Here is a 72,089-nt window from a genome sequence, read left to right on the forward strand (position 1 = left end):
CCATATCTGGGCAGTGTAGATGGAAAACAACATGTGTGGGCTGATCCTGGGGGAGGCTGGAAGGCTGTGGAATTCAGTCCTGCATTCCGAAGATGGATATCCTAAATCCAAGCTTCTCATTTTCTTTCAGGGACAATCCCTAAGCCCATCCTCAGAGCACAGCCACACTCCATACTTTCCCAGCAAACTAAGGTGACCATCTTGTAGGAGAGGACATCAGGGGTCAAATACTACCACATCTACAGAAAGGAAACCATATCAATGGTGCAAAAAGTTTCCACTTCAGCTTAGGAACAAGAAGGAAACCGAAACAGTATCCTCTGAATGAGCAGCCAGTGATTTATCCACTGAGGCAACTCTCCAGCCCTTGATCTGGTTTTTGAACTGGGAGGACAACTATAAGTTCAGGTAGGAACTTCACATCACAGCCAGATAAAAGGGTGACTATGAGGAAACACGAAAAGGCGAATGCACTTGGAGATTGTCCTAGGAATCTGCCTCTGATTTCAGGATGGGAAACTCCCCAAACCAATTATTTGGCCTGAGCCACACACTGTGAGACCCTTTGTGGATTCCATGACTCTTTGGTGTCTAGGGACTCTGGAAGTCACAGTCATACACTCTTTGGAGAAGAAAATTCAAGATTTGGGGCAAGATAAGCTGAACTTCATCTTAGGACCAAAACCAACTTTACAGCCTTTTACATGAGAGCTGAATACACAGGTCTATATTGTGTTTCCATCACAGAGGTACTGTCTTGTCAGAAAGCACTGACACCTGTACCTCATGATGACAGAGGAAAGGACATACAGTGGTACCATCACCAACCCTGCCCAAAAAAAGAAAAGGTCCTGTTCTCAGGAATCATCATCCAAGTACAGTATTAGATGATGCTACCTGTGTCTAGAACTCTACGGTATACTGAGCCTATCAGCCTTGACCAGCCAGTTAGTGACATGGGAAGAGACTCTGACATTCCAGTGTTGGTCACAGTAAAGTCTTGGAAGCTTCTTTCAGTCCAAGGGAAGAGAACACATCATGAGTGTTCTTGCACCTTGAACTCACACCAAGACTATAAATACACAGCATGTCCATCCTGGGCCAACAAATGCTGACCCACAAGGGCTCATGTAGATGCTCCACTTAATGCGAGAATAAAATCCACAGTTGTTGCAATGCCCAGTAATACCCTGTAGCTCCAGGTCAAAGGTGAGGAAGTCCCAACCCTGAACCACCTACTTCAAGACTTGAAGGTCTTTCCAATAGCTCTGTACTAAGGAGAGCCACAGATGGAATTTGACTGAATGCAGCTGAGTTCTCATTTGCCAGAGTGTGAGATAAGGGGAAACCTGAACCAGAGGATGGAAGAGGGCAGATTTAGGGTAAGAATGAACCCAATGCCTGTCTTTCCAGGAGGGATACCCAGGAGATCATCACTAGTGGCCCAGGCCATTTGAGAGACTGATAGTCCAATGTCTCTCTGATATCCAAAGATGGAGAAACTGATATCACTGTGTGCCCTGGACAAAAGCTTCGGCTGTGTTCTTTCAGTATGACTTCCTCTTGGGCTTTGTGAGCACCTGAAGGGCAGTAAAAATGCTACAGTGCACAGAGTTCTCTCTCTCTCTCTCTCTCTCTCTCTCTCTCTCTCTCTCTCTCTCTCTCTCTCTCTCTCTCTGCTCCCAGTGAGCTGCTGAGCTTTCAGTCATAGAAGATGAGCCCAGCAGATGTAGTCAGAACTCTGGACACACAGATGCCACTTGGAAATTCCAGATGGTGATGACCATAATAACGCTTGGATTCCTGGAGAGAGAAAGTTTGAAGAACAGAGAGATGGAAGTAGGAAAATAATAACAGACAAGGAAGTCCTCAGAAACAGGGCATGGTGAGATAGATGAGGAAATGTAAGAAGCTATTTGAGCACCCTTCTTCTCCCTCACATAGTTCTCTATACAGCCTTCTCTGTCAGTTCAGCCAGGCCTGATGGTGTCCTTAGGAGAAAACATGACCCTGATAATTCGATCAGGAAACTGGGTGGAAATTTCTTTCCTTTTAGGGATAAACTAAAAACCTGACCTAAATATTAGCAGGAAACATACCCTGGCATGTGGATGGAATGATAGACATGATCAACATAAGCATAATCCAGAATTCAAGATTGTGTTAAAAATATATGTGTCAAACTCACATGTGTGGTGTGCATGTGTGTGTGCATTTGCATGTGTGGGAGGGTGTGGGTTTGTGTGCTTCATTCACAGGGAATGAAAAATGGGAGATGTGTTCCCTCGAATTGAAGAAGACAAAGAATTTGATCAAAAGTGAATAATCAAGATCCGAAAGTAATTCAAAAAGGATAGATAATCACTCACTGCCCAAAATAACAAAACACCAGATGCAGCACAGTTGCATTGGGAATCATAAATACAGCCTGCGTTCAAGATACAGTCACTTAGATTCTGCCCAGTACTGAGGTAGATTCAAGGCAGAGACTCCCCTATATTCCACCATGAATTGTTTGTGAAAAGCAACAGGAACCATTCTCAGCTGGGCACACTCTAATGGACACACAGGTTTAAAGGACTCACCCAACAGAGCCTATCTGGCCATGTGATCAGTAATTGTGATCCATGTGAAGAGCTGTGGATGGAGGCCATGGATCAAGGTTGGAGAAGACTCATGACCCTACATCCCAGGGAGTTCATATCCACCAGCAAACAAGATGTCTCTGCTGGAACTCCACATCTGACCATCTGTGTCAGAGAGGACGGATGAGATGCCTTGTGTGGCTGTCAGTCATCTGAGGCAAGTTCATCACCTAGCGCTCATCCCACCAAGACAAGTGTTGGTGTTTGGTTTCATGCAAGTATGTGGAGGAAACAGGGTCACTCCAGGAAGAATTTTGGCTTTTGCAGAGACAGGGGAGAAGCCTTTTTATTATTAGACAATTTACACCTTAGCAAGTCAACTTCCCTATAACAAACCTCTTATCTGAAACTTCCCAAAAAAGACAAATGCCGATGCAATTCTCAGGGACAGGACCTCACACTTTTGTGAGTCCTTCTACAACCAAGTTTTGAATAGGTTTGAACCTTTCAGGAAGAACTCAGATAAGATTGATATACTTCAAACAGAAGGTAGTAGACACAAAAGGTAAGAATCACAAAAGACAGATCAAAGCCCAGACACTAACACTCCAAAAAACAAACCAGCTTCAGTGCTCTGTGGGAACTCCTGCTACACAACCAGGAGAGGGCAGCCTGTCTTCTCACTGACAGTGATGCCTGTTGGGAGGTTGGTATGAATTAGCTCACAGCACTCAGTGAAACCCTGACTGGTTCAAATGGCATGCCTCATCACTTATTCTCAGGTCAGGAAAGACAGCTGCCCATGAAATCAACAGAAAAGATACACTACAACCATGTGACACACTGGGCATAACAACTCACAGGGGTGCAAAAAAAGCAGGGTCTGGGATAAGAATATCTCCTTAGAAATGGATATAATGAAATACTTGGGACTTATGCACAGTGTGAGAGTTTTATAGGAAATATATTTGATCCTGTTCACCACAAACTCTAGGGGAATTTTTCTTTACTTTGATGAGACAGGGCCCAGGCTGACCCCAAACTCATTGCATAATAAGAATTTCCTTAACTCCCTATACTCTTAGCTCTACTCCTGAATGAAGTTTAAAGACATGAGCCACAACATCATATTTATGCAATACTGGGGATCAAACCCAGACACAAGTACTCCACCAACTGATCATTTTTCTGATTCTGTAAAGGAAATATACAGACAGACTTAAAGGATGATAATTATTCATATTGACATTGATACAAAGAGGAAATTAAGAACGTGTTTGGGGCTCAGCAGCAAAAGGAAGAAATGCTCAGTGACACCTGTCTCTTTCTCCATGTGACAAACAAGACATGTGTGTCCTGGACCCATCCTGTGAGATGATGCTAAGTTAGACAATTTCCTCATGTGACACACTCCTAGCATGGGGTCATTACTGAAGAGGTTGAAATTTTAAGACCCAGACATGGTGGATGATGACAATAAACCGTTTTCTAGACAATGCAGAACAGTTGAACATCTGAGCTCACAGTGGTTGTGATGACATCTACAAGCCCCATGTAAGCTCAATGCAGAACAAATCTAGTATGGTGATGGGAGATGGGCACAAAGTCTCACCCAGAGATGAAGAACTACTGGTATTTCATGCCTATTGGAAGAGGAAGAGTCAGTTTTGATTAATGGTGTGTGCCCAAGACTCTGGGAATCACAAATTGAGCTGCATGAGAGAAAGAGAATAGAAATTTATGTGTATAAGGAAAAGCAGTGGACTTTCTACAACTGGCAGGTCACAAAAGGAATCAAAAAGCAAATCAGGTCAGTGAGCAGGGAACTAACAAGAGATGGTTAAGGGACAAGGGGAGGTTGGAAGAGTGGACTCCATCAAAACACAATACACACTGCTAGGACAATTTCAAACAATTAATATATTAAGTCCATGGCCAGGTTTGGTGGCCTACACCTTTAATCCAAACACATGAAGAATGGATAAATAAAATGTGATACATATACACAAAGGAATACTACTCAGCAGAGAAAAACAATGACATCATGAGGTTTGCAGGCAAATGGATGGATCTAGAAAAAAAAATCATGCTGAGTGAGGTAACCAAGACTCAGAAAGACAAACATGGTATGTACTCACTCATAAGTGGATACTAGATGTAAAACTAAGGATGACTAGAATGTTACTCACAACTCAAGGGAGGTTACCTAGCAAAGAAGACTCTAAGAAAGACACAGGGTGCTGTGGGATGTTCTGTATGGCAAATGTGTTGCTCTGATTGGTCAATAAATAAATCACTGATTGGCCAGTGGCTAGGCAGGAAGTATAGGTGGGACTAACAGAGAGGAGAAAAGAAAGAACAGGAAGGCAGTCAGAGACACTGCCAGCCGCCATGATGACAAACAACATGTGAAGATGCCAGTAAGCCATGAGCCACATGGCAAGGTATAGATTTATAGAAATGGATTAATTTAAGCTATAAGAACAGTTAGCAAGAAGTCTGCCATGGCCATACAGTTTGTAAGCAATATAAGTCTCTGTGTTTACTTGGTTGGGTCTGAGAGGCTGTGGGACGGGCAGGTGACAAAGATTTGTCCTGACTGTGGGCCAGGCAGGAAAACTCTAGCTACAAATGGTGCCCAACGTGTTGGCAAGAGTTTCCACCTAAAACCTGAGTAAAAAGATTCTAAAACAGAGCTAAAAACAGATCCTAGTTGTCTCTCTCAAATAAGCAGCAGCTGCCGGTTTGAGCTACTTGTGGGTTCCTGGCGTGTGCGCTCGACCTGCAGTATGGTGGGAATGAGGCCTCTGCAAGTGGCACATTAAGCTGCGTGGTAGATTTAGCCTTTGCTAGTACAAAACAAAAAAAGAGGTTTCTGGGCTACATGCTGCTTGGGTAAAAGCATAGACCCACGATAGCTCCCAGAGCTGGCAGTAAATGTACCACCACCATGTTGGGAAGCTGAAGTGGGTGGAGCCAGCAGCCATAGCTGCTGCAGCTTAAAGCAGTAGATTCTAATAAGACAGATTCAGATGTAATAGTTTACAATATGTGTAAAATATGCGTAGGCTTGAAAGAGACAAAAAAGGTGATATATACAGTTATATAAACAAATACATAGTTTTAAAAAATAAAGTCTTTAAAGAGACAGTAAAATTAATATAAAAATATAAGCCACATAAAGATGAATATTACACAGAGAATCTGGATTGTGTTGTCTTTGGGATTTTTTTTTTTTTTGGTTTTTCGAGACAGGGTTTCTCTGTGTAGCTTTGTACCTTTCCTGGGACTCACTTGGTAACCCAGGCTGGCCTCGAACTCACAGAGATCCGCCTGGCTCTGCCTCCCGAGTGCTGGGACTAATGGCGTGCACCACCACCGCCTGGCTGTCTTTGGGATTTTTAACTGCAGAAAAACATTTGATTGTAAAAGCTGTTGAGTTATGCCAAAATGTATATTTTAAAGGTACCTTGACTTCAAAATTTGGATGTAAGGATATGTTGCTTTGGAAAGGAGACTCTGCTTTTATTCCCACAGAAAGCCAGAGGCTATGGATTTGTTCCAGATTAAGATACATCAGGTTTGACCAGCCAAGACCCCCTGAAAGGTCTCCGATGACACCAAGGCCCAGATGATCCAACATCCAGAATGGTTTGAAGGCAACTGGCTCAGACGATACACCATCATGGACTATTCCAAAATCCTAAATTTTCTTGATGTCCCCATAAGATACAGTGCCCCCCTCCAGCAGGAAGTAGTAAGAGAAGCTACGCCCAAATTCCCAAATTATGTGTAATTTTACTTTGTTAAGGTTAAAACCTTCCTTTTTGGAAAAAAAGGGGAGGAAGTGCTGTGGGATGTTCTGTATGGCAAATGTGTTGCTCTGATTGGTCAATAAATAAATCACTGATTGGCCAGTGGCTAGGCAGGAAGTATAGGCAGGACTAACAGAGAGGAGAAAAGAAAGAACAGGAAGGCAGCCAGAGACACTGCCAGTTGCCACAATGACAAACAGCATGTGAAGATGCCGGTAAGCCATGAGCCACGAGGCAAGGTATAGATTTATGGAAATGGATTAATTTAAGCTATAAGAACAGTTAGCAAGAAGTCTGCCATGGCCATACAGTTTGTAAGCAATATAAGTCTCTGTGTTTACTTGGTTGGGTCTGACAGCTGTGGGACTGGCAGGTGACAAAGATTTGTCCTGACTGTGGGCCAGGAAGGAAAACTCTAGCTACAACAGGGATTGCCCAATGAAAGAGAAATGGATGAGATCTACATGAGCAAACTGGACATGAGGGGGAGTAATGAAGGGCAAAGGTTGGGGAAAAGAGAGCTTAGGGGAGTGGGAGATCCCAGCTGGATCAAGAACAGAGAGGGAGAACAAGGAATAAGAGACCATGATAAATGAAGACCCCATGCAAATAGGAAGAAGCAGAGTGCTAGAGAGGTCCCCAGAAACCCACAAAGATACATCCACAATAGACTACTGGCAATGGTTGAGAGAAAGCCTGAACTGACTTACTCTGGTGATTGAATGGCCAAAAGCTCTGTCGTGGTAGAACTCTCATCCAATGAAGTGGATGCAGAGATCCATGGCCAGTCCCCAGGTGGAGCTCTGGGAGTCCAATCGGTGAGAAAGAGGAGGGATTGTATGAGCAAGAGATATTGAGAACGTCATTGGAAAAAGCACAGGGACAAATAGCCAAACTAGTGGAAACACATGAACTACGAACCAATAGCTGAGGAGCCCCCAACTGGATCAGGCCCTCTGGATAAGTAAGACAGTCAATTAGCTTGAAGGTTTGGGAGGCCCCCCAGGCAGTGGGACCAGGACCTGTCCTTAGTGCATGAGCTGGCTTTTTGGAGCCTGGGGCCTATGCTGGGACACTTTGCTCAGCCTGGGTGAAGGGAGGAAGGGACTGGACCTGCCTCGACTAAATCTACCAGGCTGAGCTGAATCTCCAGGGGAGTCCTTGCTCTACAGGAAATGGGAATGGGGGGTGGGTTAGGGGGAGGGGGTGGGAAGAGGGAGGACAGGGGAATCTGTGGCTGATATGTAAAATTAAATTAAATTATAAAATTTAACAAAAAGAAAAATATAGAAGATTGAAAAAATTAAAGGTAAGAAATTTGCAATTGCAGGATAATGTGGGTGTGGCTCAGGAGTGTAGTATGTCTCAAGGGTAGTAGAATACTGGAGGCCCTGCCATCAATCCCTCACACTAAAGAGAAGAGGAAATAAAATATTTTTACTGAGCTCTCTTTCTTTTCAACTAGATGGCTGAACAGACACCAACATACAGGTCTTTGGTAAGGTCTTGACAGGCAAGACCACTACTGTTGCGGACTGGGTTTTAGTAGGAACACCAGATTGAGGGAGAACAGGTTGAAGGTACTTAGGATAAGTGGGATTTGGTGAATGACAGACAGACATAGACACCAGAGTATGTTGTGAACTGTTGTAATTTTATTTAGATTAAGCAGTTTTTTTATATAATTATTTGAAGAAATATGGCAATTGGCCAGTGGGGTGATAGACATAGAATTAACAATGTGGTTACATAATTTTTTTAGAATGATTAATAGATTTTATGAGTACAGGTGTTATTTTTTTTTGTGGTTTTTTATTTAGACAGAGAACATTACGGCCTTAGCTGAAGTTTTTTTTTACATAATTATTAGACCTTTGTTTTGTATTATAATTAAACCCTTTTTACCATTGTTTTAATCATGGTTTTATTTGTGTGAAAATATTTAACCTTTGTTTGTAGGTGAGAAGGCATTAGGGGGGTTGGGACCTAGTTATTTTTTTTATGAACTGTAACTTATGTTATTTTGTTTTTATGCTATTATGATTTACCTATTGGTTTTTATGTTTATTATAAGCTTTTGTAAAGGGCAATGGCTTTAAATAATTATTATATTTAGGATTAAAGTTAGGGGGTTGTCACCACTGATCCTTGATGAGAAACTTTATTTGTTCCTTGATAATTTTTGTAGGACTGGCTAGTTTTTGTAACTGTTTTTTTGTAGTTGTTGTTGGCTGTGCGTGTGGATTGTTTATGAGTTTTTGGACTTTTACTTTTATTTTTTTTGTTAGAATTTTTGTTTTTTTGAGTTATAAGTTTTTTTTTGTTTTAAATTATTTATAAATTTTTTTAAATTTTTAGGACCCTTTTTAACTGTTTGTTTAAAAGCTTGAATTATAGGTGGGGGTATTGAGGCCACTTTTGAGGAATTATTTTTTTTTATGGGGCACATTAGGAACATTGAGCGCTAATTTTTTGAAATTAATACATAAGGAAACAGCAATAGTTATAGCTGCAAAGAGAAAAAAGCAGAGTGCCAGCCAGCCTTTGTAAGCAGATTTTGTGTGGTTTTGTGTAGCCTGGCACCATGATTTGGGCAGATTGATAAGGGGTTGCCGGGGGCATAGACCCGAGGGCCGCGAGCCCCCCTTTTTTATGTAACCATCTTATTTAAGGCATTTGTTACGCGGGCGACACCGTTGTGGGCGTGGCAGGTTTTTTTTTGTTTTTAAGGCGGAAGGTGTATAGGTTTTTATGTACATTGTTTAGAGATTTGGTTATTGTTTTAAAAAGGCAAGGGAAAATTACAATAACATAAATTACAATTAAGGCAAGAATGTTTATGAAAATAAAATAATGAATTTAATTTAAGGGATTTATGGCTTTAAGGTTTTTTTGTAATTTTTGTGTTAAGACATTTAATGAGCCAGCTTGTATATGAGCTTGGCTCATGGCCGATATGTTTTTTTGAATAGCCTTTAAATTATAAGTAATGGAAGAATTTTTTATATTTTTAATAAATGATGTTTAACTTTATTTTAATTTTTAGAGAAATTGTAGGAAAGCACAGTTATATAAATAGCTTTGTATTTTTGATGATATTTAGTTTTTATAAGTTTTTTAATATTGGCCACATTTTGTTTTAAGGCTAACATTATTTTTTTTAATATATTAATTTTTGTTTTTAATTTTTTGTTAATAATTGCTTGTTTAGATAATGTAAAGGAAATATTTTTATTTAAATTATTTACAAATTGAGTTGTATGAATTTTTTGAACCAGGGCGGTGGTGGCAATGGCAAAAGTAGTAATAATAGATATTAATGTTGTTATTTTTAATATTAACGCTGTAACAAATTTTTTTGGCCTTATTAATTTATGAAGCTGTTTAAGTATTTGTAAAGCTGAATTATTATACCAAGTTATGTTATGTAATTGCATGGGCATTATTATAAAAGGTGGTTTTTTTACAATTATTATAATTTGTATTTTTTGGGTTTTTTTTGGTGAAATATAATTAGTGATAATGTATTTAAAGCAAGTTACATGATATGTGTTAGACCCAAGAGCAGAGATATTTATATGGGCAGCAGAGCCTAGTAGCAGAGCAAAAGGATAGGAAATATATGATTTAATTGCAATGGGAGATGGGGTAGTTTTTTTGGGTTTTTTTTGAGACATTGGGCCTGAAGCGGCAATAAGCCGAAATAAGTTTGGATGTTTTTTTATGTTTTTGGAGGGGGTTTTAGCGACCCACATTGGCTTAACATATTTAGGTGAAAACCACCTAGTGATTTTTTTTTATGACCCACAAATGTATAATTATGGAACTTATTTTTATTTTTTGAGATATAATTTTTATACTTTTTTTTTTTAGAAGAGGCGGAAAAATTTTAAATAAGCAATTTAGACAGCAAAGGATTGTAGGAGGAGGCTGCGTGAGGAAACCCACAACGCAATTAAGTAGGAAAGGCGGTAACACCATTATTTTAAAATTGATTTTTATTTTGATACTTAGTAATACAGGAATTAAGAGGCATAAAATTGATAGACTTAAAAGTTTTATTTATAGTGGGAAGTTTTAGAGTAAGCAGTTGAGTTTTTTAGATTTATTTAGGATTTCTTTTTTTAATTGGTAGAGCTGGGGGCATTAGTTAAAAAGGTTTTGTAGCTGGTGGAGAGATACCCGGGAGGAGCTCCTTTTTTTAGGGCGAAGCAAATTGGTAATGAATTTGAGTTTTTTGTAAAGTTTATAAATGAGGAAGCACTTGCCCTTTTATTTGAATTTTGGAAACCCCCGATGATTTTTGTTTGATTGTTTAATATTTTATAAGTTTTATTATTTAACCACCCCACTACATGTAAAAGGGGAGGACAAGGAACATAAGCCCAATAGGAAGAAGGACTGGTAGAGGCCGTAGAGGCCCAGCAGCAATCAAGGACAACATGGCTACAAATAGCATTTCTAAAGGAGGCTTAGAACATTGTTGCGAGGCAAGTGCTTTTGTTTTTGTTGCCAGATGTTTTAGCTGGGTTTATGTTGGAAGCTTTTGTGGCTTTAGGGTTAGCTTTTTTATTTTTTGAGTGAGCCGGGCCGTTGTTAACTTTTTTGTTTTTTTTTTGTAGTTTTTTGTGGCGCCGGCCTGATGAGTTTGTTTGGAATTTATATGGGCGATTTTGCATTTTGTGGAAAGATATAAGCATACCCTTGTTTTGATGTTATTAAAGGGTTGGGTCCTTTTTAGGATTTTGAAAGCAAGTCTTTTTATAGTACTTGTGGCAATGATGATGCCGTCTTTTTTATTGCCCAATGCTTAAGAGCAGAGGAATTATTATTTGAGTTTATGTTTAAATGGTTTAATATAAAGAGAGAATGACTTAAAACATGATGAGGGGACATATATGAGTTAGCATTTTGTAATTTTTTTACTTGTAATTTTAATGTTTGATGAGTTTTTTTTATGATGGCCTGTTTTTGTGGGTTATAGGGAATTTTTGTTGTGTGACTAATTCCCCATTGTGTTAAAAATACCTTAAAAAATTTTGAGGTGTAGGCAGGTCCATTATTAGTTTTGATATGCATGGGTTTTTTATGATTATGAAACATTGTACCAGATGCTGAATTATATTCTTTACTGTTTTTTTTTTTTGATTTGGCAGACGTGTGGATAAAATGAGAGAATGTATTTACTGTTACATGAACATACTTCATCTTTTTAAAGGAAGAAATATGGGTTACATTCATTTGCCATAATGCAAGAGGCTTTAATTCCCTAGGATTGACTTTCATTTTTAAACGTTGTTTTTGTGGAGGGCAATGAGCACATTTTTTAACTATATGTTTAGCTTGTTTTTTAGTTATTTGAAAAGCTTGTTTTAATGCATTAGCATTTTGATGATGCAGAGCATGACTTTTTTGTGCCTCCTGTACTGTAAGGAGATTAATTTTAGTTAATAAGTCAGCCATGTGATTACCATGGCTTAGGGGTCCTGGTAACCCTGTATGACCCCAAATATGTTTTATGAAAAGTTTTTTTGTTTTTTGCCATAACAGAGATTGTAATTTTTTAAGCAGAGGCTTAATAGTAGAAGAACCTGTTAAACTTGCTGTTTTTATGGCAGGAAATAAATTAACCACATACTTTGAGTTTGTATAAAGGTTAAGGGTCTGGGGAAAATGTTTAAGTGCAAGCAGAACTGCACGTATTTTTGCTTGCTGGGCTGTTATTTGTGGTACAATTTTTATTAAAGGTTCCTTTCCTTTCGAGTATACCGCAGACCTTTTATTTGCTGATCCGTCTGTAAAAACCATAATACCCTTTGTTAGGGGTTGAGAAACACATATTTTTGGAAATATAAGAGGAACTTTTTTTATGAATTTAATAAGAGGGTCTTTGGGGTAATGAAAGGTGATTTGTTCTAGGTATTTTATTAAGGAGAGACACCAATTTTTTGATTTTTGTAATAAGAGCTTTAATTGTTTTTTATTATAGGGTATAATTACAAAGGCCGGTTCCTTGCCAAACAATTCTTTAGACCTAATTCTGTCCTTATATATAAGTTGTGCATAAAGAGAGGGATAAGATATAAGTACCTTTTTATGTGTGTGTGGTAGGTGTAGCCATTTTAATACACCTCCCTGCCATAGGCAAGCTGTTGGAGTATAATTTGTGGCAAAAACAATTAAATATTATGGAATTAAATAGTTTACTCGATGTACTTTAGTTTTTTTTAAAGCCTGCTTTATATGTTTTAAAGCCTGCAAGGCTTTAGGAGTTAAGTGTTTTATTGACCTTGGGTGAGCTTTTTTATGTAATATTTAATACAGGGGGCTTAATTGACCTGTTGTGACATTTAAATATTTTTTTATTTAATTTATATTTTTTAACAATTTTTGAAAATTATTGAGGGTCTTTAATTTATTTACTTTGATAGATGTCTTTTGGGTTGTTATATAATTATTTTTTATTTATTGTTTTAGATAACTAAGTGGCCTATTTTTTTGAATTTTTTTTGGAGTTACGACAAGGCCATAAGCTGTTAGACTACTAATTGTTTTTTTGAGAATTTTTTTGTTGTATTTTTATTTTTATGAGCCAATAATATATTATTCATATAATGAATAATATATGCAGAGGGAAAAGTTTTTTTATTGGTAAAAGGGCCATATTCACAAATTTTTGACATAATGAAGGACTGTTTTTTATTTTTTGGGGTAATACATTTTAATGAAATTGTTTATAGGGTCTTTTAAAATTAACTGAGGGTATGCTAAAGGCAAATTGAGGGCGATTTTGAGGCTGTAATTTTATTGTAAAAAAGCAATTTTGTAGATCAATGACTATAATGTGCCAGTTCTTTGGTATGGCCACAGGGGATGGGAGTCCTGGTTGTAGGGCCCCCATATTTTTCATTGTAGCATTTACTGCTTTTAAATCTTGTAGTTGTTTTTATTTTTTTGATTTTTTTTATGACAAATACAGGAGTATTTTATGGGCTATTAGATTTTTTTATATGCCCTTTTTTAAATTGTTTTGATACTAGCTGTTTTAATGCCTGTATTTTTTTTTTTGTGTTAGGGGCCACTGACTAACCCATACAGGCTGATTAGACTTTTACTGTATAGAGTTTGTATAGAGATTCTTTGCAGTGGCCCCTATGTAAAATGCTGTTTTAACTTAGAACTTCCTGTTACTAAATGTACATCAAGTGACTTCATTAAGTCTTTTTTTAATAGGGTAAATGGTAGAGAGGGTAGCACATAAGGCTGTATAAACCCTTCTTTACTGTTTGTTTGCCATTTAAAAAGCTTTGAACTCTGCATTACTTTGGAAGCCATCCCTAATCCCATAAGGGAGGATCCTGTTTTGTGTGTTGGCCAAGAAGAAGGCCAATCCTTTCCTGCTATGCAGGTTCTGTTAGCACCTGTGTTCAAGAGTTCTTGGAAGCTCCTGCCATCCAGGATGATTGTCTTAAAGGGTTGTTGCCCTAATTCTTGTACCCAATTGACTCCTTTTACGGAGTCTGAAGAGCCAAACTGTTCTGACCCCCTATGGCTTTTTATAATAGGGTTAGGCATTTTTATGTAGGGGAGTAGAACAACCTGTACGATTCTTTGTCCCTTGTGTAATTGAATGTTTTTTTTTAAAGGCCTGATTATTACCTTTATTGTACCTAAGGTATCTGTATCTCGCACTCCAGGGAGTACTTCAAAGCTGGTAGCAGTATTAGAGCTTCTCCCCAAAATTAATCCTACCATTTGTGGTGGCAGGGTTTTTGTAATTTTTGTATTTATGACAGTTACCCCATCCCACAGGGACAGGAGCAAGTCCTGAGGACATGATATATTTAATCCAGCACTCTTTGGAGTAGCTTTAGGCAGGTTATGGACAGTGAATTTTGGCGCAGCAGGGTTTAGCCCTGGTGTTAACTGTACTTCCTTTTGGACATTCCCCTTTTTTTTCGGGGCTAAGGGGGAGCCCCGAAGCTAGTTTTTTGTTTGACTGTTGGGCTTGAGGGGAACTCTCTCCTTAGTGAACCTTGACTTGCATTTATTTCTTCAATTTTTTTTTTTTTTTTTTGCATCGTGGGCAAATGCCAGGAGGCGCTCTTCCTCCTCTATTCTCAGCATTCGGGCATTCCTTTTGCATGTGCCCTGATTTTCCACACTTATAACAGGTCGGGGAGCTATCAGCCCCTCCGCTACTTATTTTCTTAACATAGGCGCTAAATCGTGTCCTTTCATTGCTTCAGCGTAGGCCATTCCTTGCACTACGGCTGGTGAGGCATCCATGCATGCTTTTATATAATCCTGTAATGAGCCTGTCTTCCTGACGGGCCTAATTAAGTCTTTACACAGGGTATTGGCATTTTCCCAGGCTAACTGTTTCAGAAGCATGTCCGTCCCCTCTGAAGGGGGAAGCATTCTATGTATTGCTTCCTCAAGTCTAGAGATAAAGGCTTGATATGTTTCTTCATTCCCTTGTATAATCCCTGATAACACCGTGCTCTTTGTCCCGGGAGGCGGAATGCGACGCCAAGCAGCGACTGCATTGCTAGTAATAGCCTCCAAGACATCACGAGGCAAAGCAGACTGAGACTGAGGCGTTCTTTTCCCTTTTCTTTTGTATATCTGTGCATAGCCTTCCCTACCTTCCTCCATTCCGTCAGTGTCAGGCTGCCATCCTCTGTGATCCAGGGACACAATTCCTTCACGAGTTTAAGGAATTCTGCCAAGGCCTCTGGTGTTACCTTCAAGCCCTTTTCTGCCAACATATGTCTTATCACAGATGCAAATAATTTGTCCTCCTTTGAGAGGTGGTGCCCCATGCTTACCTTCTGGATTACCTGTGCTTAACCGGTGAGCCTTTACCGGCGGGTCTGCAGAACCCTGACAGGAGCCGATCCCTACTTATGAAAAGAGAGAAAGAAGAGAGAAAATTACCTGTCCTTCATGTCCCTGTTCGGAGCGCCACCTGCCGCGGACTGGGTTTTAGTAGGAACACCAGATTGAGGGAGAACAGGTTGAAGGTACTTAGGATAAGTGGGATTTGGCGAATGACAGACAGACACAGACACCAGAGTATGTTGTGAACTGCTGCAATTTTACTTAGATTAAGCAGTGTTTTTTATACAATTATTTGAAGAAACATGGCAATTGGCCAGTGGGGCAATAGACATAGAATTAACAATGTGGTTACATAATTTTTTTAGAATGATTAATAGATTTTATGAGTACAGGTGTTATTTTTTTTGTGGTTTTTTATTTAGACAGAGAACATTACGGCCCTAGCTGAAGTTTTTTTTTTTTTACATAATTATTAGACCTTTGTTTTGTATTATAATTAAACCCTTTTTACCATCATTTTAACCATGGTTTTATTTGTGTGAAAATATTTAACCTTTGCTTGCAGGTGAGAAGGCACCAGGGGGGTTGGGACCTAGCTTTTTTTATATGAACTGTAACTTATGCCATTCTGTTTTTATGCTATTATGATTTACCCATTGGTTTTTATGTTTATTATAAGCTCCCGTAAAGGGCAATGGCTTTAAATAATTATTATATTTAGGATTAAAGTTAGGGGGTTGCCACCACTGACCCTTGATGAGAAACTTTATTTGTTCCTTGATAATTTTTGTAGGACTGGCTAGTTCCTGTAACTGCTTCCTTGCAGCTGCTGTTGGCTGCGCGTGTGGATTGCTTATGAGTTTTTGGACTTTTACTTTTATCTTTCCTCGCTAGAATTTTTGTTCCTTTGAGTCATAAGTTTTTTTTGCTTTAAATCATTTATAAATTTTTCCAAACTTTTAGGACCCTTTTTAACTGTTTGCCTAAAAGCTTGAATTATAGGTGGGGGTATTGAGGCCACTTTTGAGGAATCATTATTCTTTTTATGGGGCACATCAGGAACATTGAGAGCTAACTCCCTGAAATCAATACACAAGGAAACAGCAATAGTCACAGCTGCAAAGAGAAAAAAGCAGAGTGCCAGCCAGCCTCTGCAAGCAGATTTTGCACGGTTCCGTGTAGCCTGGCACCATGATTCGGGCAGATTGATAAGGGGTCGCCGGGGGCATAGACCCGAGGGCCGTGAGCCCCCCTTTCCCACGTAACCACCTCATTCAAGGCATTTGTCACGCGGGCGACACTGTCGTGGGCGTGGCACACTACCCTCAAGGTCTGGCCCAGTGAGTTACTCCATCAAGAATGGCAAGGTTGAGATTCAAGACAATGGAGGCATCCCACCTGACCAGCAGCAGGTAGTATTGCTGCCAGCAGATAGAGCGTGGCTGCACCCTGGCCAACAGCAAGGTCCAGAAAGAGTTCCCCACTTCAACTGATGCTGTGCCTGTGTGGTGGCATCAAAAAGCCATTCCTTTGCCAGTTTCTCCACAAACACAACTGTAACAAGGCCACGCACTGCTGCCCACAAACGCTGTATGTGCCTGCATCCCTGTGTGGTCAACTGCTTCAAAATGTGTGGCCACACCAACAGCCTGCACCTAAAGAATGTCAAATAATGCTGGGACCTTGTTTGGTCCAGGACCCGTGGGGAATCATTGGATATTTTTTTTGCCTGAAGTAGAAGGGCTAAGGAAAGTGATGATGTTGAGATTGGACAAGTGGCATGGATCAGTGTATGAGTGCTGCTGCCAACTTCAGTCCTGACTCTGGTCTACACTGTGCAAGGAGTAATCTGTCTTCTACACTTGTCCTCTGTCCTCCACGAGTGTCTGTGGCACATTTCAATATACACACATAAAGAAGAAAATAAGTGTAATTTATTATTGTTAAGCGAGTGTAATTAAATGAATGTGATTTAAAGTTGTAATAGAAGTACATACATCAAAAAGGAACAAACAACTAGAAATAGTGATGTACATTTGTAACCCAGCACTTGAGGCTATGAGGAAGACAATTATAAAGTTTATTCCAGGCAGATGTACACAGTGAGACCTTCACAGAAACCTTCAAACATTTTGAATATGAAGAAGAATTTTACATAAAAAGTGTGAAAAGGAATAAAGCAAACCCACACATAAATTTGTATTTAATATGGGTAATGTTCATACATGTCTGCTACCACCTGGTCCCAACAAGGATGAGGATAGATGAGACAGACAATGATGGGATTATGGAAATGTCATCGATCAAAGAATTGACTGCAGAGTCTACTACCTGACCTAGCTACAGCCTTGGGGAAGTCAGAGCCTGGTGCCTGAGGAGGGCAGTTCCTCTTCCTTTGGGGCTACTGCAATACAACCAAATCATGGGGAGTGCCCAGTCTCCAGATGCCACATCCTGTGTTTCTTGTCTCTCCAGACAGTCTCTGTAGCTCTGCCCATAAGCACAGTTGCAGCCTCCAGAAGGAGATGCCATGACCTTCACCTTCACAGCCCTGATCTATATGGGTGAGGTGTGGAAAGGTGGACCAGACACTGTGGGCTAAGAATAACGATGCCCCACAGTCCAGCATTGGTTCACTGGGTAACCACAGGATCTCAGGAGGTTTTGAAGAGGGGAGGAACTGCTTAAGCTTCAGGGGCAAACCTCTCACAGGGAACTCTCTTCCAGGATTGACTCTGGGCCTCAGGACCCCGGGGCTGGCAGGAGAGTGAGTGTCTGCAGATGTCCTGACCCTCACTTCTCATCATTCCTGCAGCCATGCCTGGGCAGTGAGGATGGAGAACAACACATGTGTGCTGACCCTGGGCATGGCTGGAGGGATGGGGTTGGAGCTACAATCTGATGGCTGTCCTGGGTCCTAGATGCTGTTTTCCTTACAGAGGCCCTCCCTAAGCCTGTCCTCAGAGTACAGCCAGACTCTGTGGTCTCTGAGAATATGACAGTGACCTTCTTGTGTGAGGGGACCACAGGAGCAAAAGAGTACAGTCTCTACAAAGATGGACACAAATATTTAAGACACACAGAGATTCCACAGACTCCTAAGGACAAGGCTGAATTCTCAATCTCAAAAATAGACCCCAAACATGCAGGACGATATCGCTGTCACTACAGGACCCGTGATGGATTGTCAGAGTTCAGTGACTCCCTGGAGCTGGTGGTGACAGGTGAGAGGACCCAAAGGGTCTCTAGCCTCAGGCTTGACTGGCATGAAGTGGTTCTGATAACAGAATGGCTCCCACTTCACAACCCAGGAGGACAATGAGGCCTTGAGGACATCTAACTGATTCCTCCTTCTCTCCTAGGAGCCTACAGTAAACCCAGTCTGTCAGCCAAGCCTAGTCGTGTGGTGACTGAAGGAGGGAATGTCACCCTGAACTGTATCTCAAGGCAGCAATATAGTAGGTTTATTCTGGTTAAGGAAGGACCACAGAAGCTCTCCTGGACACAGGAATCACAGTATAACTACTCCACTAGACAGTTCCAGGCCCTGTTCTCTGTGGGCCCTGTGACCTCCAGTCAAAGGTGGACATTCAGATGCTACAGCTTTAAGAAGAACAGCCCACAGGTGTGGTCAGATCCTAGTGATCCCCTGGAGTTCCTGGTCTCAGGTGAGGAACCCTAGCTTTTTCCTAGAATAACGTTGAAATTATGCATATGTTTAGGGAGGCCTTGGTGTGTGGTGTGTGTGAGGACCCATGGCTCCTGAGTCATTGACACAGTACATAGCAGAGTGGGACATAAGATACAGAATCCAAGGCAGAAAGTGACAGCAGCGTCCAGGAGGTCCAGGACGGAGATGAATCCTTATGGGGCCTTCTGTTACTCTGGATCAGCTCATGTGCCATCCACAACAGCTAGGGGAACCCCACAGAAGAGAGGGAGGAAGGGGTGCAGGAACTGGAGTCTTCAGGACATCAGGTGAACACGGCCCACGTAATCAAGTAAGCAGGGATCATGAGGGCTCACAGAGATTGAAACAGTGAGCGCAGAGCCTGCATGGGTCTGCCCTAGGCCCTCTGCACACACGCTGTGGTTGTTTACATTGGATGTTTTGGTTTGGTTTGGCTTGGTTTGGTCCTTTAGAGTTCCTCTATGTAGTGTTATCTGGTCTGGAATTCACTTGGTAGACCAGGAAGGTCTTGAACTCACAGAGATCTGCCTGCATCTCTTTCCTGAGTTCTGGGATCAAAGGCGTGCACCACCACTGCCTGGCTAGCTTGGGGTTTCTGTTAGATTCATAACAACGGGAGTGGGGATGTCTCTGACTCTTTTGCCGGCACGTGGGATCTTTTCTCTCCTACTGGGTTACCTTGTCCAGCCTTAATATGACTGTGTGTGACTAGTCTTTTTGCATGTTGTTATTCTGTGTTAAGTTGATAGCACCGGAAAACCTGTTCTTTCTGAAAGGAAACAGAGGAGCAGTGGATCTGGGGGAGAGGGCAGGTGGGAAGGCTGCTATCAGGATGTATTGTATCAGAGAAGAATAAATTAAAAAGAAAAAAGTGCCATCTGCCTATGTGACTTTATCTGTGCCACATTCAGACAGACCCAACGTCTTCTCTCCTATTTCCTTGCAGTGACCCTCCACAAACTCACCATCAAGGCTGAGCCAGGCTCTGTGGTCACTTACAGAAGTGCTGGTGTGAGGGGACCATGGATGCAGAAATATGTGTTCTGCATAAAGAGGAAAGCCAGAAAACCTGGGACACACAGACCCTAGAGAAGCCTGGGAATAAGGCCAAGTTCTCCATCCCTTCTGTGACACAGCAACATGGGGGACAATATCACTGTTACTGTTACAGCTCAGCTGGATGGTCAGAGTGCAGTGACACCCTGGAGATTGTGGTGACAGGTGAGGGGACAGTCAGCATCTCCATACTAGGCTCTGCTCTTATGTTTTTCCCCTCCCAAAGCCTAGCACTGGAGCGCATTGTGGCTGTGTGATCCCATGCAATAGTCTGCTTCCCTCTCTCCTAGGAATCTACTACAAGAAACCCCACCTGACGGCCCTGCCTAGCCCTGTGATATCCTCAGGAGGGAATATAACTCTCAAGTGTATCTCATGGGTGGGATATGACAAGCTCATTCTCACCAAGGAAGATCAGAAGTTCCTCAGCTCTATGAACTCACAGTATATACACAGTATTAGGCAGTACCAAGCCTATTTCTTCATAGCTTCTATGACCCAAGATCATATAGGGACATTCCAATGTTATGGCTACTACAACGATACCCCACAGTTATGGTCAGTACCTAGTGACCACTTGAAAATACACATCTCAGGTAAGTCAGCCCCATCATTGATCAATCATTTCTTGACACCCTAAGCCCTTTACCATGGACCTGTCCCACTGGGTAGTTGTTGATAGGTAGTGGTAGAGGAAAAGCCTGGTGGCTGAGCCAGAGCCCTACTCCTGGGGAGAAGCAGTGATGTGTGCAGGGCAGGATGGGCGGGGATAAGTGTTTGATTAAAAGCCAGCTCCTCAATCACTAACCTGTCACCTTCCCTCTAGGTGTATCCAAGAAGCCCTCCTTGCTCACTCACCAAGGCCGTATTCTGGACCCTGGAAAGAGCCTCACCCTGCAGTGTTGCTCTGACATCAACTATGACAGATTTCTTCTGTACAAGGTAGGAGAAGATAACCTGACTGAGCACTGGAACCAGCAAACCAAGACTGGCTTCTCTTTGTCCAACTTCACACTAGATTCTGTGAGCAGCTCTACTGGAGGCCAATACAGATGCTATGGTGCATACAACCTCTCCTCTGAGTGGTCAGCCTCCAGTGACCCCCTGGACATCCTGATCACAGGTAAGGAACCAAGAAGTTTCAATCAGGTACTTAGCCTCTGCATAGGCTGTCATGGGGAAGTCTAGTAGCTGATGGCTGGGATAAATGACAGAGCTCTTATTAGGGAACAGATGCAGATGTATGGGAGCAGGAAATGGGCTCAGGCAGAGAAAAGAGAAAGAGTACCAGGTGCTCAGGGCATACCCAGGTGAGCTGTCAGCTCAGAACATTGAAGACAGCCTCTCATCCTCCCTCTTCGCTTTAGGACACCTTTCCTTCAGTCCTTCCCTCTCAGTGAAACCTAACTCCACAGTATACTCTGGAGACAACGTGACCCTGCTGTGTCAGTCAACATACAAAGTGGACACTTTCATTCTCTCCAAAGAGGGAGCAGACCAACAACCCCAGCGACTAAAATCAACGTTTCAAGTTTGGGAGTTCCAGGCAGAATTCTCCATGAGTGCTGTGACCTCTGCTCTCTTGGGTACCTACAGGTGCTATGGTTCTTGGGACTCATCTCTCTACCTGTTGACACAAGCCAGTGACCCTGTGGAGCTCACGGTCTCAGGTGAGGTGACCCTGAACTCTCAGGGTGACTTACAATCCAAACCCTATGACAACCCTTGACTTGGGTGGGATTAAGGGGACAATAGGAAGGTTAGTCAGAAGGCGCTTTCCCTGCCAGAGAAGTGGATGCCAGCAGTGATCCTTCTACTAATGTCCACTCCATCCTCTATTGTAATCTTGGTTTGGCGTAGACAGCATGAGGGGTGTGGGGATGTTACAGAGCAGATGTAAAAGAGTGAGCAGAGGCAGGTCTCTCAGTTAGCATCTAACTTTCATCCTACACTTGTTCTTTTCCTAGGATCCATTAGACCTTCCAGCCCACCACCCTCAAGGCCTATGCCAACAACTGGTGAGTATCAAGCCCTTTGGTGTAGGGTGTATGCTCCATCTCCAGGGAGCCTACTGGCTCATAGGCCATAAAAGTCCTCATGTCTCTGTCGTTTCAACTTCTGAGTGTGGGAGGCAAACAGATCCCCACAGAGACCCCAGAATCTCGGGGTTTAGTTTGTGCTATGGAAGGTGACATCCAGAGAGAGAAAGATGTTTAGGCTCAGTCTGGAGGATGGACCAGGTGGGTAGGTAGAGAACAGGAAACCCAGACACTCACCTCCCCATTCCTCCACTAAGATCCTGAGAACACAACTCTCAGCCACGTGCAGTCAGGCCCCAGAAGACTATATAAAGACCCTACTAGAATGAGTGGCCCTGATGGACAATAGATACTTGTGGACTTGACACAGCTCTTTCTGGAGATGATAAATTGGGCAACTTCTTCCATTTCTTGACTGCTGCTTCTCTGCATATAAAAGGTAGAAGTGTGGCCCACTTTAAGTTGCTTCAGTGCTGGCCTTGGCGGTGACTTCTCCTGACAGAAGAACCCTCCAGAACCTTATTCTGCAGTGTATCTCTCCCACAGTGGCTATGGTATGTTAGGTACCATATGGTTATGATAGGGGTAGGTACACAGCCATGGCAGGGCATCCAGGCTACCTTCTTTCTAGATTGTGAGCATACTTTTAGTATTCTCCATGATTTCTGTGACCTCCTGTCTCAGTGGCACCTACAGGCGTTACGGGATATGTCAACTCATCTCTGTACCTGTTGTCATGTGCTGTTATCTTTGTGGAGTTCATGGTCCCAGTTGAGGTGGTCCAGGTATTTCTGAGATAAAGAGTTATATCAGCATTCTTCATTCAAAACAATTGTTGACTAGGATTCGGTTACAAATGCTGCAGAGATTCAGTCAGATGGATACTCACCTTCATGATGGTGGAGGCCAACATGGATATTCCTAGGAATACTCACTACAGTCCCTGTTAATGGAATCCAAAAGTTATCACATAGTCTGAAAGAGCATCTTTTAGAGGCCACAGTCAGATATAGGCTACTAAGCAGAAACTGGTCCCCAGGGACAACCTCTGCTCATCACCCTTCAGTTATCAGTATTCACAGACCCTTACTGTCAGGTCATGTATGATCCACAGTGTCTCCAGTGGAGGATGTAGCTTTGTTGTAATAAGTACAGGTCCTGCTATATTTCCCTTTTGTTCAAAACAGATCCACAGCCATAGCTCAACCTTACCAGATAGAATTTATCATGAGAACCTGAAAATAACAATGATCACATTAAGCAAAATAAAATCCAGAAGTCTCAATCAAAACCTGCTCCTTTGTGGAGTCTTCAACATTTCACTTCAGGGTGAAATAGAGAAACTGAGACTAATGGATTTGCCTTCTTTTGAGAGGTGACAGCTAAGAAAGTCTTCTGCCTGCCCTTGGTGTACTCATCTGAACAAGAAGTTTGGGGATAGAGCTGCCAGGGGCTGTACACAACTTACCCAGACTCTCCTAAAGTGATGGAAGAGCTGCACCACACTCTCCTCACACTACAGCTGTCCTGTTTGTCTCAGTAATTACTATTTGTAAAGATGACAAAAGTAATGTTTAGATATGTCAGTCTTAGCATCTATACTTAGTGTGGGCTAGCCATGCCTTTAGGAGAAATACTAAGTGAAAGCCCAGTGGCTTCCCATCTACTATCTTTACTGGTTCACACACACACACACACACACACACACACACACACACACACACACACACACACACACATCTTCTTTTGAGAGCCAGGATTACAAAACACTGCATGGCACTGCCCCACACCTTGGTCCTGCATTTCTGGAGTGATATGTGAAACAAAAGAGATGGATAACAATCTACATCAGAAGGATGTGCTCCTACCTGAACTGGACATAGAGAAATTTCTTGGTCTGATGTGGTGAGAAACATCTGGGAAAGTTTGTTAACAAGACACAGGTTCTCAACCTTAGCAGAAACTGTATCTCATCTCTGGGGCAATAAGGTAGTTCCTCCTCAACCACCCCTTCATGGTCTCTGGGTACTCAGAAGAGATCAGGGGAATGCTCAGGTCACAGGAGAGATGGGAGAGTCTAAGTGTGACAATGGAACAAACACTCGGCAAAAACACCCATTTAGGAAATCATCCCAGACTGAGGATGTGAGTCTACACAACCTCTGCTGAGTTCACCACAGACACCACACTCAGAATGGTCTGTGGCTGCTCAGTGCAGTGACTTGGGATCAGGGCCAGAAATGTTTTAATAATTTATTCTACTCTGAATTTGATGTTTTCACTGGTGTTTGCACAGTGGTGCTAAACAAAAGTAACTAGTAAGAATAAGGGAGGGAACCCAGCTTTGCCAGGGGAAAGAGCTGTTCCAGAACTTCATGAGTTTATAGGATGAGAATGATCGGTATTTTACAGTAAATGAGCAGAATGCAGATGAAACACTCAGGTCTCCTAAGCATAAGCACATCTTACTCCTCTTCTTCTGTTCTCAGCATCAGTTGAGACTATCAGCCCATCCTAGGACATTCCCAATCTCAAGAGAGTTGCATAAAGAGAATTCAAAGTCATAGCACTGAAAACAGAGGGTCAAGTTCTGTCCAATGAAGACATGATCCCTAGCTGGACATTTAGTTATCTTGGGAACATTTAGTTATCTTGGGGACTTTTAGTTATCTTGAGAAAGTTTCGACTGTCCCTAACCTCTGTAACTTCTTTGTCCACAACCACAGCCTCAGAGAACCAGGATCACACACTGGAGAATCTCATCAGGATGGGGATGGCTGTCATGATCCTCATAGTCATTGGGATTCTCATCTTTGAGGGTTGGTGGAGCCAGAGACAGGCCCAACATGTAGCTGGGATATAATCAGAAGACAAAGAAGTACATCTCACAAGGTTCCAGAGCATGGAAAATAAATCTGATGATCCAAGTTTTCTGTACAAAAGACCATTTCTTATGTTGAGGAACTGTTGTGAGAAAATGTCCAGGGAGCAAACGTGATTTGGATGCAGAGAAAGGTGTGAGGGTTGTGATGAGATGCTTCCTAGGCAAATTCACATCCCTCCAACTACTATGGGCATTTGTTGACTGACCCAATTCTTTTCTGAATCTATAAAGTGAGGGAATATCTGTCTCATCTGCTGGGCATGGGTCCTCAATTCTGTACATTTCCCCTTCCCTCTCATGTGTCATTTTCCATTCTTATACATTGCCACATTCTCCATGGCAGGAGGCTCTGTCTGTTGGACTAGAAACAGGGAAAGTGCCTCAATACCAAAATGATAAGTAAAATCAGAGCCCAGAATTCAAAGTTACTCTGCCTATGATGCCACAAAACTCTCTCTATGACCCTCCAACCTTTCAGTGTTCAATAGTTATTCCTCATACAGTTTCTCTTGAATATAAAGCCAATGTTACCACACTTTTGGAATAAAGACTGTCTGTCAAGGTAGTGTAGGCACAACTTTGAAAGCATTTTCTTAACCCTGATATGTGGCATTTGCTGACAACTCTATATAACCCCATAAAAGACACCTTCACAACATCAATGTAACATCATGGGTATGATGGTGGGAGAGTTGCATGAAATTTATGTGTTTGTCATTTCATTCCCCACTGCCTATTTTTCGTATATGTCAGAGAAATTGGCATGCTGGTCAACCATCCCAGAATCAGCTTGCTAGGATGAGTTATCATACAATGACTCATAATTTCTTCATAGACACCATGTGATATACAAACAACGATAGAGGTATTTCTCTCTCTCTCTCTCTCTCTCTCTCTCTCTCTCTCTCTCTCTCTCTCTCTCTTAGATATATTGAAATGCTCTTTTACTTTACTTCTGCTTCTGTACTAACTAAATCTTCAAGTGCAATGCTGGAAATGTGTGAAGAGAGGAGATTCTGGAACCTTCTTCAAGATTTAATACAAAATTTCTGCTTTATTACCATTCACTATGATGCTAACTTTAGAGGTTTGGCACATGAAATAATTCTGATGCTGGAAGTTCTCTGTTCTAATTTCTTCAAAGTGTCTATGATGAATGACTCTGGGACATTGACAAATGCTAACTCTTTCTCCAAAGCTGTCTCCATTATGTATGTTTCTAATTTTAACCTTGTTATTATCATCAGTAACATCTGGTTTTCAACACTGGATAGAATTTACATGATTGGAATAATTTTACTTTTGCATGAGGAGTTCTTTTCATTTTCTAATACATTCTCAAGACTAGCAGCAGGATATGACCAAAGAATCTCATTTAGTAAATGTTTATCATGGTGTTAAACTCATGGAATACTTAGTAAAGTCTCATGAATATGATGTCACAGATTATGTGCTCTTTAGGACTGTCTTTAAAAGCTGGATGGGGATGACATGCTGCGTTCACTGTAGTAGACCCCTAAGAGGAAAGGAGCCAGTGTGTTAAATGAGTACTCAACTTGTACATTCACAGCCAGTGTTGGGCTGTAATAGTGGAAACTCATAAGTGAAGATGTCTTTTCTGAAAGGAAATCCTGAGAGTGGGAACCATGGGTGTTATTTCACCTGTCCCCAACTAGATCCAAGGAATTTCTGAAAACAGAACAACTAACAATGGTTTAGCTCCCTACATGGCGCCATTCAATAATTGGAATGGAAAAGGAGCATTGTTCCTATGTTCCAGTGGGGTCTATATGCACCATAGATCTGAGCTACCAATGTTACAGAGATGATATTGCTGGAATTCTGTTGTCCTCTCACAAAAGATTGTCACTTCAGTCTCCCCCCCCCCAGGGAACCAGAGAGCTTGTCTCAGTTCTGAGAATGAGTTTAGGGGCGTTTACTGCTTGCCCTCTGCCAAAGGACCTGGGTAACATTTCTAGGATCAGCCCACACTGGCTATGCACCATCTGTACTGCCCAGGAGTGGCTCCTGGTCAACAGTTAGAAAAAAGCAACCTGGGACAACTAGAAATGCACTCACTCATCAATACCATGGTCCTGGAGTGTAGACTCAGCCCTAAAATAGGGTGCCCTATAAGATGTTTTTTCCTGAAGTCCAGTCATGTTTCCTTCTTGTCTAGAGCCTCCTGGATTCTGCAGGTTTTTCTGATGGACCAGTGCTAAACTATGGGCTGATTTATCTCACAGACCACAAAATCATTTCCCTCCTTCACATCTTATCTAGACAGTGCAGGCTTGTGAATGTAGAAGTCATGGTGTCTCTACACGGAGCCACAATATTTGACTGGATGAACAGGCATACAAGAGGGTGAGAGAGGCTGCTGAAACTTGTCCTGTGGCTGTCCTTACATCAGCCCCACAGGGAGGTGCATTTCACTCCCTAGACATCTGGTTCTCATTTCCTTAGTGCTCTGATGAGTGCCGCCTCCAGACTCCCTATTCATTTCCTCCAGAAATGCCATTTCCCTCATGGTTGCCCAAGATGCTGAGAATAAATGATGGTTGGTTGATAAGCCATAAACAAGACCTTTACAGCACAACAAGAAACATGGTGGGAAGAAGAGCAGAAATGTCACAAGTACCTGCATTACAAGTATTACAAGAAGTATTACAAGACATGGAAGAGAGTTGTGAAATTCTATCTTCTGAGAATGGTACAGCTATTACAAACATGAACTTAGAACTGCTGTGGTCACTTGCTCTGACCCTGAATAAGACTGTCAACAACCAGTCATAGATGGGAACATCTTTTGGAACCCTACCCCTGATGAACTATTGGCTACTGACAGATTTTGGGAAGTGTATAGTTTTTGTCTTCAGTTGTGTACCCACCCGTTGGTGAACGCACTACTTTCATGGATGGTTCTAAACATTTGGTTACACAAATGGATCTGAGAGTCACAAAACAAAACAAAAAGACAAGAATGCAGAAATTGATTTATCGAGAATAATAGAATTTGACAGAACTAGAAGAGAGAAAAGAGGGGGGGAGTTACTTAGAATGCATTATATACAGCCTGAAATGATAAAAGAACAAATTTAATTAATAACACCATTAATGACTGCCCTGGACTTCCCTTCTGGAGCACAGGTGAGTGCCCTAGCTGGGCCCAGACTCCATCCCTGGGCACCAGCCACCCCGGGGAAGACCTGCCCAACTTGGCCCCAGGTTCTGGCCACCGGGCAGGTTCCCTTCTAGCCCCACCAGGAAGGATCCCCTTCTCCAAGACCCCTGGCAGACCCTGCAATGTCCACGCCCTGTTCCCACACCCATCTGCCTGAGCCCCCACCTCTTCCTGCAACTTAGAGGCTGGTCCCCAACGCCCATCCTGCCCTGGCTTCATTCTGGAGCACAGGTGAGTGCCCTAGCTAGGCCCGGACCCTATCCCTGGGCACCAGCCACTCCTGGGAAGACCTGCCCAACTTGGCCCCAGATTCTGGCCACTGGGCAGGTTCTCTTCTAGCCCCACCAGGAAGGATCCCCTTCTCCAAGACCCCTGGCAGACCCTGCAATCTCCATACCCTGCCCCCACACCCATCCGCCTGAGCCCCCAGCCTCTTCCTGAGACTTAGAGGCCGGCCCCCAGCTCCCATCTTGCCCTGAACTTCTCTTCTGGAGCACAGGTGAGTGCCCTAGCTCACCCCAGACCCCATCCCTGGGCACCAGCCACTCTTGGGAAGACCTGCCCAACTTGGCCCCAGGTTCTGGCCACCGGGCAGGTTCCCTTCTAGCCCCACCGGGAAGGATCCCCTTCTCCAAGACCCCTGGCAGACCCTGCAATCTCCACGCCCTGCCCCCATGCCCATCCACCCAGACCCCAGCCACTTCCTGAGACTTAGAGGCCAGCCCCCAGCTCCCATCCTGCCCTGGACTTCCCTTCTGGAGCACAGAGAGAGAGAGAGAGAGAGAGAGAGAGAGAGAGAGAGAGAGAGAGAGAGAGAGAGAAAAGAGCTCTCATCCTGCCCCAGACTTCCCTTCTGGACAATAGCTCCCATCCTGCCCCGGACTTCCCTTCTGGACAAGAGCTCCCATCCTGCCCCCGACTTCCAATTTGAACAAGAGAGCTCCCATCTGGACAAGAGAGAGAGACTTCCTGAATCTGTCAGCTCTGTCTGAACCAAGTGTGCGGATAAGGCCAAGAACGAACCACAAGGAGATGGGCAGATGTCAAGGCAGAAACACATACAACAAAATGAATAGCAATACAGCATCACCAGGCCCTAGCCCTCCTTCAACACCTAGACCTGAACATCAGAAATTGGAAGAAGCAAAAGAAAACAGCCTTATGAATGACATGAAGAAGCTAGAGGCTTGTGTAGAGGAAAAGACAAAAAAATGTGAAGAACGCTGTAAACAACTAGAGGAAAGGGCAAACAAATTAGAAGAAATCATTAAAGTCCTGGAAGAAAACAATAAAGTACTGAAGGAAAATCAATGAAACAAATGAAGGAAACAGTCCAAGACCTGAAAAGGGAAATAGAAAAAATGAAGAAGACACAAACAGAGGGAATGCTGGAAATAGAAAATCTGAGTAAACGATTGGGAACTTCAGATGCAAGTATAATCAACAGAATGCAAGAGATGGAATAGAGGATCTCTGGCGTTGAAGATACAGTAGAAGAAATACATTCATCAGTCAAAGAAAACACTAAAGCCCACAAAGTCATGAACCAAAATGTCCAAGAAATTTGGGACACCATGAAAAGACCAAACCTATGAATAATAGGGGTAGAAGAAGGAGAAGAATAGCAACTCAAGGGCACAGAAAATATATTCAACAAGATCATAGAAGAAAACTTTCCCAACTTAAAGAAGGAAATGCCTATGACGATACAAGAAGCCTATAGAACACCAAACAGACTAGACCCCCCAAAAAAGTCCCCTCGCCACATAATAATTAAACAACTAAATGTACAGAATAAAGAAAGAATATTAAGAGCAGCAAAGGAAAAAGGCCAAGTGACTTATAAAGGCAAACCCATCAGAATAACACCTGATTTCTCAAAGGAGACTTTGAAAGCCAGAAGGACCAGGACAGATGTAATGCAGACACTAAGAGACCATAGATGTCAGCCTAGACTAATATACCCAGCAAAACTTTCAATCATAGATGGAGTGAACAAGACATTCCATGACAAAGCCAGATTAAAACAATACTTATCCACAAACCCAGCCCTACAGAAAGCACTAGAAGGAAAATTCCAACCTAAGGAAGTGAGATACACCCTCAAAAACACAGGCAATAGATAAAGCCACAGCAGTAAACCCCAACGAAGAGAAGTACACACACATCACCACCAAAAAATAACAGGAATGAACAATCACTGGTCATTAATATCCCTCAATATCAATGGACTTAATTCACCTATAAAAAGACATAGGCTTAAAGAATGGATACAAAAGCAGGACCCATCTTTCTGCTGCATACAAGAAACACATCTCAAATTCAAAGATAGACACTACCTAAAAATAAAAGGCTGGGAAAAGACTTTCCAATCAAACGGTCTTAAGAAACAAGCAGGTGTAGCCATCCTGATATCCAGCAAAATAGACTTCAAACTAAAAATCAATCAAAAGAGATCAAGAAGGGCATTACATACTCATCACAGGAAAGATCCACCAAGATGAAGTCTCAATTCTGAACATTTATGCCCCAAACACAAGGGCACCCACATAAGTAAAAGAAACTTTACTAAAGCTTAAATGACATATAAAACTCCACACATTAATAGTGGGAGACCTCAAAACCCCACTTTCACCACTGGATAGATCTCCCAAATTGAAACTTAACAGAGAAATAAAGGACTTAACTGAAGTCATGACTCAAATGGAATTAATTGATATCTACAGAACATTCCATCCTAACAAAAAAGAATATACCTTCTTCTCAGCACCCCATGGAACCTTCTCTAAAATTGACTATATCTTGGCCACAAAACAAATCTAAACAGATACAAAACAATAGGAATAACCTCCTATGTTCTATCAGACCACCATGGTCTAAAGTTGGATTTCAACAACAACAAAAACTACAGAAAACCTACAATCTCATGGAAACTGAATAATACCCAACTGAATCAGCAATGGGTTAAGGAAGAAATAAAGAAAGAAATTAAAGACTTCCTAGAGATCAACGAAAGTGAAGACACCACATATCCAAACCTATGGGACACTATGAAAGCAGTGCTAAGAGGGAAATTCATACCACTAAATGCCCACATAAAGAAGTTGGAGAAATCTCACACTAGTGACTTAACAGCACACCTGAAAGCTCTAGAACAAGAAGAAGCAAAGTCTCCCAGGAAAAATAGATGCCAGGAAATTATCAAAGTGAGAGCTGAAATCAATAAAATAGAAACAAAGAGAACAATACAAAAAATTAATGAAACAAAGAGTTGGTTCTTTGAGAAAATCAACAAGATAGACAAGCCCTTATCCAAACTAACCAAAAGACAGAGAGAGAGCATCCAAATCAACAAAATCAGAAATGAAAAGGGGGACATAACAACAGACATTGAGGAAATCCAGAGAATCATCAGGTCATACTTCAAAAACCTCTATTCGACAAAACTGGAAAACCTAAAAGAAATGGATAACTTTCTGGATAGGTACCATATACCTAAGTTAAAACAAGACCAGATAAACTATTTAAATAGTCCATAACCCCTAACAAAATAGAAACAATCATTAAAAGTCTCCCAACCAAAAAAAGCCCAGGACCAGATGGTTTCAGCGCAGAATTCTACCAGATCTTCAAAGAAGAGTTAATACCAATACTCTCTAAATTGTTCCACACAATAGAAACAGAAGGAACATTACAAAACTCCTTTTATGAGCCTACAATTACCCTGATTCCTAAACCAAACAAGAATACAACAAAGAAAGAGAACTACAGACCGATCTCCCTCATGAACATTGATGCAAAAATACTTAATTAAATCCTGGCAAACAGACTCCAAGAACACATCAAAACAATTACCCACCATGATCAAGTAGGCTTCATTCCAGGGATGCAAGGGTGGTACAACATACGAAAGTCCGTCAATATAATACACCATATAAACAAACTTAAAGAAAAAAACCACATGATCATCTCACTAGATGCAGAAAAGGCATTTGACAAAATCCAACACCCCTTCATGATAAAGGTCTTGGAGCGATCAGGAATACAGGGAACATACCTAAACATAATAAAGGCAATTTACAGCAAGCCAACAGCCAACATCAAATTAAATGGAGAGAAAATCAAAGCAATTCCACTAAAATCAGGAACGAGGCAAGGCTGTCTGCTCTCCCCATACTTATTCAATATAGTACTTGAAGTTCTAGCCAGAGCAATAAGACAACATAAGGAGATTAAGGGGATACAAATTGGAAAGGAAGAAGTCAAGCTTTCCCTATTTGCAGATGACATGATAGTATACTTGAGCGACCCCAAAGATTCCACCAAGGAACTGATACAGCTTATAAACACCTTCAGCAACATAGCAGGGTACAAGATCAACTCAAAAAAATCAGTAGCCCTCCTATATACAATGGACAAAGAAGCTGAGAAGGAAATCAGAGATACATCACCCTTTACTATAGCCACAAATGACATAAAATACCTTGGGGTAACACTAACCAAGCAAGTGAAGGACCTATATGGCAAGAATTCTAAGTCCCTAAAAAAAGAAATTGAAGAAGATATCAGAAAATGGAAAGATCTCCCATGCTCATGGATAGGCAGGACTAACATAGTAAAAATGGCAATCTTACCAAAAGCAATCTACAGATTCAATGCAATCCCCTTCAAAATACCAACACAATTCTTCACAGACCTGGAAAGAATAATACTCAACTTCATATGGAAAAACAAAAAACCCAGGATAGCCAAAGGAATCCTGTACAATAACACAACTTCTGGAGGCATCACGATCCCTGACTTCAAGCTCTACTATAGAGCTACAGTAATAAAAACAGCTTGGTACTGGCATAAAAACCGACATGTGGACCAATGGAATCGAACTGAAGACCCTTACATTAATCCGCACACCTATGAACATATAATTTTTGACAAAGTAGCCAAAAGTGCACAATGGAAAAAAGAAAGCATCTTCAACAAATGGTGCTGGCAATACTGGATATCAACATGTAGAAGGCTGCAAATAGATCCATATCTCTCACCGTGCACAAAACTTAAGTCCAAGTGGATCAAGGATCTCAACATAAATCCAGCTACTCTGAACCTGATAGAAGAGAAAGTAGGAAGTATTCTTGAATGCATTGGCATAGGAGACCACTTCCTAAATATAACACCAGTAGCACAGACACTGAGAGAAATAATCAATCAATGGGACCTCTTGAAACTGAGAAGTTTTTGTAGAGCAAAGGATATGGTCAACAAGGCAAAGCAACAGCCTACAGAATGGGAAAAGTTCTTCACCAACCTCACATCTGACACAGGACTGATATCCAGAATATATAAGGAACTCAAGAAATTAGACATCAAAATGCCCAACAGTCAATTAAGAAATGGGCTATAGAACTAAACAGAGAATTCTCAACAGAGAAAACTCAAATGGCTGAAAGATATTTAAGGAATTGCTCAACATCCCTAATCATCAGGGAAATGCAAATCAAAACAACTCTGAGATACCACCTCATGCCTGTCAGAATGGCTAAGATCAAAAACACTGAAGACACCTTATGCTGGAGAGGATGTGGAGCTAGGGGAACTCTCCTCTACTGCTGGTGGGAATGCAAGCTTGTACAAACACTTTGGAAAACAATATGGTGCTTTCTTAGAAAATTGGGAATCAATCTTCCCCAAGATCCAGCTATACCACTCTTGGGCATATACCCAAGGAATGCTCAACCATACCACAAGAGCACTTGTTCAGCTATGTTCATATCAGCATTGTTTGTAATAGCCAGAACATGGAAACAACCTAGATGCCCTTCAACTGAAGAATGGATAAACAAAATGTGGTACATATACACAATGGAATACTACTCAGCAGAGAAAAACAATGGCATCATGAGGTTTGCAGACAAATGGATGGATCCAGAAAGAATCATCCTGAGTGAGGTAACCCAGACTCAGAAAGATAAACATGGTATGTACTCACTCATAGCAGGATACTAGATGTAGAATAAGGATGACTGGACTGCTACTCACATCACCAGGGAGGCAACCTGGAAAACAGGACCCCAAGAAAGACACGGGGATTGCCCAATGACAGAGATATGGAATGAGACCTACATGAACAGTCTGGACATGAGTGGGGGTAGTGAAGGGCGAGGGTCAAGGGAAAGAGAGGTTGGGGGAGCGGGAGATCCCAGCTGGATCAACAACAGAGAGGGAGAACAAGGAATAGGAGACCATGGTAAATGAAGACCACATGAGAATAGGAAGAAGCAAAGTGCTAGAAAGGCCCACAGAAATCCACAAAGATACCCACACAACAGACTGCTGGCAATGGTCGAGAGACAGCCCGAACTGACCTACTCTGGTGATGGGATGGCCAAACACCCTAATTGTCATGCTAGAAACCTCATCCAACTACTGAGGGATCTGGATGTAGAGATCCATGACTAGGCCCCGGGTGGATCTCTGGGAGTCCAATTAGCGAAAATGAGGAGGGTTTATAAGAGCGAGAATTGTTGAGACCAAGGTTGGATAAAGCACAGGGACAAATAGCCAAACGAATGGAAACACATGAACTATGAACCAATGGCTGAGGGGTCCACACTGGATCAGGCCCTCTGAATGGGTGAGACAGTTGATTGGCTTGATCTGTTTGGGAGGCATCCAGGCAGTGGGACCGGGTCCTGTGCTCATTGCATGAGTCGGCTCTTTGAAACCTGGGGCCTATGCAGGATTGCTTGGTTCGGCCTGGGAGGAGGGGACTGGACCTACCTGGACTGAGTCTACCAGGTTGATCTCAGTCCGCAGGGAAGGCTTTGCCCTGGAGGAGATGGGAATGGGGGGCAGGCTGGAGGGGATGTGAGGGGGGCGGGAGGGCGGAGAACACGGGAATCCGTGGCTGATATGTAGAACTGAATTGTATTGCAAAATAAAAAAAAATAAATAAAATAAAACCATTAATGAGATATTGCAGAGAGAGGTCAGTACTTAAGAGCACTGGCATCTCTTGTAGAGGACCTCAGTTTCTTTCCACACATTGAATGAAAATAAATCTTAAATTCAAGGAGACTGAAAACTTTTACTGGTCCTCACAGATGGAGTTAATAATACCACTCTGTGTTGGACACCTGATAAAGCAACTCATGCATGAGAGAGACTAATTCTCCCTCTTCTAATGGTCATTGGTTGACTGTAGTTCTCTGTCTACACGTGGAACACAATGAAGATACACCTTTTCACATTAATATGTTCACTGAGAGGGCATTGTTCAGGTCTTGTTTATTTCAATGAAAAGTAAATTAGACATTTCTTTGGCCCTTTCCAGGAGAAACTGTTTTCAAGACTTCCTGATATTCTAGCTCTTACAATCTTCCTGTGCCTTCTTCTGTAATATTCCCTGGGCCTTAGACGCAGGACCTCTGATGTTGAAGTATCTTTTGGAGCCTATCCATAATTCATGGATTTCTGCTCTTGGGTCCCATTGTGGTTTTCTGTGATGGCCTCCATTTGCTGTAAGGACAGGCTTTCTTGATGAGGGTTTGATATTCTGAAACAATATACACACAAACAACATAAACAGACTGACTCAGCAGTGTCTATTTGTGTAAACACATGAACATATACATAATGACAATGAGAAGCAAATCAAAAGAGGTTATCAATCTGAGAGTGGGAGGCACATGCGACCTTGAAGGGAGTGTACCTAGGAGGGGCTAGAGGGCAGAAATAGAGAGGGGGAACGACATAATCCTATGTCAATTAAAAATGTATTTTAAGAAGGATTATAAAGACCATCCCCTCATCCACAATGGGCATTTCTTATCTCAGTTGACCCTATGGTAATTGCATCAGAGTTTGATGACATCTATGAAATCAAAGAAATTGGCTTTCCATTTGAAGGGAATTGTATGAAGACAGGAAGGAGAGAATAACAGAAGCTGTTGGTAGGATAACTGACCTGATGAGTGGTGCTATGCATTTCTTTCATTTGGGTATAGCCATGGGAAGAGATTCATGGTAGATATCACTGCATGTGCACATCATGGAAGAGGAAGAAGAAAGAATATAAAAGCCAAAATATTGGGATAATGGTGGCCAAATGTTATCTTCTGGGCATAACACAGCCATTGCAAATGTGAACTATGTAGCCTGCCCTGGTACTATAAAAGACTGATCCTGTCAGTGATCAATTGTGGGTCAGGTAAGGATTCATGTGTTTCTGATCACATGTTATTGACTAGTGATGAATTCTGGGTGGAGACTCATTGTCTTCAGCTGTGTACTCACCAGTGAGCCCATCAAATTTCTTTAGTACAACACCCATTAGCTTAAAATCAGTGAGAAATAACAAGACAAAAAGACACAGATGGAGGAGTGGGATTTATAGGAATGATATGTGAACTGCTATAGACAAGAAAGAAATAGAGTGGGATGAGAATAATCAGAATGCACTATATACACATATGACATTGTTAAAGAATACATGCATTTAATAAAAAAGAGAAATAACTAGGACAAATGTAGAACTTGCTACAGAAAGAGAAGTGTTGTGAATGGATCTAATATCTTTGCTTCACTCAAGTTGCTGAAAAGAAATCTCATCTTTTCCCAGCTTCGCATGCCTTTGAGGCCAAAGTGATGATATTTAAAAGGTAAAGCTGTGAGGAGGTAGATCTGTGCCTGGAATGATGTTCTCTGAAGGGAAAGTCTTGGCTTCCATATGAATATCAATGATACTTGACGCCTAACTCAATCCAATCCCAGACATCAATGTGGCCATGAGACTGTCATGTGTGTTAAAATTAAAACTCTCACTCACTCCTAGACTATAAATTAAATGCTCTCAGAAGTCAGTCTCCTGACAATACATTAGCCTGGCCTCTTTTTCTTAGTTAGCAACTGTGGTTTCTATAAATTCTCATTGTGATTAACTGCAAGTGTGCTTTCTTGTCACATACCTTTTCACATTTCCCAAATCCAGGTCTATGTTCATTGTGGGTTTTATAATTCGCTGAGAAGTGTGCGAGCAATAATTGAGGAAAAGTTTAAAGGGCAGATTCCAATTTAGAGCAGATGAACCTTCACACCCTCCAAGTCATGGTCCTGTAGCTAGGGATACAGCCTTGACACCCAAGGAAACTGGGATACAAACACCCATCAATCTCAGCCTCAAAACTTTGCAGGTAGTCAATAAAGTGAGGCAAGATAGGTTGTGGATATATACTTCTGTTTTTCTGAAGGAATAAAGCAATAAATGACTCTAAGCAACATTCTGTTATAGTCATAGATCAATGTCTTGCTATGCCATCATCAGAAAAGCTTCCTCCTGAAGGAGATGGAGCTAATACAAGACCCAGAACTGGACAATGTGCACAGAGAGGCCTTGGAATCCTTAATAGAATATAGCAATCAAATCCCTCCCCTTTGGGTTCAAGGAACTCTAAGAGGAGAATGAAAGATTGGAAGAGCCAGAGGAGATGGAACAGACTAAGAAAACACTGCCACCTAGACACAACAACCTAATGCAAATATGGACTCTCAGAAACTGTGTCAGCATGCACAGGGCCTACACAGGTTTAAACCAGATCGTGTCCCAGTTCTGGGAGGGGATGTGGACACAGGACCACATCCTTCACCCAGAAGATATTTGGAATTGATAACCACTTGCATAAGATAAGTTGTTTTTTTCCAATGGAGTCTCACGGTATATTAACCACACATAAGGGGAGACCGCATGTGAAGCAGTAGATTGGAAACACAAAGTACACTCAGTGGTATTTGGTATTTTTAGAGGTTTTATGTCATAATGTTTGTCTGGAGTTTTTTTATGTTTCATGTCCGTTGCTTACATATTATGATTTCCTGTTTTCTCTTTTTTATATTTCTATGTGTGCAAATATGTGTGTCTCTGTGTCACTATGTATTTCTTATACTTATTCTTTGACACCTATTTCTGTTTGTTTTAATATATTATTGTTTGCTGTATTTATTTTTCTCACCTTATTTTACTATACTTACTTTGTAAAGGACTTTGTTTCCTAATGAGAGACACAAAAACAAGATATGGTGTGGGATGGTTGGTGTGGGGTGGAGGAACTGGGAGAAGTTGGAGGAGAGAAAATCATAATTAGAATATACTGTATGAGAAAAGTCTATTTTCAATTTAAAAATGTAAAAATGAACAAAAAAGCTAAAAGCATATATGATAATTTAAATAAAATATTATCGGTACTGTCAAAAACAAAAATCACAAGTCTCAGCCCTTTTTTGGTGCACACTTTTATTTATTTATTATTTATTTATTTATATCTAATTAAGGAATTTTTTAATTCATTTTATGTACCAATTACAGAACCCCTTCTCTTCCCTCCTCCCGCCTCTCAAGCTTTCCCCCACCCAAACCACCCCCCATTTCCTCTTCTAACAACTTAAGGCCTCCCATGGGGAGTCAGCAGAGTCTGGTACATTCAGTAGAGGCAGGTCCAAGCTCCTCGCCCTGTATCAAGGCTGTGCAAGGTGTCCCACCACAGGTAGTGGGCTCCAAAAAGCCAGTCCATGTACCAGGGATGGATCCTGCTCCCTACTGCCAGTGGGCTCCTTAAGTAGATCAAGCTACACAACTATCTTGCTTATGCAGAGGTCCTAGTCCAGTCCCATGGATAATCCACAGCTGTTGATCTAAAGTTTATGAGTTCCCACTACTTTGGTTTAGTTGTTTCTTTAGGTTTCCCCATCATGATCTTGATGCCCCTTATGCATAAAATCCCTCTTCCCTCTCTTCTGCTGGACTCCTGGAGCCCAGCCTGGTGCTTAGCTGTGGGTCTCTGCATCTGCTTCCATCAATTACCAGATGAAGATTCTATGATGATAGTTAGGGTATTCACCAATCTGCTTACTGGGGTAAGCCAGTTCAGGCACCCTCTCCATTATTGCTAGTAGTCTAAGCTGGGGTCATCCTTGTGGGTTTTTAGAAGCTTCCCTAGCACCTGGTTTCTCCCAATCCCCATGATAAGCCTCAGCTCTTGATGTGGATCTCCTTAGCAGAATACAACCTGCTTAGGTTTTTAACAAGCTCTGCCTTTTAACAGGGAATTCACGTGACTGTAAGGATCCTGCCTATGTTTCCTGCAAATCTGTCCATGACACAGGTATCTGACGATAACCCCTGTGCACTCATTGACACCACATTTCATGGGAGCATCCAGAGCTTTAGGCTATCATAGGTGAAGCACGTTGCCAAGGTAACCAGGTTCTCATCTGGCTGCAGCAAGGACAGCACAGACTTCATGGAGAATGAAGAAGGGGTCTGGGAAAAATGGAAGAAGATGCAGCTTCAACACAATGCTGGATCTGAGGACAGACCATGGTTGAGATCTTAATCAAGAAGCCACATCAATTTCAACCCAGAGCTCTGTTAACCTGTGCTCAGTATCATATTACTCAAGCAAAAGATGGATCTGGAGTTGGAAGGCTTGTATAGCTTAGAGTTAGTTTATTACAGACAATTGATTAACTTGATAAAAATCATTCCATTAAAATGGAAGGGTAGCTGGAGTATTGGCAGAGATTTCAAGTTAGTTTCATCACTAGAAAAAATAAAATTCACCATTTTCATTCCTCAGCTGTCAATCTCTGAGACTGATACTGTTGACACCATACTCCACTGGAATGCAGTTTTTCCCTTGGTGTGTTCAACAAGGGGCTTCTCAAAATCCAAAGGCACATTATCCTCTCTAATTCTCATGTCTAAAAACTTTATCCAACATTGTTCATTGGTTGTCCTTGTCTCTTTTACATATACTACCATGTAAGATATTACCATCTCTGGAGCTTACCTTTAATTATGAGAAACAAGTAATAGAAAACGCCTAAAAAAGGCTTCCTTCATGAAATTTTACCTTCACATGACATAAAGATAATCTTAATGTTTCATGGTGAGACCCAGGTTTCAGAATAGCTCACCTGTTTCAGGAAAGAGGCTCAGCCCTCAGACCCCTCATTGAGATATGCAAGTATGTGTAGAGATTTTTCCTTAGACCCAACAAACAGAACCACCTAGGCTCCCATCTCCCATATTACAATGAAATCCCCAAAACAGTGAGCATAAAATCATTGCTGGAAATGAACAGTTCCATGCCTACAAATCAGCTCTTGTGATGCCTGGTCTGTGGCCCTTGAAATCCATATATCGTAGGGAATTAATTACTATCACAAGGGCCTAACTTCATTGTAGGGAAAAGCACTGGGTGCTTGCTAAATTTACATCATTGTAATAATGTATTAAGGGTGCATTACATCTTCTATTTTCTTAGGCGGCTGGCAAAGTTATTTGTCTTGGTTTCCAAAAAGAACTCAGGGCCTACTCTGGGAGGAGGGCATGCTCTGTGATGGACAGCTAGAACTCAGGGCAATCAATGTTGTTGGTATGACTTAGAACCAAATTAATGTGACATACTGTTGTTACTTCTACTTAAAATATTTAGTGTTGCCCAAAACAGTGTTGTTAGAGTTTTTTTGCCTGGCCCACAGTCAGGACAAATCTCTCTCACCCGCCAGTCCCAAGCCGCTCAAACCCGATCAAGTAAACATAGAGACTTATTTTGGTTACAAACTGTATGGCCGTGGCAGGCTTCTTGCTAACTGTTCTTACAGCTTAAATTAATCCATTTTTATTAATCTATACCTTGCCACGTGGCTTGTGGCTTACCGGTACTTTACATCTTTCTTGTCCTGATGGCGACTGGCAGTGTCTCTCCCTCCAGCTTCCTGTTCTCTCAATTTTTCTCTCTGTTAGTCCCGCCTATACTTCCTGCCTGGCCACTGCCAATCAGTGATTTATTCATTGACCAATCAGCAACACATTTGACATACAGACCATTCCACAGCACCTCCCCTTTTCTTTTCTTAAAAAGGAAGGTTTTAACCTTTACACATCTCCAAAGTCAGCTTGGTATATTTGGGAATTTGGGCGTAGCTTCTCTTACTACTTCCTGCTGGAGGGGGGCGCTGTATCTTCTGGGGAAACAAAGAAAATTTTAGGATCATGGAGTAGTCCGTGAGGCTGTATCATCTGAGCCAGTTGTCTTGAAACGGTTCTGGATGTTGGATCATCTGGGCCATGGTGTCATCGGAGACCTTTTAGGGGGTCTTGGCTGGTCAAACCTGATGTATCTTACTCTGGAACAAATCCATAGATTTTTGCCAAAATATTCATTACTTGACTCTCTCCTGTTAAACAAGAGACCTTCAGAGAGAACTCGCAATGAGGTATAAAAATTCCAAAGTCAAGATTGGAAATTTTTCAGGAGAATACAAAAGCCAGCTGTGGTGGCTCATCTTGGCTAATAATTTGACTGGGTCTGGAATCAACTAAGAAAAAAGCAGATGAGCACATCTATAGGGGATATTTTTCAGAATTTTTAAACGTAGTTATTTAATATGACATATACTGGTGTTTTGCCTTTGATGTACATCTATCCTGGTGTCTGTGGAGGGAAGACAAGGACATCAGATGCACTGGGACTCTTGTTAAGCATGGTGAGATAAATAAAATGATTGCTGGAAACTGAAACAGTATCCTCTGGAAGAGCAGCCAATGCTTTTAACCACTGAGGCAGTTCTCCAGCCCTTGACCTGGTTTTTGAACTGTGGGAATATACTATAGGTATAAGTAGCAACTTCACATGGCAGCCAGAAAAAAAAGGTGGTTATGAGGAAAACTAAGACAGTGAATATGGATGGAGAATGTCCTAGGACATGGCCTCTGATTCAGTGAAAATCAAGGCCCCAAAAGAATAATTCAGCCTGAGTCATACACTGTCATACCTGTGTGGGGTCCATAAACCACTAGTGTCTGGAGATTATGGAAGTCCCAACCATACATACCTTAGAGAAGGAAATTCAAGGTTTAGAGCAAGAAAGCTGAACATCAGGACAAAAACTACATTAATAATTCTTTTTATGATAGATAATATGAAGAGCTATACCAGTGTTTCCATCATACAAGTACTGTCTTGTTAGAGAGCAGTGGTACCTGTAGCTCATGATGACAGAGGAAAGGGCACTCAGTGGTCCATCACCAACCCTGCCCTAAAGAGAGAAAGGGTCCTCTTCTCAGGAGTCCTCATCACAGTCCAGTACCTGCTGATGTTGCCTCCTTCTATAACTCTACAGTGCACTGAACCTGTCAGCATTGTCCAGCAAATTGGTGACTGTGAAGGGACTGGAACCCTCCAGTGCTGATCACAATACAGTCTTGGAAGATTTGTTCTGTCCCATAGAGGAGAACACATCATAAGTATTCTTGCACCCTGAATGCACATCAAGTCCATAGACACACAGAATGTTGATCCTGGGTCAAAAAAATGCTGACCCACATGAGCTCCTGCAGGTGTTCCACTTACTGCAAGAATAAAACCACAGGTGTGGTCAATGCCCAGCAACATCCTGCAGCTTCTAGTTATAAGTGATGAAGTCCTAACCCTGAACCAATTATTTCAAGAACTGTAGGTCTTTTCAATAGCTGTGTACTGGGGAGAGCCACAGATGAAATGTGACTGAACGTAGCTGAGTTCTCGTCTGTCAGAGTGTGAGATGAGGGGAGACCTGCATCAGAGGATGGGAAAGGGAAGATGTAGGGTAACAATGAACTCATTGCTCATTCTCCCAAGAAGGGTATCCAGAAATTCATCCCTACTAGCCAAGAAACGATCTGTTCTAGGCTATTTGAGAGACTGACAATACAATGTCTCTCTGATTACAAAGATGGAAAAACTGATATCCCCGTGTTCTCTGAACAAAAGCTTAGACAGGGTTCTCTAAGTATGACTTCCATTGGGCTCTGAGAGCACCTGGGGGGGAGGCGAAAACAGTATAATGCATACAGCTATATTGTTCTCTCTGCCCCTAGTAAGCTGCTGAACAATCAACCATGGAAGATGAGTCCAGCAGGTATAGTCAGAAGTCTACACTTGACACAGGTGCCACTGGAGGATTCCAGGAGGTGATAAGCATAGTAAGGGTTGGATTCCTGGAGGGAGAAAGTTGAAGAGGAGAGTGATGGGAGTGGGCGAGTGATAAGAGACACAGAAACTTAAGTCCTCAGAGGCTGGCAGTGGTGAAATTTTAGCTGAGAAAAACATAGGAAGCTCTTTGAACACCCTTCCCATTCACGCCTCTCTCTATACAGCCTTCTCTGTTGGTGCAGCCAGGCCTGATGATGTCCTTAGGAAAGAACAGGACCCTGATCATTCCATCATGAAGCTGGGTGGAAATTTTTTCCCATCTAGTAATAGACTAAAAATCATGGACTAAATATTAGCAGGAAATATATCCTGTCATGTAGATGGAATGATAGACATGATCAACACAAACTTATTCAGGAAAACAAGGTTGGGTTAAAAATGTAAAACTTCAAACTCATGTGTGCATCCATGTTCATATGTGACAGGGTGTGGGTGGGTGTGCTTCATTCACAGGTAATAAATAATGGGAAATGCATTCCCTCAAATTGAGAAACAATTTGATCAAAAGTCAATAATCAAGATCTGAACATACTGGGAAAAGAATATAAATCACTTACTGTCCAAAACAGAAAAACACTAGATAGATACATTGTGACTGCGTAGGGAGTCAAACAAACACACAGCCTGCCACTTAGACTCTGCCCAGTACTGAGGTGGATTAGACAGAGAGTCTCCTGCATTCCACCTTGAGCTGTTTGTGGAAAGCAACAGGAACCGTCCTCAGCAGGGCAAACTCTGATGGACCACACAGGTTTAAAGGACTCACAGGGTCTATCTGACCATTGGTCAGTAATTGTGGTCCACGTGGAGTGCTTATGGATGTAGGCCACGGGGCAAAGTTGGAGAAGACTCATGACCTTACATCCTGGAGAGCTCATATCCACCAGCAAACAAGATGCCTCTGCTGGAACTCTGCATCTGACCATCTGTGTCAGAGAGGACGGATGAGATGCCATGTGTGGCTTCAGTCATCTGAGGCAAGTTCACCACCTGGAGCTCATCTCACCATGTCAAGTGTCAGTTGTTGGTTTCACACAGGTCCATGGAGGACACAGGGTCACTCCAGGGAGAATTTTGGCTTGTGCAGAGGCAGGGAAGATGATTTCTGGTGAACTGACTGACTTTTGCTTCAAAAAGGCTTTTATTTTATTGTTATTCAGTTTACACCTTAGCAAGTCAATTTCCCCATGCCAAAATCTCTTGTCTGAATCTCCCCAAAGGAGACAAAAGTCAAAGCAATTCTCAGTCCCAGGACCTGTCTAATTTCTGAGCACTCACAACCTAGTTATGCATAGGTTTGAACCTTTCAGGAAAAATTCAGATAAGATTTACATACTTCAAACAGAGGGTAATAGACACAAAGGTAAGGATCACAAAATGCAGATCAAAGCCAAGGCGTTAAACTCCACAATAGAAGCCAGCTGTAATGCTCTTCAGTAACTTCCACTACATAAGGAGGAGGGGCAGCACCTATTTTCACTGACAATGATGCCTGTTGAGAGGTAGGTGTGAATAAGCTTACAGCAGTCAGTAAAACATTGACTGGTTCAAATGGCATGCCTCATCACTAATTCTCAGGTCAGGAAAAACAGCAGCCCATAAAATCAATACTAAAGAGACACTATAGCCATGTGAAATGCTGGATTGATAACTCATAGGGGTGCAAAAGCCACAGGGGCTGGGATAGGAGTATCCCCCTTAGAAATGGGGGAAAAAAAGAATAATTGAAGGGAAGCACAAAAATGTATATAATAAAATACGTGTGACATATCCACAGTGTGGGAGCTTTACAGTAAATATATTGTCATTATTTCTTTGGAGATAATTACATGCATAAAATATATTTGATCATGTTCACCACATACTCTAGGGGACCTTTTCTATCCTTTGATGAGATAGGACCTGACACAGCCCAGGCTGACACCAAACTCATTGCATAGTAAGAGTTTCCTTAAACTCCTATTAATCTTAGCTCTACCTCCTGAATGATGTAGTCAAAGGTTTGAACCACAACATCAGATTTATGCAGTACTGGGGATTAAACCCAGACATCTAAGAATAGTCACATAAGCACTCTACCAATTGAGGATTTTTCTGATTTTGTAAAGGACATACACAGCAGACTTACAAAAAGGTGATTATTCATATTGACATTGATACAAAGAGGAAATTACAGATGTCTTTTGGGCTCAGCATAAACAGAAGGAAATACTGAATGACTTCTATGTCATCCTCCATATGATAAATAGGAGATGTGTGTGTCCTGGACCATCCTTTGAAGTGATGCTCAGTTACAGAATTTTCCCCATGTGACACAGTCCTAGCATAGGATCATTACTGAAGAGGAGGCTGAAAATTTTTAAGACCCATACATGGTGCATGATGACAATAATCTCTTTTCTGGACACTGCAGAACAGTTGAACATCTGAGTTCATAGTGGTTGTGATGACATCTACAAGCCCCATGTAAGCTCATTGCAGAACAAATCCAGTACAGGGATGGGAGATGGACACAAAGTCTCACCCAGAGATGAAGAGCTATTGGCATCTGAGGCATACTGGGAGTGAGAGAGTCAGTTTTCTTTAATGGTGTGGCCCCTGGATATATGACCAAGACTATGGGAGCACAAATTGAGCTGCATGGGAGGAAGAGAACAGAAAGTTAAGTGTGTAAGAAAAGGCAATGGATTTTCAACAACTAATGGGTCACAGAAGGAATCAAAGAGAAAATCAGGTCAGTGAGGAAGGAACCAGCAAGAGAAGGTGAGAGAGAAGAGGAGGTGAGAAGGTGGATTCCATCTAAACACAATACATACTGATATGACATTTTGAAACATTTAAGGTATTAAATCCATTGCTGGGTTTGATGTCTCACACCTTTAATCCAAACATTTAGAAAGCAGAGGCAGAAGGATATCTGTGAGTTTCCTGCCCAACCTGGCCTACATAATCAGCTCAAAGAAAGCCATGGATCCACTGAGAGCCTGTCTCAAATCAACAACAAAATAATTAAACCAATAAAGTATATGAAAAAGAGAGATGCAAAAAAATTAAAGTAAGGTCAGAAATTTACAATTACAGGATAAGGTGGGTGTGGCTCAGGGGTGGAGTATGGCACAAGTATAGTAGAATACTGACCTTCCTGTCATCAATCACTAGTACCAAAAGTAAAAGGAAATATTTTTACTGAGCACCCACTCTTCAACTAGATGGCCAGACAGCAACATACAGATTTTGCCAAGGTCCTGAAGGGCAAGACCATGACCCTAGAGGTCCAGCCCAAAGAATGTCTCCATCAAGAATGGCAAGGCCAAGATCTAAGACAAGGAAGTCATCGCACCTGACCAGTAGCAACAGGTATTTGCTGCCATCAGATGGAGGGTGGCTGCACCCTGGCCAATAGCAAGGTCCAGAAAGAGTCCCACCCTTCTGGTGCCGTGCCCGTGTGGTGGCATCAAAAAGCCATCCCTTTGCCAGTCTCTCCATACATGCAACTGTGACAAGGCCACGCACTGCTGCCCACAAGTGCTGCACACACCCATAGCCCTGTGTGGTCATCTGCCTCCAGAAGGAGAGGGGCCACACCAACAACCTGCACCACAGGTAAGTCAAATCATGCTGGGACCTTGTTTGGCCCAGGACTCCAGGGAGCCAATGACAATGTTTGAATTGAAAGAGAAGGACTAAGGAAAGGGATGATGACAAGACCGGGCGATTGACACGGATCAGTGTATGAGTGCTGCTGCCGACCTTCAGCCCTGACTCTGATCCACACTGGACAAGGAGAAATCTGCCTTCTGCAGTTGTCCTCTGACCTCCATGCATCTGCTGTGGCACCTGTGAATGTACACACATAAAGAAGAAAATAACGATAATTTATCATGACTAAATAAGTGTAGTTTAAAGAAGTAAGTGTAAATTAACAAATATATGTAATTTAAAGTTGTAGTGTAAAGTACACACATCAAAAAGAACAAAAGAAAAAAACAGAAATGGAGGTGCACATTTGTATCCCGGCACTTGAGACTATGAGGAAGAGGATTATGAACTTCATTCCATGCAGATGTACACAGGGAGACCTTTCACAGAAATCTTCAAACATTTTGAATATGAAGAAGTATTTCACATAAAAAGATGTGAAAAGGAATAAAGCAAACCCACATGTAAATTTGTGTTTCTTATGTGTAATATTCAGACTTGTCTGCTAATTTGTCGGTTCCAATTGGATGAGGACAGATGAAACAGACAAAGAATTGATTGCAGAGTCTACGACCTGACCTAGACACAGCCTTGCGGAAGTCAGAGCCTGGTGCCTGAGGAGGGCACTTCCCCTTCCTGTGGGGCTGCTGAACTACAACCATGTCATAGGGAGTGTCCTGCCTCCAAAGGCCACACCCTGTGTCTCCTGTCCCTCCAGATGGTCTCTGTAGCTCTGCCCATGAGCACAGTTGAAGCTTCCAGGAGGAGATGCCATGACCTTCACCTTCACAGCCCTGCTCCGTCTGGGTGAGATGTGGAGATGGGGAGGGGATACTGTGGTCTAGGATGGATGCTGCCCCACAGCCTAGCACTGGCCCATCAGGAAACCCCAGGGTCTCAGGAGGTTCTGCAGAGGGAAGTACCTGCTCAAGCTTCAGGGACAAACCTCTCACAGGGAACTCTCTTCTAGGACTGACTCTGGGCCTCGGGACCCCAGTGCTGTCAGGTGAGTGAATGTCTGCAGATGTCCTGACCTTCAGTTCTCATCATTCCTGCAGCCATGCCTGGGCAGTGAGGATGGAGAACAACACATGTGTGCTGACCCTGGGGATGGCTGGAGGGTTGGGGTTGGGTCTGCAATCTGAGGCTGGCTGTCCTGGGTCATAGCTGCTATTTTCCTTGCAGGGGAGCGCCCTAAGCCTGTCCTTAGAATACAACCAGACTCTGTGGTTTACAAGCAGACTACAGTGACCTTCTTCTGTGAGGGGACCACAGGAGGCAGAGCATATAGACTCTACAAAGGAGAATATGAAAAAATAAGTCACACAGAGATTCCAGAGAATCCTAAGAAGAAGGCTGTCTTCACAATCTCAAAAATAGACCAGCAGCATGCAGGGCAATATCGCTGTCAATATGAGATCCATAGTGAATGGTGGTCAGAGTTCAGTGACTCCTTGGAGCTGGTGGTGACAGGTGAGAGGACACACAGGGTCCCCAGCCTCAGGCTTGACTGTCAAGAAGTGGGTCTGTTAACAGGGTTAACCCCACCTCACAGCCCTGGAGGATAATGAAACCTGATATATTTAACTGACTCCTGTTTCTCTCTTAGGAGTCTACAGTAAGCCCAGCCTGTCAGCCCACCCCAGCCCTGTGGTGACTGAAGGAGGGAACGTCACCCTCCAGTGTGCCTCAAGGCAGTCATATCACTGGTTCATTCTGACTAAGGAAGGACCACCTAAGCACTCCTGGACACTGGAATCACAGTATAACTACTCTACTAAAGAGATCCAGGCCCTGTTTTCTGTGGGCCCTGTGACATCAAGGCAAAGGTGGACATTCAGATGCTACAGCTTTAACAGAGACAGACCACAGGTGTGGTCAGAACCTAGTGACCCCCCTAGAGCTCCTGTTCTCAGGTGAGGAACCCTAGCCTTTCCCTAGAATGATGTTGAAAAGATACAGATGCTCAGGGAGTCCTTGGTGTGTGGTGTGTGTGACGGGCCAGGGCTCCTGAGCCCATGACACAGAGCCTGGTAGAGAGAGGGACACAAGATGCAGAATCCAAGGCAGAGAGTGACAGCAAAGCCCAGGAGGTCCAGGACAGAGATGAATCCTTACGGACCTTCTGTTACTCTGGACTCAGCTCATGTACCATCCACAACAGCTAGGGGAACCCCACAGAAGAGAGGGAGGAAGAGGTGCAGAAGTCAGAGCACTGGGGACATCAGAGAACATGGACCACACAATCTACTAGGCAGGATTCATAGCGGATCACAGAGACAGAAGCAGCAACCAAGGAATCTACATGAGTCTCCCCTAGGCCATCTGCGCATATGCTGTGGTGGTTTACTTTGGATTTTTGTTTTGTTTTGTTTTTAAAGTTTCACTGTGTAGTCCTGTATGTCCTGGAACTCACTCTGTAGACCAGGCTGGACTTGAACTCACAGAGATCTGCTTGAATCTCTTTTCTTAGTGACAGAATTTAAATACATGCACACCACCACCTGGCATGCATGGAGTTTCTGTTAGACTATAATAACAGGAGGAGGGATATTTCTGACTCTTTTGCCTGAACATGGGATCTTTCTCCTCTTACTGGGTTCCCTTGTCCAGCCTTAATATTGATTGTGTGGCTAGTCTTATTGCATGCTGTTATGCCATATTCAGTTGATATCACTGGAAAACCTGTTCTTTCTGAAAGGAAACAGAGGAGCAGTGAATCTGGAGGAGAAGGGAGGTGGGGAATACTTGGGATGTATTGTATGAGAGAAGAAAAATAAAAAAAAATAATTAAGTGCCATCTACAAGTGTGACTTTCTCTGTGGCACTTTCACACAGACCCCACCCTTCTTCAATCTCCTTGCAGGGACCCTCCACAAACCCACCATCAAGGCTGAGCCAGGCTCTGTGGTCACCTCAGGAAGTCTCATGACCATCTGGTGTCAGGGGACACTGGATGCAGAAATATGTGTTCTTCATGTAAAGAAGGGAAGCCAAAAACACTGGGGCACACAGACCCCAGAGAAGCCTGAGAAGAAGGCCAAGTTCTCCATACCTTCTGTGACACAGCAACATGGGGGACAATATCGCTGTTACTGTTACAGCTCAGCTGGATGGTCAGAGCGCAGTGACACCCTGAAACTGGTGGTGACAGGTGAGGGGACAGTCAGGGTCTCAGCCCCAGGCTCTGCTCTCAGGAGTATTCCCCTCCTAAAGCCTAGTCCTGGAGAGCACTGTGGCTATGTGAGTCCATGGAACAGTCTGCCTCCTTCTCTCCTAGGAATCTACTACAATAAAACCAGCCTGTCAGCCCTGCCCAGTCCTGTGGTGACCTCAGGAGGGAACATGACTCTCCAGTGTGTCTCGCAGGAGGGATATGACAAGTTCATTCTCACCAAGGAAGATCAGAAGTTCCTCAGCTCTCAGAACGCACAGTGTATACAAAGTGTTAAGCAGTACCAAGCCTTGTTCTCTATAGATCATGTAACACCAACCAGACCCAGAGGGACATTCCGATGTTATGGTTACTACAATCATACCCCTCAGTTGTGGTCAGTACCCAGTGAGCCCCTGGAAAATACACATCTCAGGTGAGCCAGCCCCATCATTGACCAATCATTTTTTGTCACCCTGGGCTTCTTTGCTATGGACCTGTCCCACTGGGTAGTTGCAGGTAGAGAGAGGGTGAGGAAGATCCTGGTGGCTGAGCCAGAGTCCCACCCCTAAGGGGAACCAGTGACATGTGCAGGGCAGGATGGGAGGGGATAAGTGTTAGTAAAAAACCAGCTCCTCAATCCCTAACCACCTTCCCTCTAGGTCTGTCTAAGAAGCCGTCCTTGCTCACTCATCAAGGCCATATCCTGGACCCTGGAAAGAGCCTCACCCTGCAGTGTTGCTCTGACATCAACTACGACAGATTTGCTCTATATAAATTGGGTGGAGCTGACTTCACCAGTATGATGGCCAGTGGCCCCAGGCTGGTCTCTCCTTGGCCAACTTCACACTGGGCTCTGTGAGCAGCTCTACTGGAGGCCAGTACAGATGCTATGGTGCACACAACCTCTCTCTCTGAGTGGTCAGCCTCCAGTGACCCCCTGGACATCCTGATCACAGGTGAGGGCTAAACAGATTCTCTCAGGTACCTAACCTGTGCATGGGTTCTCATGGGGGAGTTAAGGAGCTGATGGCTGGGATGAGGGACAGGGATCTTATTCAGGAACAGATGGAGACATGGGGGACCAGGAAAGGAGCTCAGGCAGAGAAAAGAGACAGAATCCCAGGTGCTCAGGGCAGGCAGACACAGGTGAGCTGACAGCTCAGAACATTGAAGGCAGCCTCTCATCCTCCCTCTTCTCTTTAGGACACCTTCCCTTCAGTCCTTCCCTCTCAGTGAAGCCTAACTCCACAGTACACTCTGGAGACAATGTGACCCTGCTGTGTCAGTCACCATACAAGGTGGACACTTTCATTCTGTCCAAGGAGGGAGCAGACCAACAACCCCAGCGACTAAAATCAAAGTCTGAAGCTTGGGATTTCCAGGCAGAATTCTCCATGAGTGCTGTGACCTCTGCCCTCTCAGGCACCTACAGGTGCTATGGATCTCAAGACTCATCTCCCTACCTGTTGTCATATGGCAGTGCCCCTGTGGAGCTCACGGTCTCAGGTGAGGTGACACTGAACTCTCAGGGTGACTTACAATCCAAACACTAGGAGAGCCCTTGACTTGGGTAGGATTAAGGGGACAATAGGAAGGTTAGTCAGAAGGCACTTTTTCCTGCCAGAGAAGTGGATGCCAGCCGCAGGACTTCTAGTAATGTCCACTCCATCCCTCTATTGCAATCTAGGTTTGGGATAGACAGCATGAGAACTTTGTGGAGTTTTCAGGGAAGATGTAGAAGAGAGAGCAGAGGCAGGTTCCTGGGTTAGCACCGAAACCTCACCCTCCTCATGTAATTTTTCCTAAGTCCAAGTGGAGCCTCCAGCACTTCACCCTCAAGGCCTATGCCAACAGCTGGTGAGGTCAGGCACCTCAGTTCAGGGAGTATGCTCCATTCCCAGGCTGCCTGGCAGTCTTTAGCCCAGAAAAAACCCTCATGTCTCTGTCACTTCAGCTTGGGAGTGTGGGAGGCGAGCAGAGATCCCAGAGGCCCAGGGTTTAGTTTGTGCTACAGAAGGTGGCATCCAGAGACAGATGTTTAGGCTCAGCATGGAGGACTGGACAGCTGGATGATGTGGAGAACAGGACACCCGGACACTCACCTTTCCTTCCTGCCACTAAGGTTGTGAGAACACACTTCTCAGCTCTATGGAGCTAGGCCCCAGAAGGCTATGTAAAAACTCTGTTGTCATGTGGTGTTCGGTGTGGACAACAGCTAGTTATGGGCTTGATACAGCTGCTTCTAGAGATGCTGATTTGGACAAATGCTTCTGTTTCTGGACTGCTGATAATCCTTAAAAGGGAGAGTGTGGCCCACACTTTTAAATTTCTTTCAGTGTTGTCCTTGGTTGTGACTTCTCCTGACAGAAGAATCCTCCAGAACTTGATTCTGTGGCAGATCAGTCTCACAGTGGTAGGGACATGTGCAAGGGTGAGGCACAGGGCCATTCCTGAGGGAATTCAGGATCCTTCTGTCTGTATCATGGGGCATAGATCTAGTATACTCTGTGAGTTCTGTGACCTCCACTCTCAGAGGCATCTACAGGGGCTCTGGAGACCTCGACTCATCTCTTTATCTGTTGTCATGTGTCGTTTGCCCTTATGGACAGCTCTTGGTTGCAAGTAAGGTGATTCAGAGCATTCTGAGCTGAAGGGGGTTCCTCATCATTTTCCATTTACAACAATTAGTAGTTGGATTGGGTCGTGAATGCTGTAGGGGATCAGTCAGATAGATACTCACTTTCACAATGATGGAGACCAACATGGATATTTCTAGGTGTGCTCACTACAGTCCCTGCTAATGGAACTCAGAAGGTTTCAAGTAGTCTGAAAGAGCGTCTTGGGGAGGCCACTGACAAAAATAGCTTCTAAGCAGAAACTAGTCCCCAATGACAACCTCTGGTCATCACCCTCCACTTATTGGTATTCACAGACTAATTCTCTCATGTGAATCCATGGCCTTCAGTGTCTCCATGGGAAGATGTAGCCTTCTTGTAATAAATACAAATCTTGCTATACTCTCATTCTATTCAAAAACAGATCCACATCTATAGCTCAAACTTACCACACAGAATTCATAATGAGAACCTGAACATAACAATGATCACACTTAGCAAAAAACCTAGCAGTCTCAATCAAAACACATTGTTTGTGAAGTTATTAACATTTCTCTTTAGGGTGAAATAGAGGAACTGAGACTGTACGGATTCACCCTTCTTTTGAGAGGTGACAGCTAAGAATGTCCTCTGCCTGCCCTTGGTGTTCTCATCTGAACATGAGAAGGTTTAGGGATAGGACCTCCAGGGATGATCCACCACTGACCCTTGAGACTCCTAAAGTGATTAGAGACATGCAGCACTCTCTCCTCACACTATAGCCTGTCTGTTTCTCTCAATAACTATTATTTGTAGAGGTGAATAAAGTAATGGTTAGATATGTCAGTCTTGGGATCTATGCTTAGTGTGAGCTAGCCATGCTATTGGGGGGAACTATTAGGTGAAACCCCAGTGGCTTACCATCTTCTGCCTTTCCTGGTACACACAGACACACAGACACACACACACACTGAGAGAGAGAGAGAGAGAGAGAGAGAGAGAGAGAGAGAGAGAGAGAGAGAGAGAGGGAGAGGGAGAGGGAGAGAGGGAGGGAGAGGGAGAGGGAGAGGGAGAGGGAGAGGGAGAGGGAGAGGGAGAGGGAGAGAATCACTTCACACCTTCTTTTGAGAGCCAGGACTGCAGAACATTCTGTATGACACTGCCCCTGCCCCACATCGTGATCATGCATTTCTCACATGGTGTATGCAAGAAAAGAGATGGAGGACAATCTACATTAAAAGGATGTGGTTCTACTTGAACTGGACATAGAAAAATTTCTTGGTCAGATATGGGGAGGAATATATGGGAAATCTAGCAACAAGACACAGGTTCTTAACCTTAGCAGAATTCATACCTCATCTCTGAGACTGTAAACTTGTTTCTCCTCAACTACCACTGTGTGGTCCCTGGGTACGCAGAAGATATGGTGAATGCTGAGATCCAAAAAGAGATGGGAGGGTCTAAGTGTGACAATGGAATAAACACTCAGCAAAACACACATGTAGGAAATATTCCCAGACTGAGGATGTGAGTCTACACAACCTCTACAGAGTACACCAGAGACACAGACACCACAATCAGAATGGTCCTCTGACTGCTCAGTGCAGTGACTCAGGATCAATGCCTGTAATGTCTTGACAATTTATTCTACCCTGAATTTGCTGTTTGAAGTGGTGTTTTAACAGTGGTGCTGAAGAAACTAATAAGAATAAGAGAGAGAATCCAGCTATGCCAGGGAAGATTCATTCCAGAACTTTGTGAGCCTTATAGGATGAGAAAGATGAGTATTTACAGTAAATGAGGAAGTAGAACTCAGAAGAAACAACCAGCATGCACACATCCTACTTCTCTTCTTTTGTTCTCAGGATTAACTGAGATTATCAGTCATTCTAGAACATGCCCAAACACAAGAAAGTTGGAAGAAAAAAAAAGAGACCTCAAAGTCAGCACTGAAAACAGAGGGGCCAAGTTCTATTCAGTGAAGGCAGGGGCCCCGGGTGAACATTTAGTTATCTTGGGTTACATTTAGTTATCTTGAGTGTATTTTGACCATTACTAACCTCTGTAACTTCTTTGTCCACAACCACAGCCTCAGAGAACCAGGATTACACAGTGGAGAATCTCATCTGGATGGTATTTTCTGTCATGATCCTCATAGTCCTTGGGATTCTGGTCTTTGAGGCTTGGGGCAGACAGAGACAGACCCACCATGTAGCTGGGTTGTAATCAGAAGAGAAAGAAGTACATCTTTCAACATACTAAAGTATGAGAAATAAATCTTATGATGCAAGATTTCTATTAAAAAATCCAGTTCTTTTTAAATTTTTTTTATTCATTTTACATACCAAATACAGATCCCCCTGTTATCTCTCTTCCCCCTCCCCACCTTCTCTCCCCATGGCCAAAACCTTATGCCTGCCTCCAAAAGGGTAAGTTCTCCAGTAGGGAGACAGCTAAGCCTGGTACATTCAGTTGAGGCAGGAGGAAACCACTCCTGGATGCATCAAGGGTGAGCAAACTGTCCGACCATAGGTAATGGGATCTAGAAAGCCTGCTCATGCACTGGGGATAGATCCTGATTCCACTGCCAGGGTCCCCTCAAACAGACCCAGCCTCACATCTCTCTCCCATATGCAGAAAGTCTAGTCTCGTCCCATGCAGGTCCTACAGGCTGTTGGTCTAATGGTTGTGAGTTCCTATGAGCTTTGATTCAGTTGTCTCTGTAGATTTTTCCATCATGATCTCAACACCCCTTCTTCATATAATCCCTCTTCCCTCTCTTCAACTGGACTCTCAGAGCTTAGCCTGGTTCTTGATTGTGGATCTCTGCATCTGCTTCCATCAGGTTACTGGATGAAGGCTCTATGATGGCAGTTAGGGTATTCACCAATCTGATTACCAGTTCAGGCACCCTCACCACTATTGCTAGTAGTCCTAAGCTGGGCTCATCCTTGTAGATTCCCTGGGAATTTCCCTAGCACCAGGTTTCTCCTTTACCCCACAATGTCTCCCCTATATCAAAACATCTCTTTCATTGCTCTCACCACTCTGTCTCTCCCTAGCTCAGTCATCTCATTCCCTCATGTTCTCATCCCCATCCCCTCCCTTCTATTCCCCCCCCCCCCCCATCACCAGTTTGCTCATGGAGATCGCTTCTGTTTCCCCTTCCATATATCCATATATCCCTCTTAGGGTCCCCCTTGTTTCCGAGCATCTCTGGAGCTGTCCGTTTTCTATTAAAAAAACCAAACAGTTCTTACATGGAGGAACTGTTGTGAGAGAAGGTCCAAGGAACAACTGTATTTTGGATCTAGAGGAAGGTATGCGTATTGTGATGAGGTCCTTTCCAAGTAAATAAATTTACATCTCTCCCCCTCTACTGTGGGCATTTGCTGACTGCATCCACTGTTTTCTGAATCTATAAAGTGAGAGAATATACTGTCGCATCTGCAAGGCATGGTCCTCATTTCTGTACATTTTGTCTTTCCCTCTTATGTGTCATTCTCTATTTTTATACATTGCCTCATTCTCCATAGCAGGAGGCTCTTTGTTGGACTAGAAATAAGGAAGGTACCACAATAACAAAAAAGATGAGTAAAGTCAGAGCCCAGAATTCAAAGTTACTCTGCCTATGATGCCCCAAAACTTTCCCTATGACCATTCAACCTTTCAGTCTTCAACAAACATTCTTCATGGAGGTTCTCTTGAAATATAAACCTGATGTTAGCATTCTGGTGGAATAAGGACTATCTATATGTCAAGGTGCTCTGGGAATGAGTTTGAAAATGTTTTTTAACACAAAGTCCTGATTTGTGGCATTTCCTGACCACTCTACATAACCCCATCAAAGACACCTTCACAACAGCAATGTAACGTCACAGCTTTGTGGGTAAGGAGATTTGCATGAAATTGATTTGTTTTTTATTTCATTCTCCACTGCCTATTTTTCATACATGCAAAAGAAATTGGCATGCAGATAAATTATCCCAGAATCAACTTGCTAGGGTGACTTACCATACAATGACTCATAACTTCTACATAAACAATTAAATTATCTTCAAACAATGAGAGTTGTATTTATTTCTCCATCTCTCTATTTTTCTTTATATTGTAATGCTCTTTTACTTACTTCTGTGTTTGTACTAGCTAAGTCTTCAAGTACAAATCTCAAAACGTGTGAAGAGAGGTGACTCTGTTACCTTCTTCAGGATTTCATGCAAAATTTCTGCTTTCTTGCCATTCAGTATGATGCTCTCTTTGGTGTTTTAGTACATGAAGTTATTCTGACTCTGGAGGTTCTCTGTTCCTAATTTCCTGTGAGTGTCCACAATGAATGGTTGTGGGACACTGTCAAATTCTAATTCATTGTCAAAAACTGTCTCCCTTTTGTATATTTTTACTTTTAACCTTGTTACCATCATCAATACCAAATGGTTTTGAATGTTAAATACAATTTACATTACTGGGTATATTCTAATTTTCCATGAGGTGTTCTTTTTATTTTATAATACATTCTCATGGCTAACAGCAGGATGCAGTCTGAATAACTCACATTTAATAATGTTTTTCACGGTGTTAACATTACAGAACACTTAGCAAAGTCTCATGAATATGATGTCATACTTTACTTGCTCTTCAGGACTGCCTTGCCATGGTGCATGAATGATATTTTTTATAGATTTTGCAGCTGTGTTCATGGGAGGTTTTAGCCTATAATTTATTTCATCTAATTTCTTTTTCTTGATTTACAGTTAGGTGATGTTGGCTTTACAGCATGACTGAGGTTACTCGTTCCATTCTATAGGTCTGAAAGTCCAGTAATTTAGGTAGCTTGTACTCAATTTCTCCCTCTACCTGAGCAGATCTTTTTGCTTTGTTTTTCTTCTTTTGTTTGGGTTTTTTGTTTTCTTTTATGTTTTGACAATGTCTCTCCACAGAGTCTTGACAGTCTTGGTTGGTCTTAAATTCACAGATATCCACCTTCCCTGCCTCCAACATGCTGGATGTAAATGGATGTGTAACCACAACTAGCAGCTGAGCAGACCCTGGGAGACTACACTTGTCCACACCATCAGTATACCACCTCACTCTAACCTTACGGAAAATATTGTCTGGCCCTGTCATACAGTCGTATGATTCTTGTAGGCACATGGAGGGAGAAGATATGTCCCCCTCCTGAAACATGATGACTAAAGTGAATCTAGCAATTGATGCTCTGATAGTTAGTATATTAGAGGTCAATGAAATGGGTATAAGAAGCCAAATGATACCACACAGCCCAGATGCTCTAGGTACTTTCTACTCAGTGCACATTACTAGTTCAGAGGAAGTCATGAAACATGGTCAAGGGACCAGATTGATGATGGAAGTGTGAGCAGAATCTGTTGTCTCTGCCTCAGAGAATAAATGGTTTTCCTAACTTCAACCATTACCAATACTCCCTAACACTTCAGACACTTCTGCATGAAGCTGTGGGAAGAGGAATGAGCAACACCAACGTGAACCAGAAGAGAAAGGGCCAGATGGATCCAGCAGGATTACCCATTATCTGTGAAATTACAGACCCTCCTCCTATACCTAAGTCAGCAAACTACATGCTGGCATCAGGGAATGGAAATGACCATGTCAGGAGTTCCAAACCTTGCTTCTATGTGTTATCCTCTGAGAGGGTTAGCATCAGATTCTGATGTCTTTTAGCATCATTAATCATGGAAGTGCCCCCACAGACATGAATACAGTCTAATCTGATCAAATCATGACTTCAGGTGAGGTGCCCTATTGTCCCAATAACTTTGGTCTACGTCAAGATGACAAAAACTAACCAATGTACTCTCCCACCCCAAGTCATATTCTCAGAAAAAGGAAACCATATTTGAACCCTCCCATGACACCAGACTAAATGATTCTCACACTAACACTGAAAGAGAGGTCATTGTCATCATTGTACCCCAAGGAAGTGTAGAGGGAAATTATTACCTGCTTCTGTCATTACCAGTAAATGACAGTCTTTTTAAAATTTTTTATTAATTTTAAATACCAACCGCAGATCCCCCTCTCATCCCTCCTCCCACAGTCCCAGCCTTTACCTTGAACCACACCCCAAACCCTCCTCCAAAAGAGTAAAGTCTTCCATGGGGAGTCAGCAAAGCCTGGTACACTCAATTGAGACAGTTTCAAGGCCCTCCCCCTGCATCAAGGCTGAGCAAGTCATTCCACCATAGGTAATGGGCTCTGAAAGCCAGCTCATGCATCAGAAATAAATCTTGATCCCACTGCCAGTGCCTCCTCAAACAGACTAAGCTACACAATAGTCTCCCATATGCAGAGGGCCTATTCTGGTCCCATGAAGGTACCACAGCTGGTCTAAAGTTTGTGACTTTCTGCTAGCCTGGTTCAGCAGTTGTCTCTGTAGATATCCCCATCAGGATCTTGACCCCTCTTGCTAATATAATCCCTCTATCCTAACCTAAAATGGACTCCTGAATGGAGATTGACCAGATACTTGTGGATCTCTGCATCTACATGCATCAATTACTGGATAAAGGCTCTAGGTTCTCTGGAGCTGTGTGTTGTAATCTGGTTATCCTTTGTTTTACATCTAGTATTCAATTTTGAGTGAGTACATACTTGTCTTTTTTAATTCACTCAGGATGATATTTTCTAGTTCCATCAATTTGCCTGCAAATTTCCTGATGTCATTGTTTTTTTGCAACTGAGTAGTATTCCATTGTGTAAATGTACCACATTTTCTTTATTCATTCTTCAGTTGAGGGCATTTCAGTTGTTTCCAGGTTCTGGCTATTACAAATATTGCTGCCATGAATATCATTGAGCATGTGTCCTTGTGGTATGATTGAACATCCCTTGGGTATATGCCCAAGAGTGGTATCATTGGTTCTTGAGATAGATTGATTTCCAATTTTCTGAGAAACCACCATACTGATTTCTAAAGTGAATGTACAAGTTTGCAATCCCACCAACAGTGGAGGAGTGTTCTCCTTGTTCCATATCCTCTCCAATACAAGCTGTCATCAGTGTTTTTTTATCTTAGCAGTACTGACAGGTATAAGATGGTATCTCAGTGTCATTTTGATTTGCATTTCCCTGATGAATAAGGATGTTGAGCAGTTCCATAAATGTCTTTCAGTCATTTGAGATTCTTCTGTTGAAAATTCTCTGTTTAGCTCTGTTGCTCATTTTTCAATTGGTTTGTTCAGTATATTCATGTTTAGTTTTTTGAGTTCTTTATATATTTTGTATATCATCCCTCTGTCAGATGTGGGGTTGGGGAAGATCTTTTCCCATTCTGTAGGCTGTCATTTTATCTTATTGACCATGTCCTTTGTCTTACAAAAGCTTTTCCATTTCAGGAGATTGAATTTATTAATTGTTTTCAGTGTCTGTGCTACTGTTGTGATATTTAGGAAGTGGTCTCTTGTGGAAATGCGTTCAAGACTATTTCCTACTTTATCTTCTGTCAAGGATCAACTAGATTTATGCTGAGAACTTTGATCCACTTGAACTTGAGTTTTGTGCATGGAGATAGATATGGATCTATTTGCAACCTTCTACATGTTGATCTGGTTATACCAGCACCATTTGTTGAAGATGCTTTCTTTTATCTGTTGTACAGTTTGGGCTTCTTTGTCAAAAATCAGGTGTTCATAAGTGTGGAGATTAATGTCAGGATCTTCAATTCATTTCCATTCATCCACATGTCTATTTTTATGCCAATTCCAAGCTGTTTTTATTACTATAGCTTTGAAGTAGAGGTTGAAGTCTGGGAAGGTGATACCTCCAGAGGTTGCTTTATTATAGAGACTTGTTTTAGCTATCCTAGGTTTTTGATTTTCCATAAGAAATTGAGTATTGTTCTCCAGGTCTGTGAAGAATTGTGTTGGGATTTTGATGGGGATTGCATTGAATCTGTAGATTGCTTTTGGTAAGATTGTCATTTTCACTATGTTAATTCTACCTACCAACGAGCATGGGAGATTTTTCCATTTTCTGATATCTTCTTCAGTTTCTTTCCACAGAGACTTAAAGTTCTTGTCATACAGATCCTTCACTTGTTTAGTTAGAGTTACCCAAAGTATTTTATATTATTTGTGGCTATTGTAAAGTGTGATGTTTCTCTGATTTCTTTCTCACCCCATTTGTCATTTGTATATAGAAGGGCTACTGATCTTTTTGCATTAATATTGAATCCTGCCACATTACTCAAGGAGCTTATCAGCCTTAGGAGTTCCATGATAGAGTTTTTGGGGTCACTTATATATACTATCATATTGTCTACAAACAGGGAGAGTTTCATTTCTTCCTTTCCAATTTGTATCCCCTTGATCTCCTTTTGTTGTCTTACTGCTCTAGCTAGAACTTCAAGTACTATATTGAATCGATATGGGGAGGGGGCAGTAGACAGCCTTGTCTTATTCCTGATTTTAGTGGAATCACTTTGAGTTTCTCTCCATTTAATTTGATGTTGGCTATCAGCTTGTTGTAAATTGTCTTTATTATGTTTAAGTATGTTCCTTGTAATAATGATCTCTCTAAGACCTTTATCGTGAAGGGGTGTTGGATTTTGTCAAAGGCTTTTTCAGCATCTAATGAGATGTTCATGTGTTTTTTTTCCTTTCAGTTTGTTTATATGGTGGATTACATTGACAGATTTTCATATGTTGCATATACAACCTTCTATGTATATTCAGCCAGGCATGATGGTGTCCTTAGGAGAGAATAGAACCCTGCTCATTCCATTATGAAGCTGGGTGGAAAATTTCTTGCTCTTTAGTGATAGACAAAAAAATCCTGAACTAAATTTAAGCAGGAAACACATCCTGGCATATGGATGTAGTGATAGACGTGATCAACATGTGCATAATCCAGAATTCAAATTTGGGTTAAAAGGTAATGTTTCAGACTCATGTGTGTGAGTACATGTGCATGTGTGGCAGGATGTGGATGTATGTGCTTCATTAACAGGGAATAAATAATGAGAAATGTGTTCCCTTGAACTGAAAAATAATTTTATCAAAAGTAAATAATCAAGATCTGAACATATTTGGAAAAAGATAGAAAATCATTCACTGCCAAAAAGAGCAAAACACTAGATACAGTGTGACAGTATATAGAGTCAAACAAACACAGAGCCTGCACTCAAGATCCAACCACTTAGATTCTGCCCAATATTGAGGTGGAATCAAGACAGAAACTTCCCTACATTCCAACACTCATGTTTATGAAAAGGAACAGGAACTATACTCAGCTGGGCACACTCTCATGGACACACAGGTTTAAAGTACTCACCTAGCAGAGTCTATCTGGCCATGTGGTCAGTAACTGTGGTCCATGGAGTGCTATGGATGGAGGCCTTGGATCAAAGTTGGAGAAGAATCATGACCCTACATTCTGGGGAGTTCATATTTACCAGCAAGCAAGATGCCTCTGCTGGAACTCTGCATCTGACCATCTGTGTCAGAGAGGACGGATGAGATGCCATGTGTGGCTTCAGTCATCTGAGGCAAGTTCACCACCTGGAGCTCATCTCACCATGTCAAGTGTGGATGTTCAGTTTCTCACGGTCCATGGAAGAAACAAGGTCACACCAGGATGAATTTTGAGTTTTGCCAGGGCAGGGCAACCATCTTCTGGTGAACTGACTGGTGTTTGCTTCTCATAAGGCTTTTTTATTGTTATACAATTGACACCTTAGCAAGTCAATTTTCCCATACCAAAACCTCTTATCTGAAACTTCCCAAAGAAGACAAATGCCAAAGCAATTCTCAAGCCCAGGATGTCTCAGTTTTCTGAATCCTACTACAGCCAAGTCATGTGTAGGTTTGAACCTTTCAGGAAGAACTCAGATAAGATTTACATACTTCAAACAGAGGTTAACCAACACAAAAGATAACAATCACAAATGGCAGAACAAACCCCAATGCTAACACTCCAGAACACAGGCCAGCGGCAAGGCTCTGCAGGAACTCCTGCTACACAACCAGGAGAGGGCAGCCTGTCTTCTCACTGACAAAGATGCCTGAGGGAAGGTTTGTGTCAATGAGCTCACAACACTCAGTGAAACCCTGACTGGTTCAAATGGCATGCCCCATCACTTCTTCTCAGGTCAGGAAAGACAGTTCCCATGAAATCAATAGGAAAGTGACATTCTAGCCATGAGACACACTGGACATGACAACTCACAGGGGCGCAAAAGATGCAGGGGCTAGGATAGGGATATCCCTTAGAAACGGATGTGATGAAATACTTGGGACATATCCCCAGTGTGGGCGCTTTATAGTAAATATATTGTCATTATTTCTTTGAAGACAATTACATGCATAAAACGTATTTGATTATGTTCACCACATACTCTAGGGGAACTTTTCTTTCCTTTCATGAGACAGGGTCTTATATAGCCCAGGCCAACCGCAAATCCATTGTATAGTAAAAATTTCCTTAAAATCTCTATACTCTTAGCTCTACCTCCTGAATGCTGAAGTCAACATCATATTCATGCAGTACTGGGGAATCTGTGGTGATATATTGTGTCCCCCAATATATTGTGCATCCTAACAAAACTTACCTGGGGTTAGAGGACAGAACAGCCACTAGATAGACATAGAGGCCAGAAAATAGTGGCACACACACACACACACACACACACACACACACACACACACACACACACACACACACACCTTTAATCCTATCACCTGGGAGGCAGAGATCCATCCGATCTCTGTGGGTTCAAAGCCACACTGGAAACAGCCAGGCATGGTGACTCATGCCTTTACTCCCAGGAAGGGAAGTAATGGCAGAAATCAGAAAGGTATATAAGGCATGAGGACCAGGAACTAGAGCTGGTTAAGCTTTTAGGCTTTTGAGAGCTGAGATTCATTCTGGATGAGGACTCAGAGGCTTCCAGTCTGAGGAAACAGGATCAGCTGAGGAATTGGCAAGGTGAGGTTGGCTGTGGCCTGTTCTGCTTCTCTGATCTTCCAGCATTCACCCCAATACCCAGCTCCAGGTTTGTTTTTATTAGTAAGACCTTTTAAGTTTTGTGCTACAGGGAACAAATCCAGACATCTAAGAATGTAGCACAAGTACTCTACCAACTGAGCATTTTTCTGTTGTAGTAAAGGACATACACAGACAGACTTATAAGATGGTAATTATTCATATTAACATTGATACAAAGAGGAAATTAAGTAAGTCTTTGGGGCTCAGAAACAAAAGAGGGAAATACTCAGTGAACTCTATCCCATTCTATATTTGATAAACAGGACATGAATGTGCCCTGGATCCATCCTTTGAAGTGACACTAAGTTAGTGAATTTTCTTCATGTGACACATTCCTAGTATGGGGTCATCACTGAAGAGGAGGTTGAAAAATTTTAAGACCCATACATGGTGGATGATGACTGCTGTGGGATGTTCTGTATGTCAAATGTGTTGCTGATTAGTCAATAATTAAAACACTGATTGGCCATTGGCTAGGCAGGAAGTGTAGGCGGGACAAGGAGGAGAATAAAGCTGGAAAGTGGAAGCCTGACTCAGAGAGACACTGCCAGCTGCCATCATGACAAGCAGCATGTGAAGATGCCGGTAAGCCACAAGCCATGTGGCAAGGTACAGACTTATAGAAATGGATTAATTTAAGCTGTAAGAACAGTTAGCAAGAAGTCTGCCACGGCCATACAGTTTGTAACCAATATAAGTCTCTGTGTTTACTTGGTCGGGTTTGAGCGGCTGTGGGACTGGCAGGTGAGAGAGATTTGTCCTGACTATGGGCCAGGCAGGAAAACTCAAGCAACAGATGACAATAAACTCTTTTCTGGACACTGCAGAACAGTTGAACATCTGAGCTCACAGTGAGTCATTGTGATGACATCTATAAGCCCCATGTAAGCTCAATGCAGAACAAATCCAGTACAGGGATGGGAGATGGGTACAAAGTCTCACCCAGAGATGAAGAGCTATTGGCATCTGATACCTACTGGGAGAGGCAGAGTCAGTTTTCTTTAATGGTGTGGCCCCTGGATATATGACCAAGACTATGGGAGCACAAATTGAGCTACATGGGAGGAAGAGAACAGAAAGTTATGTGTATAAGGAAAGGCAGTGGATTTTTGACAACTAACAGGTCACAGAAGGAATCAAAAAGAAAATCAGGTCAGTGAGGAAGGAACCAGCAAGGGACACTGAGGGATAAGGGAGGGGAGGGAGGGTGGATTCCATCAAAACACAATACATACTGATAGGACATTTTCAAAAGATTAAAATATTAAGCCCATGGCCAGGTTTGGTGGCCCATATCTTTAATCCAAACACTTGGAAGCAGAGGCAGGAGGATTTCTGTGAGTTCCAGCCTGGCATGGTCTACACAACCAGCTCCAGGACAGTCAGGGCTCCAAAGAGAGAGCCTGTTTCAAACAACAACACAAATAATTAAATGCATATGCATAAGAAAAATAGCATATGAAAAAATTTAAAGCAATATCAGAAATTTGGAATTACAGGGTAAAGTGGCTATAGCTCAGGGGTGTTGTATGGCTCAAGAGTAGTAGAATAATGGAGGCCCTGCCATCAATCCCTAGCAATAAAAAAGGAAATAAAATATTTATGGTGCATTCTCTGTCTCTTCAACTAGGTGGCCAAATAGACACCAACAGGTCTTTGTCAAGGTCCTGAAGGGTGAGACTATCACCCTTGAGCGATTCCATCAAGAACGGCAAGGCTGAGACCCAAGAGAAGGGAGGCATCCCACCTGACCAGCAGTGGCTGGTATTTGCCACCAGCAGATAAAAGGTAGCTGCACCCTGGCCAACAGCAAGGTCCACAAAGAGTCCCACCCTTCAGCTGGTGCTGCACCTGTGTGTTGGCATCAAAAAGCCATTCCTTTGCCAGTTTCTCCAGAAACACAACTGTGACAAGGCCACGCACTGCTGCCCACAAGTGCTGCACACACCTGTAGCCCCGTGTGGTCATCTGCCTCAAGAACAAGGGTGGCCACACCAACAGCCTGCACTGTGTAGAATGAATCCTAATTGGTCTTAATAAAAACCTGGAGCCAGATATCAGGATAAATGCAAAAGAACAGAGAGACAAAAGAGCAAGCCACAGCCACCACAGAGTTCTTACCTCTACTGAATCCCCAAAAACGCTGAGCTTCTGTCTTTATATTACTCTCTCTGCCCAGGCATCTCAATTCCTCTCTCTACCTCCCTAGTGCATGAGTGCCTCCTGAGTACTGAGATCACAGGCATGAGAATCCACGTGCTGGGATTAAAGGTGCATGCCACCTGTGCCTGGCCTCTGTTGTTAACTAGTGGCTGGCTCTGCCCTCTGATCTTGAGGCAAGCTTTATTTATTAGAGTACAAAGTACCACCACATTTCTCCCAGAAAGTCAAATAATGCTTGGATCTTGTTTGGCCCAATACACTCAGGATCCAGTGAATATTATTTCTTGCCTGATGCAGAAGGACTAAGGAAAGTGATGATGCTAAGATTGGGCTATTGACATGGATCAGTGTATAAGTGCTGCTGCCAATTTCAGCCCTGACTCTGATCTACATTATGCAAAGGAGATATCTGCCTTCAATAGAAATCTGAAGTCTATGGGTGTGCTGTGGCACATGCGAATGTACACACATAAAGAAGATAATAAGTGTAATTTATTATTATTAAATGATTGCAATTTAAAAAATTAAGTTTTAATAAATAAACAAGTGTAATTTAAGGTTATAATGAAAAGTACACACAACAAAAAGGAACAATCAACCAAAATAGAGGTACACATTTATAAACCAGCATTGAGACTATGAGGAAGAGGATTATAAATTTTATTCCATGTGGATGTACACAGTGAGACCCTTCACAGAATCCTTTAAACATTTTGAATATGAGGAATGATTTCACATTAAAAAAAATCTAAAAAGGAATAAAGCAAACTGTAGCTAAATGTTTTCCTGTGTCTTGCAGAATATCTGGCAGTCTCCTCTGTGAAGCATGAACCTGAAAGACCATCTCATCTTGCGAAGTTCAGTGGCCACTTTCTATGTGTCCTGCATGTCCAGTCGATACAACATTTTGTTAAGCATTCGAGGCAAGAACAGTTTCTTTTCCAAATGTCTATTTTTGCCAAGAAGAAGATAAACTCCATATGGAGTGTCTTTGACACCCATCTTTCTCTTTGAAGTAAAATGGTGCTGCCAGGAACAGATGTGTCTCACTGTCCAGAAAGTCTATGTTTTTAAAACATTTTAAATGCCATATTCTGTAGGTCTTTGAAGTGTTTGAAGGTCATCTACCTAATTGAATTATATCTATGTATACCTAGAAAACTTAACATGACTATAAGTTTGACTGTCATAGAAGACTAATTATTAATCTGTATTACTTAATTATCCATTAAAATTTAAATGAGTTACATAAACATAATACCATAAATGAGAGTAAATATATATATATATATAATAACAAAATTAACTCTAAATTTGTATCAATAAACTAAAATCTATACCAATGTAAAACAATTTTAACAAGTTGTTCTTTAAAAATAGGTTCAACAATCCACCTTTTTATCCTATCATATCTATATCCTGTATTCCATATTATATCCCCCTTTCTTCTTTTAGAAAGATATTGACTATGACCAATAACAACTTGTAACCAACAGCCTAAACAAAGACAAACATCCGTAACCCATTATTTGGGAATGTGGGCATAGTATTCTAGGTTACTTCCTGTATTCTTATGGGGACATAAAGAAAATTAAGAATTATGGTCAAGCCCTGACTGGAGTAGTCTGTGAGGCTGTATTCTCTGAGCCAGTTGCCTTGAAGTTGATTTTGGATGTTGGATGATCTGTGATATGGTGCTATTGGAGAGCTTTCAGGGGGTCTTGGCTGGTCAAACCACATTAGCCTGGAAGCAATACACAGATTCTCATCTTCTGTGGAAACAAAAGTACAACCTTTTTTCCAAAGCAATGCATCCTTAGACATAGATATTGAAATCAAGATATCTTTAAAATATACATATTGATTTAACTCAGCAGCTTTTACAATTAAATGTCTCTGTGCAGTTAAAAATCCCAAAGACAACATAATCCAGACTCTCTGTGTAATATTCACTTTTTGTGGCTTATTTTTTTATATTACCTTTACTGTCTCCTTAAGGACTTTATATAACTGTATATTTATTTTCTTCTCTCTTCCAAGCCTATGTACCTTTTTACACACATTGTAAACCATTTAAAGTCTTATTCTCTCTGAGTCTGTCTTATTGTGAATCTATTGCTTTAAACTGCAGAGTGACTAGGAATGAAATGGCAACTTTGGGTCTACGCTTCCATCTACCAGGGTGTAGCCCAGAAACCTCTTTTTAAAATTTTTTTAGTAGCAAAAGCTATATCCACTATGCACCATGTTGTGTGGCTTGCAGAAACCTCTGTGTAACTTGGCAGGAATCTGCCATGCTTTAGCTCCAGCCCACATGCCATGAACCCGCCACAGACAGAGGTCACATCATTGTACCTAGGACCACCAAGAGCTGCATGCACTAGGAAGGTGCTCTTAGCTACATTTATAATCTCTTCTTAAGCCCTCTCAGATTTTAGGTGGAAACTCTTGTGGGTGCCATTTGTAACAGAAAGTTTTCCTGTGCCTGCTAGGCTCCTGTGGCCTTGCAGTTCCACAGCCACTAAGACCCAAATGAACACACAGAGTCTTACATTAATTATGAACTGCATGGCCTACTGGCTCAGGCACCTCATTAGCTATATCTTACATCTTAAATTAACCCATTTCTATAAATCCATACTTTGCCACATGGCTTGTGGCTTACCCTTATCTTTATATCTTGCTTCTCCTGGCCCTCCGATCAGCAGCTGGCAGCACCTCCCCTGTTCTGCCTTTCTCCTTCCTCCTCTCTAGTTAGAATGTCCTGCCTAAACTTATTCTGCTTCACCATTGGCCAAACAGCTTTATTTATTAACCAAACAGAGCAACACATATTCATAACTTGCAGAACGACATCTCCATCAGCAAATGCATATATAAATTTTTGTATTTCTTAAGTGTAATATTTAGACATGTCTGCTAATTCGTCATTTCCACTTGGCACTGACAAAGGTAAGGACAGACAAAATAGACAAAGAATTGAGTGCAGAGTCTACGACCTGACCTAGACACAGCCTTGGGGAAGTTAGAGCCTGGTGCCTGAGGAGGGCACTTCCCCTTCCTGTGGGGCTGCTCCAGTATAAGCATGTCATGGGGAGTGCCCTGCCTCCAGAGGCCACACCCTATGTCTCCTGTCCCTCCGGTCAGTCTCTATAACGCTGCCCATGAGCACAGTTGCAGCCTCCAGAAGGAGATGCCATGACCTTCACCTACACAGCCCTGCTCTGTTTGGGTGAGATGTGGAGATGGGGAGGGGATACTGTGGTCTAGTGTTGATGCTGCCCCACAGCCTAGCATGGCTCATGAGGAAAATCCAGGGTCTCAGGAGGTTCTGCAGTTGGGAGGAACTGCTCAAGCTTCAGGGACAAACCTCTCACAGGGAACTCTCTTCCAGGACTGACTCTGGGCCTGGGGACCCCAGTGCTGGCAGGTGAGTGAGTGTCTGCAGATGTCCTGACCTTCAGTTCTCATCGTTCCTGCAGCCATGCCTGGGCAGTGAGGATGGAGAACAACACATGTGTGCTGACCCTGGGGATGGCTGGAGGGTTGGGGTTGGAGCTGCAATCTGATGGCTGTCCTGGGTCCTAGTTGCTGTTTTCCTTACAGAGGCCCTCCCTAAGCCTGTCCTCACAGTACAGCCAGACTCTGTGGTCCACAAGCAAACTACACTGACCTTCTTGTGTGATGGGACCACAGAAGGCAAAGCATACAGATTCTATAAAGGAGAATATAAAAAACTAAGTCACACAGAGATTCCACAGAATCCTAAGAACAAAGTTGAATTCTCAATCTCAAAAATAGACCACCAGCATGCAGGACAATATCAATGTCAGTATCATAATCTTAATGGATGGTCAGAGTACAGTGACTCCCTGGATATGGTGGTGATAGGTAAGAGGACCCCACAGGGTCCTCAGCCTCCAATTGACTGTCAAGAAGTGGGTATGTTCACAGGGCTACCTCCACCTCACAGCCATAGAAGATAACGAAGCCTGATACATTTAACTGATTCCTGTTTCTCTTCTAGGAGTCTACAGTAAACCCAGCCTGTCAGCCCACCCCAGTCCTGTGGTGACTGAAGGGGGGAATGTCACCCTCCAGTGTGTCTCAAGGCAGCCATATCACTGGTTCATTCTGATGAAGGAAGGACCACAGAATCTCTCCTGGACAATGGACTCACAGTATAGCTACTATACTAAGCAGTTCCATGCTCTGTTCTCTGTGGGCCCTGTGACCTCCAGTCAAAGGTGGACTCTCAGATGCTACAGCTTTAACAAGAAGAGCCCACAAGTGTGGTCAGAACCTAGTGACCCCCTGGAGCTCCTGGTCTCAGGTGAGGAACCCCAGCCTTTCCCTAGAATGATGTTGAAGTGATACAGGTGCTCAGGCAGGCCTTGGTGTGTGGTGTGTCTGAGGACCCAGGGCTCCAGAGCCCATTGACACAGTGTGTAGGAGACAGTGGAACTCACATACAGAATCCAAGGCAGAGTGACAGCAAAGTCCAGGAGGTCAGGACAGAGATGAATCCTTATGGGGCCATCTATTACTCTGGATCAGTTCATGTACCATCCACAACAGCTCAGGAAACCATGCAGAAGTGAGTGAGGAAGAGTTGTAGGAGCCAGAGCACTCAGGACACCAGGAGAACACGGCCCACAGAATCAACTAAGCAGGGATCATAAGAGTTTACAGATGCTGAAGAAGCAACCACAGAGCCTGCATGGGTCTGTCCTGGGCCCTCTGCACACATGCTGGGGTTGTTTATCTTGGGCGTTTTGTTTTGTTTAGAATTTCACTGTGTAGCCCTGCCTGTCCTGGAACTCATTCTGTAGACCATGCTGGCCTTGAACTCACAGAGATCTGCCTGCATCTCTTTCCTAAGTGCTGGAATTAAAGGCATGCACCACCACTGCCTGGCTAGTTTGGGATTTTTGTTAGACTCATAACAACAGGAGTGGGGATGTCTCAGATTCTTTTGCCTGCACAAGGGATCTTTTTCCTCTTACTGGGTTGACTTGTCCAGCCTTAATATGAGCGTGTGTGGCCGGGCGGTGGTGGCGCACGCCTTTAATCCCAGCACTCGGGAGGCAGAGCCAGGCAGATGTCTGTGAGTTCGAGGCCAGTCTGGCCTACCAAGTGAGTTCCAGGAAAGGTGCAAAACTACACAGAGAAACCCTGTCTCGAAAAAACCAAAAAAAAAAAAAAAATGAGGGTGTGTGGCTAGTCTTACTGCATGCTGTTATTCTGTGTTCAGTTAATATCACTGGGAAACATGTTCTTTTCTGAAGGGAAACAGAGGAGCTGTGGATCTGGGGGAGAGGGGAAGTAGGGAGGCTGCTGTCAGGATGTGTTGTATGAGAGAAAAATAAATTAAAAAGAAAAAACTGCCATCTGCAACTGTGACTTTCTCTGTGCCACATTCATAAAGACCTACCTTCTCTCCTACTTCTTTGCAGGGACCCTCCACAAACCCACCATCAAAGCTGAGCCAGGCTCTGTGGTCACCTCAGAAAGCCCCATGACCATCTGGTGTGAGGGGAGCCTGTATACAGAAATATGTGTTCTACATAAAGAGGGAAGCCAAAAACCCTGGGGCACACAGACCCCAGAGAAGCCTGAGAACAAGGCCAAGTTCTCCATCCTTTCTGTGACACTGCAACACATGGGACAATATCGCTGTTACTGTTACAGCTCAGCTGGCTGGTCAGAGCGCAGTGACCCCCTGGAACTGGTGGTGACAGGTGAGGGGACAGTCAGGGTCTTAGCCCCAGGCTCTGCTCTCAGGAATATTTCTCTCCTACAGCCTAGATCTGAAGAACACTGTGGCTGTGTGAGTCCATGGAACTGTCTGCCTCCTTCTCTCCTAGGAATCTACTACAATAAACCCAGCCTGACAGCCCTGCCCAGGCCTGTGGTGACCTTAGGAGGGAACATGACCCTCCAGTGTGTCTCCAAGGAAGGATATGATAAACTTGTTCTCACCAAGGAAGATCAGAAGTTCCTCAGCTCCATGAACTCACAGTTTATACACGGTATTATGCAGTGGCAAGCTTTGTTCTCTATAGATCATGTAACACAAGACCACAGAGGGACATTCAGATGTTATGGTTACTACAAACAAACTCCACATTTGTGGTCAGTACCCAGTGAGGCCCTGGAAATACACATCTCTGGTGAGTCAGCCCCAACATTAAACAATCCTGTCCCACTGGGTAGTTGCAGGTAAAGAGTGGCTGTGGAATAGCCTGGTGGCTGAGCCAGAGCCCCACTCCTGGGGAGAAGAAGTGATGTGTGCAGGGCAGGAAGAGAGGGGATAAGTGTTTGGTAAAA

The 72,089-nt window shown here is 42.6% G+C and overlaps 2 pseudogenes; both read left to right on the plus strand.

Annotated features, from left to right (window-relative positions):
* The first annotated feature begins 18,239 nt into the window (after window positions 1–18,239).
* On the plus strand, window positions 18,240–54,803 carry LOC128124206 (leukocyte immunoglobulin-like receptor subfamily B member 3; annotated as a pseudogene).
* A 14,154-nt stretch (window positions 54,804–68,957) lies between these two features.
* LOC128124956 (leukocyte immunoglobulin-like receptor subfamily B member 3) overlaps window positions 68,958–72,089 on the plus strand; it is a 7,381-nt pseudogene continuing 4,249 nt past the window's right edge.

This window comes from Peromyscus californicus, unplaced genomic scaffold (genome assembly GCF_007827085.1).
Source record: "Peromyscus californicus insignis strain IS unplaced genomic scaffold, ASM782708v3 Scaffold_4__1_contigs__length_199733344, whole genome shotgun sequence".
Lineage (NCBI taxonomy): Eukaryota > Metazoa > Chordata > Mammalia > Rodentia > Cricetidae > Peromyscus > Peromyscus californicus.